Source organism: Mercenaria mercenaria, chromosome 15, assembly GCF_021730395.1.
Source record: "Mercenaria mercenaria strain notata chromosome 15, MADL_Memer_1, whole genome shotgun sequence".
Lineage (NCBI taxonomy): Eukaryota > Metazoa > Mollusca > Bivalvia > Venerida > Veneridae > Mercenaria > Mercenaria mercenaria.
The window spans coordinates 37,410,226-37,470,017 of record NC_069375.1 but is presented as its reverse complement, the minus strand read 5'-3'; the positions used below and the strand labels follow the sequence as shown (position 1 = coordinate 37,470,017).

Below are 59,792 nucleotides of genomic sequence, written 5' to 3'. Positions count from 1 at the left end.
GCAGGATGACAGGATTTTATTGGAATGGCGGCCATATTGCCAGGAATATTTTAGAAAAAGTGAATTTACATAAATAATATGATGATAATGCTAAAAACATTAAAATACAAGCCTTACTAGTCATTTCAAATGTTTAACCAAAGCTTTAATAAAACCATAAAAGGAAAGAATTATTAAGGAATATAAAATTTCCCAGCTGCAAGGATTTTGAATATTCCCGCCTGCCAACTAGAGGTCATAGTGGACAAATCATTATTACAAAATACTACAAGAATAGCTGAAAGATAGAAAAGTTACATAGTTTCTAGATGAGGAAAACATTTTAAAAGGTTTCATGTGACACATAATAGTGGGAAAGAACTAGCAACTAATTATTTTTAAAGAGGCCTTGGAAATTTGACCCCAAAGGTAGACAAATCTTGTCGGCCCTTTTGAAGCCGTTTACCAAAAAGGGAAGAAAATCAATGCTTTCTTCAAATATAACCCCTTTAATAAATGTTTCCCATAAAGTCCCATATGTTCAAGATGTCCTATAACATTGTATTAATATCTTAATTTGTGAGATATTCTCTTAGTATACTAAAATAGTGGGAAAAATGTCACAGTCTTTGAGAAGTTCAGAAATCCTGGCAGGTAAGTGCCTTAAATACCTCCAAATATAAGCTTCATTATCAATTTATTCTGTTAGTAAAGTATCCTACATTGTCATCCAAAGTTTATATATTATGCTTCATTTAAGATATACTGTCTAGATTGTTTATTTATAAAAATAGCCATATGTAAGCTTGAGGTTAAATTTGGTATTGAAATTCTGAGTCTATTACAATATGGCGAATGTTTTGGAGAAGAAAATATAGATAAAAGATTCTGATGATGTTTTGGTGAACAAAATCATGTGATAAAGTTTCTGGCGATGTTATGGCAAACTCTTAAAGTTTGTGGTGAGTTTGCAGCAAAGTCACCGAAACGTTTTCCGAAAGGTCACCGCTACCGGCGAACTCCTGCAAACATTTATTACTCTGTTCTGGTGAACTAAAATGTTTGCGGCAAATTTACCGCAACTTTGCAAACTTTTCATTTTGGTAAGGGTATTGCAACGATTGCTCTTATCCAATCATTTGGGACTTGACCTGTTTTAAGAGGTAGTTGGAATATCTTTGTAATAATTGGGGTTATCTCTTGGTGAAGTTCTTTTAGTAATCTTGGAATCACACATGGTACAGACAAAATGTACCCCAAAAACCAGGAAATCGCATACACGGTCACAAGTTTAAATCTCAATATTTTGATATTTTACCACTTTCGAGTATCTATGCTTGAAGAAGGAAGTAAATATTTACTTTTATCACAATTTATTACGTGTAACTGACTGACGAATTCTTGCATGCCACGAACATACTTATTCACAGGAAGTATTCGCGGAATATTCGTTGTTACCAGCGACCATGCCGGGATTGATTTGATACTAGTTTGTGGGATATTCGCAGATTGACCAATGATCGCAGTTTATTTGCGAGAAGAACTTAGATGATATTTTGGTAAACTGTTCATGAAGAGCTTTGATAAGAGCAGGTAATTGTAGATCAATTAACTTGTGACATTATCTGTAAGGTTACAGTATGAGCCTGATAACTTAATTACACAGATCTATATTTTGGACATGTTTAGAAGGAAATCTGAATGCATATACTCATATGTCTGAATAAACATGAGGGATTTTGAAATTGAATTACATTGATGCTTAAACTTTTGTCGAGCTGAATGAAATTATAAATCTAAAAGGATATATAAAAGCTTACAATTTTAAAAGTAAAAGTAAAACTATGACAGATTTGTAATCGTACATATAAGCAAAGAGCTATAAAAATAATATTTTTAGTTCTTTGATATAAGCAGTGTGAAGAAAAAACATTTGGATGAAATAAATACATGCTCTGAGAATTGTTATTTAAATTGCAATTTATAGTTAAATTTCATTTATATTTTGCCATTTAAATTCAAAATATAACAAGAACAGAACAGAACAGAAGTTTATTTCGTAGACGTGTACATGGTACATAGTCATTATAAATTCAAATAAATAAACGAATAGGTGACAGTCATAGCGAGATAATCATATATGGTACAAATATTTCGTCATTATACATAACATTAATAGTTAAACAGAGGATGAACATATTACATATTAAGAATAGAATTCCTAATTGTTAACATTTCTTTAACAAATTTCGATAAGTTTACTAGAATGCGTTTATCTGTTGAGTTTAATAATTCTAAAAATTTATACATAGAAGGTCTATTTCTAAAATATCGTGTAATATATTTACTTCTCAAATCATTATAACATGGGCATATAAAAATAACATGAAACTCGTCTTCAATGTCGACATCAGAATTACAACATAAACATTTCCTTTGGTCTCTAGGAGTATTATTTCTTGCATATCGGCCAGTTTGGATTCTTAACGGTAAGACAGAAATTCTTAATTTACAAAAATAATAGCGGAGATTGTATGGCAAAATGTTTAAGTAAATCTCATAACCAAAATTAGTTTTCAAATACTTGTAATTTAAGAGAACTTGGTTTCTATCTAAACTACTATGCCACTCTTGAATAAAACAATCCATAACTCTTTGTTTAAATAAATTTGGTAAAGTTTGAAAATCTACAAAGTCGTCATCAAATACATACATAAAACCATATTCACTTAACATTTTCTTAACATTATAAACCCAATTTCTACAACCTCTATTGCACAATTGCAAGCTTTCATTATACATCGTTTTTATCAAAATATTATCTGAACTCTGAATTTTACACCAGTATTTTACAATTCGTACATAACGTGCTACATAAAGAGGATATCGACCTAATTCACCATAAATGCTAACATTGCTACAATTTAGCTTTACATTTAGAATACGTTTGCAAAATTTTAAATGAATTCTTTCAATTTCTTTTGATTTCGTGTAGCCCCAAATTTCACTAGCATATCCAAGGATTGAACCAACAAAAGCATCAAACAATTGACATAATGTTTTAGGCGTTAAAGGTATCTTTTTAAAATTCACTAATAGTATATTTAATGCTTTAAGAGCTTTACTTGCTAGGTGTTCTTGATTTAGATTAAAATTACCCGTGTAATTGAAGACTGTTCCCCAATAGTTAAAATTATTGACAACTTCGATAATATTTCCATTATAGGTCCATTGTTCATCAGGTAACAAGCCCCCACGCTTTCTAAATACCATTATCTTTGTTTTGTTAACATTAACTTTTAAACCCCAATTTTCACAATAGGTAAATAAAGTATCAAGATGGTTTTGTAGTTCTTGAGGAGATTTCGCTAAAATAGCCATATCGTCAGCAAAAAATAATAGAATCAAAATAATGTCATCAATATTTAACCCAGAGTTAACATCACCTTGTAAAAATAACTCGAGATCTTCAATAAAGAGAGAAAACATAACTGGTGACATGACCTCGCCTTGTCGCAAACCGATTGCGTATTCAAAATAATCAGAAAAGCTATTCAAAGACTTTACACAAGACTTAACCTTGCGGTACATATCTTTAATTATGCGTAAAAACTTTCCTTGAATTCCCAATTTAAACAATTTAAACCAAAGTATATTATGGTTAATAGTATCGTAACACTTCATTAGATCAACGAAGACTACATACAACCTTTTATTTTCATAAATATACTTTTGTATAATAGACATGAGAACAAAAATAGCATCCACTGTGGATTTACCCTTTCTAAAACCGAATTGTGAATCTGTTATAATATTGTGTTTATCACATAACTTGGTAATTCTCTTATTTAAAATAGTCGTAAATAATTTAGACAGGCAACTAACTAGTGTAATTCCTCTATAGTTTTGCACATTATCATAATCCCCTTTTTGTGTACAGGAACAATAACACCGTCTGCCCAATGTTCCGGGAAAGAAACCGGAACTTAAAACTGCATTAAATACATCACATAAATGAGAAGATAAAATGTCAATGCTTTCGATAAAATATTCGTTTAACAATAATCATTACCGGTGGCTTTACCAGGTTTTAAACACTTAACAGCATCATTTATTTCTGAAACAGTTATAGGTTCATCTAACTCTGGAAAACAAGTATTAGTATTATTAAAATTATGGTTATTAACAAAATCTTCAGCATCATCATTTGTAGATACAGAAATGTCATTACTTAAGTTTTCAAAATATACACGAAAATCTTCCAACGAAATACGGGAAGTGTTGTTTTTATTACGCTTAAAATACCGCCAGAACTGCTTAGGCTTACTTTTACGTAAGTTTTCAATGTCAGACAATTTTTTGCACATAAATGCAAACTTTTTCCTTTTAACAAGTTTTTTATACTCAGTTTTACAGTTACAAAAAAGTGTTCTGCTAGTATCAGTTTTGCACATATTAAAATCATTCCGTGCTTCTAAATAACGTTTTCTTGCCATAGTACATTCATTGTCGAACCACTCAGCGTTATTAACTTGTAAATTATCGTTAAAATAAACATGCGACTGTCTCGTATACGATTTAGTAAAAAGAGGGTCTGCAACATTGCGTACAACCGAAGTTAAATTACAAAGGGCTTCGTTCACAGATTCACGACTATTACAGTTTATATTTCTAACAATGCTGTTCAATTCGGGTAATTTTGAGATTAAAGCCGATCTAAATTCATCTCGATGTAAATTATTCCATTTAACATTAGAGTAAGACTGGTCGTCGTGACATTCATAAATCTTATTACAATGTAAAGATAAGATCAGCGGTGCGTGATCGCTCCACTCATTAACGGATTCAACTGTAAAATCATACACATTTTTAAAATTTTGTTCACTAGTTAACAAGTAATCAATAACTGACGAACCCATTCTCGATATATATGTATAATTATCTGAGTGACCGAGTCTACCGTTAACAATTCTCATGTTTGTAGATTTGCAAAGGTCAAGTAATTTAATACCATGACTATTACTTGAGCGATCTGGTGAGGCCCGATACATGGTCAAATCTGGAACATATAGTGATCATCATCTATAAATGTATTCAACGATCACAAACAATAAAGTCTGCTTTCATACCTTCCTTCGTTCACTTCAACATATCTAGCTTATTGATTCCTTTATTTAGTTGTAAATACGATTTTTCAAGGAATTTTTATGCAGGCAAATTGTAATTTTCCGTATTTTTATTTTTTTAATATTCTCTTCGAAGTTTACTGCAAGGTTATTGTAAAATACATGAACGCTCCCTTGTCCAGGCGATTCACGCGTTGCAGTATGGTATATCTGCGGTGTGTTCTATTTATAGAAAATGAGATAGGTAAGTAGGTCATGCTAAGAATAGAAATAGAAAACTTGACTTACAGAGTAACCTTCCTTATCAATAAATCGGATCAACAGTTTGTCGAAATTGTAAATAAAAAATATGTTCTGCTCTACAAGTAAGGAGAGGAAAGACAGATAGCATTGTTTTAAATCACATAATAAGTTGCCTTAGATACATTTTTTATGTTTTCTTTTTGCCATTTTTTTTTGTTTATTCACTAAAATCTATTGTGCAATATCGTTGATCCTTTTACAAACTATTCACTGTGTTCAGTTTATCACTCAGAAACTATTCATTACCATCTTCACAGGGTCCGAAATAAAAGTGTATCCCATATACTCGACGCCGCCTTCTGGGCGGCGTCGAATTAAAACTGTTGGTCAGGCACAAAGACCTGTGCCTTTCTTTTCTATATTGGCATAACATCATTTTTTGATTTATTGTACTTATAGTAGTTTCCACAAATATTTGATTGTAATCAATAATATGAGCCGCACCATGAGAAAACCAACACAGTGCGTTTGCGACCAGTATGGATCCAGACCAGCCTGCTCATCCGCGCATTCTGGTCAGGATCCATGCTGTTCACTAACAGTTTCTCTAATTGCAATAGGCTTTGAAAGCGAACAGCATGGATCCTGACCAGACTGCGCGGATGCGCATGCTGGTCTGGATCCATGCTGGTCGCAAACGCATGATGTTGGTTTTATCATGGCGCGGCTCAATTATGTTGTACTCAGTATGTGTCCTAAATGATAGAACTCAGGATATTGTAAACACCAAGTTTAGGAGTAAACCATATACATTATCATGTATTATTCCTTGACGTTCACAGCTTGTTAACGTGATAAATAAAACTGTATTTTGAAAATATGAAATAATTATTATATTCATAATATCAAACTGGTAATTAAGGAGGATAACACTGTTCTCCGCCATATTCTTCACTTACTATTGTAAATATTTCATGAATTTCTGAAATAAAATAAGTTTAAACTAAACTTGATGTAACAGAATGTATAATGATATGCCTTCTTGTGACAAATATATCACGCTAGTTAATGCAGACCGATATGGTTAATGTATTATATCAATTCGCGATTATTAATTTCTTAATCATATACTCTAAACCACAAAGAACAATAAAGGTATTGTGGAACATTATGTGTATATATTGAAATAATAAATGAAATAGGCACTATAGTTCTTAGACGTTTTTAATCCATGAAGAAAAAATATCTTCGATATATTGACACATTTTCAAACATTTGTATTGTTAAATCAAGATTACATGGCTTTCATTTCACAAATCAGAATATCTACAGTTACGATCAGTATCTCCAATCATCAATCACATCGTCACGCCCCTCCCCCTCTGGTGCATCTATACTGTCAACTCCAACTTCTTCAAAATCTGTCTCCACTAGCATTGTGATTGGTGGTTTGGTTCCTGCAAAATGGGTCAATACATTTATCTGTTGGCTCGGTATATCAAATGCATTTCATTTCAGCATTTGTTAATTTCCAGAAGCCCTTTATAAAATACGTAGGGTCAATTAACTGATAAAGGGATTCTTGATAACACTCTTCTTTTTTGTAACTGTGCAACCAGAACTTCTAGATTATACAGACTTCTTAACAATCTATTCGGTGCAGTTGTTTCTTTCTTAAAGAATACTTAAACTCAAGAAACAAGAAACAATCTTCGATTTATCAGTACGTTTCTCATCTTTCCCACCGACGTGAAATATATATACATGAGGGTCAGGATGGTCATATATTCCTCACCTGCGTTTAGTTGCTTGCTTGAAAAGTTAAACGTTTTTGCTAAGTAAATACAGACAGGTAATATGTGTGTGTTAGGTGGAAGTGGGGGACGGGGGATTGGGGTAGAGGTAGGGTAAGACATTTGGGAAATGATGTGATATGACAATATATCAACAGGAAGATTTTTGAAGTTTTCACTACATTAATAAGGGGTTAAGTGACCATAGCTCTTAGCAATGATTTTTGATGAAACAGAACAGTTTGTACACTCTTAACCCAAGAAACATTTGTGTAAAATTATTTTAAAATTGGACCTGCTGTTTCTTATAAGTTTCCAATAAATACATACTTGTATAGGGGAAACTGGCCACACCCCCTGGTGGCCATGTTTTTTGACGAATCAAAATAATTTGAACAATTTTGGAAGCGGGTCACATAACGACCATTTGTGTGAAATTACTTCAAAATCGGGCCTGCACTTTCATACAAGAGCATTTTAAAAGTTTCCACTATAAGTGGTCATACCCTCTAAAGCCATGTTTTCTGAGGAATCAGAATAATTTGAACAATATTGAAAGAGGATCACAGAAGGATCATTTATATGAATTTATTTCAAAATCAGGCCATCAGTTTCATGCAAGTTAGGTTTTTAAAGGTTCCACTATTTACATATAGGGAAAATAAATCATGCTCTCTGGCGGCCATTGTTTTGAGGAATCGGAATAATTTGAACAATCTTGACAGAAGGTTACATAAGGACCATTTGTGTGAATTTATTTTGATGGGACCACCGGTTTAAGCGGAGATGTCGTTCGAAGATTTTTCTGTTTATAGCTCTGGTGGCCCCTATGTGGAACCATTTGGACCACCCAAGGAACATCCAGGCCAAGTTTCATCTACTTCACTAAATGGTTTCAGATTACATATTGTTAGAAGGAAAGTGTAGGCGAACGACGTACGGACGACGGACGGACGCTGGACGGTTAGCGATCACAATGGCTCTACACGCGCACTTCGTGCTCAGGTGAGCTAATAAAAGGATTAATCACAGCGGATAAATGCACCTTTTTGCAATTTGAAATTCCGCCTTATACAATATACCAGTGTCTCAATTGCCTTTAAGTTATTCTAGTTAAATTCAATGTTTTTAGACAGATAAAATGCTCAGAAATCAAGATCTAAAGTTTAGATAAATTAACATTTATTCAATTAATCAATAAAATTGAACATTCGTGCATTGCTTTTCTGTCATTTTGTCTTTTATAGTTTCAAAGCTAATTTATGAATAAAACTGTCAACAAAATAGTAAAATAGGTAAGATAAAAGATACCCAAGATAGGAACCGACCACAGCTTTTAAAACTTTTTTTCTCTTCACACCTTTGTGTTTTTCTCTTTCTAATGCAGCTCTACATATACCAGTCTCTAAAATGCTTTTCATGATGAAGAAGCTAATAAATACATTTTATAGAATTAACAGGAATTAAAATATCGGATAATTTTGAATGGGTAAGATGGAAAAGTAGAATTGTCACTTGTAAAAAATATTCAGTTTGCGATACTAGTGTCAGGTGTTTAATGTGGTAAATGCTTTTTTAGAAATGAAAATTTACCGTATTCTCATAACGTGATACTGATGTAATTGGCATATTTAAGTTAAACTATCTCCTTGCTTAATGGTTACTTTTGATAAATACTGTGCAACATTGTGTCAATATATTTTCAGCATCTTAAGAAGTGCTTTTCAACAGATGGTTGAAGCATCCTCCTGTTCTGAGCAAAGGGCAATAAAATGTCAGTGTATAAATAACCTGTTTGAGTTAATTTAGCTATTGACAATGAAAAATTGTATATGAGGAAAATGAGAAAGCAAACATAGGGACATGTACTAGTCTTATATTACGCAAAAGGCGTACATTCTTAAATGTTTTATCTCTGAGTTTAGTATTTAGATAACACAGATATGGATAAATGACTGCTCGTCTGTATTATATTTCATTTTCTATCTGCTGCAGTGTAATAGTTCAAGTCTTCTGCAGTAAATGCAACTTTAGCACGATAAAACAAGAATAAAAAAACGTGGGTTATGCCGGTTATGCATCTTAAAAATTTTAAGGACGTCTAAAATATAAGCATTGTAACGATTTTTGGTAATTGTTTTACAAATATTCCATGTGGAATGTAAACTAGGCATGTACCAAGTTTCAAAACAAAAAGTTATTTTTTCTTTACATTACTTGTTACCTTTATTGAAAAGTCTTTCTTGAATTTGACGTGATCATCCGAGGACTGAAATATTACTTTTCATTTGTATAAAATTTATAACTGGACTCTTCTATATATAGTAATTGAATTTTTACCTGATACAGCTAATTGTTATTGCCAAAGGACAAAGAACACTGCAACCAGGAGAATATAAAGTCTCAAAACCATCTTCTGAAATGGGAGATAAACTTGACATTTTTTGTTAATTTTAGACACGTTTTCGCTTTCTCTTTTGTTTAGCCTTTTTCATTCACCCATTTAAGGTTATTTATGGACTACTTAATATTGACTTAATATTGAAGCAAACAAAAGTGTTATTAATTTTCTGTCTGTCTATATTATTACTTCATGACCTAACTTCAGCTATCTCGATATTTCGGTGTGTCGACATTTTTACCTTGGTGACCCAACGAAGTCGATATATCCAGATTTGTCTGTATTTGAAACATGATAAAGGAAAAAAAGGTTTTCAATTAGTTCAGACGCTATATGAAATAATACACGTACGAAAACAGTAATGTAAGAAATATACCTTGTATTAAATATGTGACCGGGCAAGCCGAAGGAATTATATATTGGCCTCATTATAGGTTTTCATCAATGTTTTCAGAAAGGGTATGTGTAATTTACACGGTCCTTTTACTATAACTTTATCGACTTACTAATTCGAAAAACACAATACCGACATTTTGTAACATAATTTAAAGGCTGTTTGATTTTATTTCGTGTTACATAAAATTTTATTTACTGTAGTCTAATAACCCTTGATAATTTACAACATGCCATTGGTAAAAGTGAGATTTAAACATAAAACATATATGTGCTTAAGACACTGGTGCCCGCACTCCTGTCACTGTATGCATATTTTGACTAAGTCAAGGGCCATAATTTACTAGTTTGGTTATGTGAAATCCTAACTAAAACACCAGGAGAGCAACTTCAAATGCTGAATAACAATCCTGCGAGGTTTGATGATTCGATGTAAATACTTTTTGAGATATGCACGACACAAATGAAGACGGAAGGACGGATGGATGGACAAGGACAAATCTAAATCCCCCCCCCCCCCCCCCCCCCCCCCCCCCCACACACACACACAACAAAAAGAAGAAAATAGAGGGAGGCACACAAATAGTTAGAAAATAAGCATTAAAGTCATACTTACTACTGTGTTAACGTGTCCAAGGAATCAATAACAATATGCAGCACTCGTTGTGAAACTTCACTTGTGCATTGTTTGTAAAACGGACACATCTGTTCATAATCAATTATAGAAAGACAATTGTCTAACCACGTCATATGTATGAGAATACACATGGAAAGGACAGACACAATATAGTGCATGTTGTACAATCTAAAGCATTTATGAACATAGCGATCAAACTTTGATTTATTCTTAATATGTATGCGGCTGAAACGTACATACAAACATAAACATATTGGCTTTTGTAGATATATCTGCTTAACCATAAAGCCTAAACCTTAAAGCAATTACAGTCAACTACTGACCCAAGCAATTATCCTACAAAGTTTGACAGATATGGCCAAACGGTTATTTATGAAGTAAAACCAATTTTAATTCTAAGATAATTGTGACATTGACCGTTGGCCCCAAAAAAATATAAATTACCGACTGACCACAGGCAATATTCTATGAAGTTCAATATCTAAAGATCCTTCTGGATTCAATTTTAGATAAGATTTCCTCAGGTCATATTATAATCTGCTGCTAAAGGGTCAATATATCAGTAGGAGTATATTGGTCACTTAAGCCCCACAGAAAACATGTACATTCACTTCAATACTGGCATTAAAGGGGCTATTACCCAATACAGACTCATTCAACAAGAAGAACTACACCTTCATTTATAGTTTAGTTGAAATCCTACAATTACTTTCAGAGAAGCAGTTCAAGAAACCTTTTGGGAGACAGACAGACAGACAAAATTTAGTGTGTACAAATATCAGGAAATGTCCCTAAACAGTATCCGATAATTTTATATGTATTTCAGTTTCGGCAGCGTGACGATAATCTTTTTACATTGGAATTTATGTAAATATTGTTTTTTCTACATATGAAATATACTGGGCACTAATTTGTTCTTATCAAACACTCATTTACATTGTTATTCAATGTTCAAAGAACAAGCGGGACTGCAAGCGTCTACTGACTCCTATTAAAACAAACAAAAAGCTGTAAAATGCAGTTTATTTTACAATATAAAGTAGTACATTTTTCCGTATTTAAAAAGCGTTCAAGGAACTCACCGTTTTATGCGTATTGCAATAAGTTAATATTTGGTTTCTAAAAATAGGCCATGTTCATGCGCTGTGTTGTAGCAGCACTTATTTTTCAGATGATGAAAGAATTTGATCTAATTTGCCTTTTTTGCACTAACAAGCGCACTGATTCAATTTTAGTTTTCCAATCTGTATTTCCATTGGAGGCTTGGAGGCGGAGCAAGGCACCGCCCCAAAAACTGGTGTGCTGGTGTATTTGCCTGTACTGAACTTTAGTTAATTTACGATTGAATACAATTTATTAAGATACTAAATACAATACAGATTAACTTAAACAAGCAAGCATCACATCATTAATTGCTTACATTACGAGTCCGTTTTTAGTGTAGGAGGTCATTGGATCGTTATCTGGTCGCATCATACTAAAAATGTGAAAACAATATACTATTTGCTTCCATCCATGCTTTAAAAGTGAAACTGGCCTCGTCTTTCATACCCTCATGGCAATGGATTCCATCAGCAAGGATTTTTCAAGAATTTAGCATGTACATACTTCAAAAATTAAAAGAAGGTACTGACTAGTTTTGCTCCATATGATAGGTATGTCGGATAGTCCAGTCATTTAGATGGAAAAAAAAAGTTTGTAGAGATTGTCAATCAACCTACATTTGTATGATATGTTTTTCTCTGTCACCTTTATCACTTCCCTTCTAGACTATAATGACACAGTAAAATGGATTTTCACGTTTTCTAAATTCATTCCTTTTTACACTTACTTTGTGCAAAATTCAGCTCTAACTCTTCCTAATAGATACCTTGGCATTTTATTGTGCATTTTTCGAGGATTCGGGTACATGGACTTATCATTTTACTTGCGTGTATTAGATTATGCAAATATTGAAAATATAAAAAACAAAAATAGTTATCTATCATGTATCTACTACATGTAGCAAATTTTATTGAAGCAGTCAGCCCTAAAAGTGTTGCTACTTACAAAAGAAGAGAAACCTAGAGGTATGCCTAATTAACAAATTTATGAGTAATTATATGGTTTAATTATAATAGTAGTCGGAAATAATTAAGTGAAGATGACAAATTCAGGAATGAACAATTATATGTACACAGTAAATAGCTTAATTCTACGTCAATGACGATTTGTAACAGATGTCGGTTTTCCGACCATTATCAATACTTAGCATATAAACAGAGTTCTGTAAAACTTCGGTTATCCTTACTAGTAAATCAAGTCGGTATGTTTCAAGAGTACATGTGACAATAAAATAAGTCACGTATTTCGAACTTAATACTCACATGTTGCGACTGGTCGTATCAAATAATCTGTATATAGTTTTATCATGATTATCCTTGTCTATAGCTTAAAAACTGATAGCCTACAAAAATGTAAAAGTGTATGATCACTGTTTAATTTGAATTATGTGTAAACAAACCCTAAAATTACCGAATTAGGTTTCGTTTAAAGAATTCTCAAAATTTTACAACATTTGCAAACAAGCATATACGTTCGTTTTATTTACTAAAAATAAACATCCAAAGCTTTCGAATCCAACGGAGGCTTATTTTACAATGCTTTCTGTGCGAGCAATCGCAAAATCTTTGGCAAGCTGAGTCTTAGTTAATTCAATATATAAACCATATAAATGTACATATATCAACTGCTCGATGTATCATGTACTTCACAGATGTTTCTGCCACAATTAAATGTCGAATATTAGCATACAAAAAGCTATCCTCGATGTACTAACTAAATTAACATCCACAACACATACATCCAATCTTTCCGAATTTAAACAACATTGATATCTAGGTTCAGTTTTGGTGCATTAACAACACAAAACTTAAAAACATTACAGAGTTTAACATATCCTAAACACACAATATAACAGTTATCTCATAATGTAAGCAAGCAGGTACTATCATATACATGTAATATCATATGACTGATAACAATTGAAGTTATCAGCGTGGCATATTGTTATCTTTAGCATAAGATTGATGGTTTAATCATTTTTTGGGTGCATTTCAAGGTAAGCATTTAGCAGTTATTATTACAAAATAGTGTTCTGACAATTAAGAGAAATGACGAATTAAATAAAAGAGTAGATCTAACATGAAACACTTTTAGTTAGCTTTTAGATAATGCACTGACTGAATACTAAGTAATCAAGTTATTTACTTTACTTATGGTTTGATGAACCGGTGCACAGGAACTAATCCGCGAGGGTATAAGCCCGATTTAGGGGCGTAGCGTTGAATAAATAAATGTGTAGGCCAAATTCTAGGGTGTCTTGGGGTACCCCCCGCCCCAAAATGTTTTGGTCCTAGAGTGTCGAAGATGCGTTTTGGAGTACATTTTGTACAAATAAGAATGTTCCTTGGACCATATATATCATTATATTTTACTAAGATTCATGTCTCATGACTGGAATAAATCTGGCAGCAATTGAACTTCGATTTATAATCTATTTAATGGCTATTATTACTAAAATCCGGACCACATTTCCGTAATGCCTACCGTACATTTTCCACTTGACGTTGCGTTATCATTTATTGTTGAATGAAATCTGTTTTGTCGTTATTCTTAAACAATTAAATATATTTTAGTCTTATAGAACCCTAAAGTACATTTTGTATACCTTATAAATGATTTTGAAATACATAAAACATCAGAGATTATCGCAAACACAAGACAGATGTTCCTGAATATTCAGTACAGAAAACAAAGTCCACTTTTCTCCTCATGCCTCAGAGTCTTGGTTCTCGGTTTACGTGACCTGTTTTGTGATTTCTTTGGAATGTTACTGGATTATTCTTTGTTTTCGTGTGGGAATTAATTATCTGTGATTTTGTGGCACTTCTACTACTAATGGGAACTTTGAATATGTCTTTGTGATTTTCTTCCTTGCTAGGCAGACCGTTTTTCTTTTACAGGTTGGTGACCGGTGTTTCGTATGTAACCGCGCTTGACCTTGACACTTGAGTAATGTTTGTTTATATTTGCATCGCTGTGATCGATTGCTTTCTTATTTCTGTTAATCTGGGTTTCGAATACATCGTAATTTGTTATGTTTCCATAAGGACTATGATTAATATTTTCAATACGTTCGTGGTTGTTTGTCCGTCTTTTTTATTCGGAATCGAACGTTTAAAAAGTCAACCATCGATTCCAATAATATGTCAAACTAGTATGGTGGGCACTCGCTTGTATTTTCCATGCTGGCTTGGGATCGTATCACTGGATCCCACTTCTGACACCAAAAATTGTTACGCACTAGGGTGGTTATTCTGTCTGAATGTAGCTTTCGGTTAGGAGCTAAATACTTTCGGGAGGACTTGGCCGATCGACATGAGAAAGCTTCTTCTAATGTATTAGGTCAAAGATTAGGAACTCTGTACTAACAGTTTATGAAGTTTAATTTGTGTTTTTTGTTATAAGTTACACAAATAATTCAAACACAAAGTATCAACGAATAAAATGTTACACAAATCACATTAAATTTCAAAGGAACTCAGCAATTCACAAGATACCACGCATTGTTTATAATGTCACACAGTATATATGTAGAAGACAGTGTTAGCTTTCCATAACTTAATTAAATGCAGTATTAACTTGAGCATTAAACTCTGTTCATCACTTAATATATCTCAAAAGGCCTAAATAATTCACCATTCAGCAATGAGGACTTGTAAAACATCAGTACAAAAATTCATTATTAAGACTGTATAGGCTTTCCATAACTTCTAAAGATGAGTGCATGTGTACTTAGTTTTTGCATTAAATCCACTTGAAAAGTAATATAAAAATAAATGCTCCTTCAAATTTTCTAAATGTATATCAAAATTACTTCAGCTTTATATTAAAATGTGCTTACACCAATACAATTCATGCTGAGATCTAAGATAAAGATTGGTAAAATTCTCAGGACTAGCAAAAAGTGCCCTTAAGCTTATTGTTCAGAACTGGAATGACCCAGATGGTCACAAATCTGGCCCTTTTATAGTAGGCAGGAAAATTGACCAAGAAAAATTGGGCAAAATTGGTCACACGGTAAATTTACCAACTTAATTTAGTCAGTGACCAAAAATAATTGGTCACAAGCCTAAATTACTGGAGAAATCTGTCAAATGCTTCAAAAAGGATACTTTATACAATAAAAGAGTGATTTACAGTAAAATTATGTACCAGGGGGTTAAATCTGAGGTTTTTATTAGCTTTATACATCTTTAAAGATGACAACGATTATGTTTGCTGCTTAGTAATGGAAGTAAACAATCCCACAATGCAGCGTAACCAATACACTTCCTGTCAGAAAAATGTGACAATTACAGTGAATTCTCAGGAAAATAAAGCTGATTTACACAAAATAGGATTGAATAAAAGGATGACAGTTGTCTTAAACAAATATTTAAATAACATGGAGTGATTGTGCAGCTGCTACAGTGATTGTTATTCACATACAGGAAAAACGATGTAAAATGCAGATAAATGTAGAAATGAATCCAGGCCAGAAAGTAAACAAACTTCACAAACTTGGATTAGAATTTAGATTAAAACGAACATAGGACTGTAATATGAAATTAGGCGCTGCCTATTTGACGGGAAAACCTAGTGATAGTGATACGGATTCTTTCTTTTTTCTGCATTAAATTGTTCTTTCTGATATTTTCTGTTTGTCTTTCAGTTTTGACAGTAAGCCTGATGGTTTTGCTTTTGTTATAAAAATAAGATGGGGAAATGTTTTAAAAAGTTTTGTTTAAATGAACATAGATCTAATCATTTCTTCAAATGTTTCAAGACTAGACAGACAATTGAAAACAGTGTTCATGAGTTAAAGATAATAGTGATATTTGGGTGCACAGAATCTAGTCCCAAACTGTACCATTAGTTGTACTGATGATAAAATAGAGAAAAGTGGAAACTTCACATGTCGCTCAACACGACAAAAACGAAACTGTTGCATAAACCCGGACAGATAACGAGGGATTTTTTACCTGTCACTTTTTTATATCTGAAAGTTGTTATCATTTATTGTTATCAAAATAATGCTGCTTTTGCTGAAAACTTTACATAATTCAAATTTATATTTAGTAAGCTAATTTTAACTCACACGAAGTGAGCGCCGGAAAGGGATATGTAAAATGGGGGCTGTACGAACATTGATAAATTCGAACACTTTGTCATTTACAAAATTTTCCTCAAAGTTTTAGATATGGTGCAACAGTCATTCAAAAGTGACCCAATATCAGGCCTTTATGTGTTGTCAGTGAGCATGCGTAAAACACACTCTTCCTCAGTAGTTTTGGATAAATATTTTAATGCAAGTCATTTATTTATACATAATATTACCAATTTTGTTTCTGTTTACAACGATCATGCCTTTGCTATCAATTTGGTTCTCTGATAAAAAATCCTGAATCCGGGAATGCACATATTCTTTTCAGTTCATTTGTTACAAACAAATAGTTTCTAAAAACGACAAAACAATCCAAAAAATAAAACAAAACAATTTACACATTATGCCTGTGTAACATCACATTCAATGTCATCTTGTTCTGATATTCTTTTGTAGTGTAGATACCGGAACTTACATAATCCTGCTATCCTAAACACGGACTATTTTAATTCTTTTAAATGCCATTATTGTCAAATGACACTCTTTTAGGACAAATTGTGTTCCTCCAATACAGCTATGGTAAAACTCGTGTATGTGAGAATGACAAACAACCATTTACTTGTATATTCATATTTCAAATTCATTGTAAAAAGTTCTTGACCAGAATTTTATATATAACACAAACACTCTTGGTCGGAATTCAATTTAATTTACCTAACTGCTAACAGTCGGGGACCTTTTTTTGAATATGATTAAGGTTAATTTCTTAGCTTGATAGGGATCGTAGTGAGCCTCTAAAGTTTATAGCCAACATTTTTTTCCAAGTGTAATTTTACTAAAACTCTAGTCAATGAATTGACTTTTAGAAAGTAGTTGCAATGTATGTGAAAGATTGTGGAAGGGAGGGGAGATAAGCAATATCGATATATGCTTTTCCATGCCTTCGAATATTTTGTTCAAAATTTACAGACATGAACATTGGTTAACTATACTTATTATTGATTTGTGTTCCAGTAATTAAAAAAAGTGTGATAAATATCAAGAAAAAAAATTAAATTGGGCCTAAGCTAAAAAAAAATATTTCAAGCAATCTACGAGAACGAACTCGGACCTCGCGCATGGAAAATATGTGCGCTAGCCACTGGACCACAGAGACTTTTTGTATATAAATAAATTTTGTTAGGACAGCGTGTCTATATTCGTTTTACATTGACCTTTTTGAAATTATTGGCTTTTCTACAATCAAAGAAATAAATAAACAACGGTTTTGTTATTCAAACAGTGCAGTAATGTAGCTTACTGTAAGTTACATCATAATTCATTATTGGAAACAAAAAGCGGGCCGCTTGAATCATCCATAAACTCGTTTCATGAAGAAACCCGAATAACACCGATTTCTATTGATACCGCGAATTTTCAACTCGATAGAATAATTTGTTTTAATAATGCGGCGCCCGATTGTTCATAAGAAATTTTATTTTATCAAATGTCGTCCTGAAAATTATTTATTGCGCAAGCATGGCAGCAGGTCCGGTAGAATTATGGGAAAACAACAACAACAAAACCGTTGAAGGTATAGAACTTATTCCCAAGTTGAACGGTATATAGGTTTACTTTGACATATATACACGTACACATTATCTATAGACGGAAAAACCTTCGGTTTTCCCGTATAATATGTGTTTGATCGGTCATTTTATCTAGATCAACACATATGTGTACAATTCTGTGTTACGTTACTTGCAGCTAAAGATGAAAAACAAGGAAAACATGACTAGAATTAGCATCTGAGATGAACAAAGTATGTGGTAAGTTCTCATTATCCGGGGCATTAAAATATCATATGACTGATAACAATTGAAGTTATCAGCGTGACATATGGTTATCTTTAGCCTAAGATTGATGGTTTAATCATTTTTGGGTGCATTTCAAGGTAAGCATTTAGCAGTTATTATTACAAAATAGTGTTCTGACAATTAAGAGAAATGACGAATTAAATAAAAGAGTAGATCTAACATGAAACTCTTTTAGTTAGCTTTTAGATAATGCACTGACTGAATACTAAGTAATCAAGTTATTTACTTTACTTATGGTTTGATGAACCACGGTTCAACGTTCAGGTGCACAGGAACTAATCCGCGAGGGTATAAGCCCGATTTAGGGGCGTAGCGTTGAATAAATAAATGTGTAGGCCAAATTCTAGGGTGTCTTGGGGTACCCCTCGCCCCAAAATGTTTTGGCCCTAGAGTGTCGAAGATGCGTTTTTGCGTACATATTGTACAAATAAGAATGTTCCTTGGACCATATATATCATTATATTTTACTAAGATTAATGTCTCATGACTGGAATAAATCTGGCAGCAATTGAACTTCGATTTATAATCTATTTAATGGCTATTATTACTAAAACCCGGACCACAGTTTCCGTAATGCCTACCGTACATTTTCCACTTGACGTTGCATTATCATTAATTGTTGAATGAAATCTGTTTTGCCGTTATTTTTAAACAATAAAACATATTTTAGTCTTATAGAACCCTCGAGTACATTTTGTATACCTTATAAATGATTTTGAAATACATAAAAAATCAGAGATTATCACAAACACAAGACAGATGTTCCTGAATATTCAGTACAGAAAACAAAGTCCACTTTTCTCCTCATGCCTTTGAGTCTTGGTTCTCGGTTTACGTGACCTGTTTTGTGATTTCTTTGAAATGTTACTGGATTATTCTTTGTTTTCGTATGGGAATTGATTTAATTATCTGTGATTTTGTGGCACTTCTACTACTAATGGAAACTTTGAATATGTCTTTGTGATTTTCTTCCTTGCTAGGCAGACCGTTTTTCTTTTACAGGTTGGTGACCGGTGTTTCGTATGTAACCGCGCTTGACCTTGACACTTGAGTCATGTTTGTTTACATTTGCATGGCTGTGATCGATTGTTTTCTTATTTCTGTTAATCTGGGTTTCGAATACATCGTAATTTGTTAAGTTTCCATAAGGACTATGATTAATATTTTCAATACGTTCGTGGTTTGTTCGTCTTTTTTTTTCGGAATCGAACGTTTAAAAAAGTCAACCATCGATTCGATTAATATGTCAAACCAGTATGGGAACATATCATTCGTCATGCAATCATCATTTTACGGTTTGAAAGAACGTTTCAGGCGGTTTGTGCGGGACTCCCGAGCTTCTTTCGAATCATAAGGACTTCTCTGAGCATTCATGATGTTGCGGATGAAGTTTTAGTCGATGCTGAAAGTTGCTTGCGTTATTGTGTGCTTCATCTGTAACAGTATAGTCCCGAAACAATAAGGGATCGCTGCGGATGTATTTCTGGCTACGAAGCGATCCTAAGCGATCGCTGGTTCTATGGCACTGTAAGTGTTACTTGGAGGGTCTAGACCTAATTCGTCTTGAATAGAAATTAATGTGTAATAAATTGGATAGTCGGTGAGGCACTGTTCTCTGTCAATCCTCAAAGTGTGAAACTTTTCCGCGGATTTTTGCCTTGGTATCTTAATGGTCTATAGGACAACATTCTCAATCTTTTCCTATGTACATCTATACACCTTTCTTCCCAAGCCACACGTTCATTTGCGATTGCTACCTTTCTTCTAGGACTGACATCGTCTATATATTTTGATTGTTTTGATTCTGACAATTCGAACTTATCAAAACATATGCCAAAACTTCAAAACGAATGGTCACTTTCTCATCTGTTATATACGAATGTTCCTTTCTTTCTCTTTCTATCATTGGATTTCCAATATTCATAGGCTCACCCGCTTTCATTTGCTAACTGCCTTAACATGTTTTGTGTCGAAACCATCATTTCCTCAGTATCGTTGTTTTCTGGACTAATCGTCATCACAAATGTTATCTTAGATACTTACATGTATCTACACTGTAGATATCAATCTTTTTTAACTTTTTTATTGTCGTTCTTTCAGCATCTTATTTTCTTATTCTTTTCCTTTGTTTACATGGCAGACCACCATTGACCTAAAAATAATGATAATTGTATAACTTACTAGAAATGTGTCACAGACACGGATGTCCCCACAATATGAGAAAGTTTATCTTAAAAAAAAGTCCACACAAAAATCCTTACCAGGTAGAGTAAGGTCAAAATACATCTCACAAAAAAGCTATTTATAGTAACAACAAATGGAAGCAAATCTAAACTAGGGACCTGGTTCTTGCGCATGACATTCTGTCACATGATGGTGTACAATTGAGCCAGCTATATCAAAATCCCTCCATGTATGAAGAAGAAATGCTCAGGATAAAGTCTTTCCTGTAAGGTAGACCTTTGGCCTCTAAATGTGATCTTGACCCTAGACCTAGGGAACTGGTTGTTGCTCATGACATTTTGTCTATCCATGCTAATCATTTGTATCAAATTATTTTAAAATCGAACCATGCATGGACAGGTGTAACACTACATGCTCGTCAATTTTATGGTGGAGGCATAACAAACAAATCGAGCCATATTAGAACACAATCACACCGTAACGACTAGTTTGATACTGTTTGTTTAAATTTTCACTGAACCTTAGTTATGTCAACCAAATCGACATTTGAAATTTCCGACACCTAATTTGTGACCTCTGTTCAATAATTTCACTTGTATCAGCATTATTTGCGAGTATTTGTTCATGGGATGTAATGAAATATACAACAACCTTCATGCCACCAATCACCGACATCATACTGAAATCCTATTCCTAAGAACCAGAAAATAGAACTGCCGATTGATAATCGTTATACGAGCGCCTAATTCTTCAGTTCGTTTTCATGCATGAATGATGTCAAAATTAAACCTTAGATTTAATTAACTAAAGCCTCAAAGTGTAGTGTGAAATCATTAGAATATGTGAGGGATAATTTCCGTGGATTCCTAGGTTGCTTTAATCCCCGACATTGAATCCCAACAAAATTTTTATTTTTAAAAAAACGCCAATTAATTTCTTCTGTCAAATTCAACATCACAATTTTCTGTTACCTCAAAATATCACAATTTCAAAAAAGCACATATTTCTTGCTGACAAAAGAACAATTAATTCTAAAGCTATACAAAAACACATTGTTCACATTATCAATTTTCACGATTAGATTATATTGTTGACAGATATTATGCGTTTCGTTAATTAATTCAGATAGCATTTAATGCAATAGAGAATGTATAATATATTCACTTCGAACGATTCAAACGCAGACTAATTATGATATTTATTTACAATCCCTGGACTACAAAGACAATGTGTTTCTAATTTGCACATTCCCTTCAAACAATGAAAAAATGATTTTCGTGTCCGCACACGTGCCCGTTGTACTCATAGTTGCATCTCAATTCAATTGCATGCAAATAAATCTATCAGTTTTGTTTTGAAAATGATTTCATGCTTTTTCTGTCTCCGAGTAGGTGATTATATGGTTTAAGATAACAGAAAAGTACAGACACAGGGTCTTTACGTGTCTTTTGAGTATCAGATGTACGATAGCTTAGTTGATTTTTCCGTGAAAACACAATATCCTTTCCGCGACCGTAACGTAATAAAACGTAGTACCGTCTGATGGTCCTTTCACGCTTCCGTAGAATCAACATTAATTTTATTACACGAAATTCATTTTGAAAATATTTCTGAAATGTCTAGGTCTGTAGCTCTCAAATACGGAAATATCTGACATCCTAAGCATATACTGACACTTTTAGACAACATCATTAAGGACCGTTTGAGCGATTTGACGAAGTTCCAAAAATCTCCATATACCCATGCTCCATTACGGACACTGTTGAATTTGTGTTTATTCCGAGTGCAATTTTTTTTTCATAGATAAAAAGCTGACATGTCGTGCTAAAGCCCACTGACAGGTATTTTTAAATCGTGAGAGAGCTGAAAATTGACTCCTCATTAGCAAAAAAAATGTCCACGCGCATACATTTAGACGGGGAGATCCCTGCGCGTGAACCCTGGCTATTGGCCAATGCAAATGCGACTTTCGTTTTCACGTTTAGCCAGTGTACTTTCATTTTCTTTACTTCCGGGAAAAGCTGAAAGTCATCTGACGTCATTTTCTGTGTTGTCAAAAACATACGTATGTCTAGCGAGATTGTATAAAAATGTCCTGGCCGTCCTATGATATTTGTAAGAACAGACAACTATACGATAGATTACACCGAAATATTTTTAAAATAGGCCCAGCGTATTAAGAAAACCAATACACTTCCGTTAGAAGAAACCAGAAATAAACAAGTACACGTCATACGCTGAGTGGAATTCCATATTTTCATTTGTAGCTACACGCCATTATCAAGAGATACCAGTTGCTCAGCATGTAAGTATTGAGAAAATTATTATCATATTACTGCTAGAAAGTTGCGGATGAAAAATTCTCTTCATTGAATATGTTCATTATTACTTTTGTTTCCGTTTTATTATATTTATAGTCATTAGTGTGACACATCTTTTAGTGAAATGACATGTGATGATGTGTCACTATGCCCTGATAAAAGGCAAATATTTCGTTACAGCAATACACTCGAAAACTATCCTTATAAATTAGAGGCAATGAAGTGCAAAGATGTCTTGTTTGAATTTCATCTTTACGCTAAGTATTGGCCATGACATTGTGAAAACTAATTTATCACATGCAGAGGATTCAGATGAGCTTTTTTAGATAAAAGTGTACAGTCATTGTTATGGCTTTCAAAGTTAAGCTATTGCGATTCCAAAGCACTTCTTTAACAACTGTTATTATAGATCACTTTAAGTGTTTTGATCTGATACGCGGAAAGTTAAACAAAAAAGGTTTATGTAGATCCACTTTCAGTATATACTTAATATTGTGTTTTACAAACACATGGCAAATTTGTCTTATTGATTTCAACAAGCCGTTCATCATATAATTATCACAATATATGGAAGGTATTTTCCATCACAATACAAATTGCTATGTTATAATACAAATTAAAATCTGGTAATTACCTATGACGACTCTTAGCTTCCATGCTGCTAAACTGGGGGAGGGGGATGCATATTATGTAATTCCCAATGTCTTTCTCTCCTGTAAGAAAATTACTAAACTGCACATTTCTAACTGGTTATTACAAATTCCATTCCAAAAATGACAACCTTTAATTTCCGTGTTCTTGAACTGAATGCAACTAGAATATGACAAATCACATGCACCCAGCTGGAAGGGGCTATCCGCTAGTACATGAACATTGGTTAGAACATCATCAATTACATTTCTTGAATAGATTTATCTTCTAAATTACATCTATAATGCTTTAATGTATAATCTTAACTAAATTACATTCTTAATGTGACATCATATTCGACTTGACATTCCAAATTACGTTATAAACGTGAAAAGACATTCCTAATGTGACGCTACATTCTAATTTACATTCTTACTTGCATTCTAAATTACACCCTTACTTGCATTCTAAATTACATTCTTCCTGTGACATGGAATTATCAATATGACGTTACCTTCTAAATAGTACTCTTAATTTGTTATGATATTCTTAATGTGACGTTATACATTCTAAATTACGTTCATAATGTGACATGACAGTCTTAATTCTTGCAATTCTTACACTCTTGATTAAGAATGTCATGTATCATTAAAATGCCATGTCACGCAAAGAATGTAGTTTAGAATGTAATTCCACATTAAGAATGTCAATAAAATCTATAAAAAGATCCTTTGGAAGTATAGAATGTAATCAAGCAGAATAATAGCAGACTCGCTTTCATCGAGTTCAAGTCGCATAAAGGATGGCGTGTTACACAAGGAATATTATTAAGAATGTAGTTCTGTAATGTCGTTAAGCATTGCAGATATCATTTCTAAGCTGCATCATTCGATACATAGAACTTGTCATCATTGTATTGTGGCGGATTATATTGTCGTTACTATTAATTGTTTACTCTTTTGAACATTGTGTAAGCCGGATTATGTGAAAATAAAACTGAAGCACAAAATAATACTGTATACGTTATTACAAGATTCAAGATTTCAAGATTCAAAGTTTATTTCTTGTAACATATACATGAAATATCTTGTTACAGACAGATGTATTAACAAATACAACGTGACATATTCAAATAACGCGCACACGTACGAACGCGCGCACACAAACTTATAATACTGACATATAACTGTAACTGGTTACTTACATAGAAAAGAAAATTATACGTTCGTTAATATTCTAACTAGAGAGGATGAACTAATATTATATAAATATCATACAATAAAAAAACTCCATTAAAAGTGCTTTTGGAATGACAGCGTTTCCGACTATAAAAATAGAGAGAAGTGAAAGTTTCACAATAAAGAAGGAATATGAAAACATTTACAAATGTGGGGCAGAGATTTGTGCTAATGCAGAAAAGAGAAGTGTTATGTTTGCTGCGTTGCAGCTTTGACTTGTTCTATTGTAGCTATGCATTAACGTGTAATCTGTTTTATTTCTTTCGTTACTTACGAGGGTCCTGCAAAATGTTCTGTCACTAATTGGCTTCCGTAGTTTTATGCCAGGTATTTTTAAAACGCTTCATTGTACTTGAATGGTGTGTCAAATAGCTATTGAAATCCGTTTATTTCTTGCAAATTGCTTTTCAAGTGACCGAGCTATACACTGACCAATTTACTTGTCACATTGTAAAATTGACGAAAAGACTGAATTTGGCTTGATATAGATTCAAAGCAGATATTTGATGAATTCTGTGGTATATATGGACCTCAGGCCTATTCAATGCGCACAGTTTTTGGTGGGTTAAAAGAATTAAAGCTTGGAAATTATCTGTCGAAGATGATACCCGTTCTGTTAAGCCTTAAACTTCTGTTACCAAGGCAAACATTGTTGCCTTGGAAAATCTGTGGTCGAACAGGATGCTCGATTGTCGGTGAAAGATATAGCCAGTTGTACTGACATATTAGAAGGCAGTGTGCGAACAATTCTGAAATTGCGTTTGGACCTGTGAAAGGTTTTTCGCTAGGTGGGTACCTCATTTGCTCACTGAAGAGCAAAAGAAACAATGCCTTAATTACATGTGTCCGAGAACTTTTGAAAACATACAAAGGCTGTAATACTCGGGCTATTTCTAACTTGCTAACAGGTGACGAAACTTGGGTGTACATGTTTAAGCCACAGAGAAGGGCTGATCAAAAACGCCCCTGTATTGCCAAGAAAACCATAAGTTCGAAAAAGATATTATACGCAATTTTCTTCAATTCTATTCGGCAAGTCGTTCAAAGGCGTTGTCCATCTGGTCATATAGTCACTAGACGATTCTACGTGAACTCTGTACTGAAGAAAGTGAAAGAGTTCTACAATAAAAAAACGTCCAAGCAAAGGATGGTCAAGAGTCCATATTATACACGACAACGCCTCCTCTCGCAAGTGCGAGGTTGTTACGCCTTTTTCTTGGCTTCTGAAAAGGTGGAAGTTGTAAACCATCCGCCGTCTTCACCTGACCTGAGTCCCTGTGACTTTTATTTCCAAGGCTTAAGAAAATGCTTTATGGAAAGAAATAGAAGTCCAGAAGTTCTCTTGGCAGCGCCATTTTACCTTGTCTCCAACATATACCAAAGGAAGACTAGTTACAAAAATGTGTTTCGGTGGAGGGGGAATACTTCGAAGCTTTGTAATAAAAATAATTTTGATAAAACGTAGCACTTAAGAAATCCGAACCAAATGACAGAACTTTTTGCAGGACTTTCATATATTTTGCCTTGCTGGGAAAACGCTAGCTGTTTTATTTTCGTTTATAGAAATTGGTAAAGCGAAATTGTTGACTGTTTGCTTTTGTTCCTATTAAAGTATCTTGGCTTTGCTATTTTGGTCGTACTTTTAAAAGCGTGCTAAAGTTGCTATTATATTTAGCTGTACTATAAAAGTGCGGACAGTACTTGTTTTGGTAGAATACGCCGATGTCAACTAATTAAATGTGATATTTAATAGTTAGTTTGTTCTTTTCAGATTATGTGATCGGCTTTAGTGTAGAACGTGTAGTGAATATGCGTGTCACTAGTTATCAAACTTGGAGAGAATGGCATAAAAAGATAAGTGAATACAGTTTTAATAGATACGAGAAGTTGATAAAATTGGCCGTGCTTTAACAGCATTGGGATTTTTCATAGCTTTGCATTATTTTGATGTCTGTTTTATTCTTACTTGCTGTGAAACGTTGGCAATTTTAATTTGGTCGTGCAGTGAAAAAAAAATTACTTTAAAACAGAATTAAGAAAGAAATGGTATTTGTATACACGCCATTTAAAATAGCTGCAGACCAACGTACTAAGCTACACAGGAGAGTTATGTCTCCCCCACCCAACCCATCTGGGGGAGACATATTGTTTTTGCTCTGACCGTGAGTCCATCCGTCCGTCCGTCACACTTCATTTCCGATCAATAACCAGAACCATTTGACCTAAAGCCTTCATACTTCATAGGATGACAGAACTTATGGAGTAGACAACCCCTCGTTTCTGGGGTCACTGTATCAAATGTCAAGGTCTCAAAGGCCTGAACATGAAAAAAACCATTTCCGATCAATGACTTAAGAACCACTTGACCAAGGATGTTTAAACTTCATAGGATGATTGAATATCCAGAGTAGTCGACCTCTATTCATTTTGGGGTCACTCTATTAAAGGTCAAGGTCACAGGGGTCTAAACATAGAAAACCATTTCCGATCAATAATTGGAGAAACACATGACCCAGAATGTTTAATGTTCATAGGATGATTGGATATATATATATATAGATGTACATCAATACCTTTACTTTGCAAAACTTGGATTCAAAGTTATTGTGATAACTTTGGTTTAAATGAATAATTTTCTTTATGTTGGAGTGAAAGGAGTATGTGTGTGACGTGCAAAATAGGCACCAATTTATGAGATTTTAATGGCAATTTTTAACTCTGCGTGTATCACAAATTATAGAGATGTAAAGCCCTAATATTCCATTGAAGATGATCTGAATGACCGTCCTAAAGCTTTTGGTCAGAATTAGCAGAAGTTGGTATTAATGATTCAAAACCTTAAACCGAGAAGATTTTCTTTTCAACCGGTGTATAAATTATAATCAAGTTACATTTCACATTCCAAGACGTCTGCTAACTGAATAAAAACTCTTTTTACATAACAGTTATAATAGTTACTGTTTCTTTTCAGTGATGCAGTGGTATAAATTTACATTTTGGTACATGATGTTTTTTTGTTGATAGTAGCTGCTGTGCCGGTGTGCACATGGGTTCAAAACATAACTCTGGTTAACATATTTTTAAGACAGAAAGAGTTACATGGAACTAAATTTCTTTACAGAGACCCCTACCTCAAAGTCATACTTAGTGGTTAAAGGTCAAACTTGGTGCTGTTAGTCCTTTTGACACCTGTCGAGCTTGACATGTTGTCCAAGGTCATCTAGTTTCAGTGTAAAACAATTCCTAAGATGTTGTATGGCATTCAGAAGGATAATTGTCTGATATTTCACCTGTCCTAAATAAATGACGTATAAATCTGAAGTATTGATGATACGGAATCTTAACATCACCGTGCACCAATTTTACGTGGTGCAATTTTATAATCATTTATCTACTAAACATTTTACTTCATAGACAACTTCCATATTTCTATGCCTAAGACATTTTAAGGAACAAAGAAATTGCGGCTTCTTTGATGCCATGCATCAAAAATTCGTCTTGTATAATGCAATTGAATGCTTCAGAATCGTTTACATGCAAATATTCCGTTTTGGTTAAACAGACATTACTCTCTTAAAACAGAATTAGAGACCGAAAGTATACACAGAGTCCCTAGTATGTCACGCAAGAAATTACCTTCTGTCGATTCCCTATGGAATGTTTCCTGACGACTTCAAAAAGTCGATGAGGTAAGACAGGAGGGGACCATAGGTTTATCCCTGTCCGTCTGTCCGTATGTGTCCTCAAAAAAAATGTTCCTCCGATTTCTTAAAAACTGTTGCACCTACCTTAAAACTACACACACATTGAGGGCAGTATGTAGTTAATATCCGTATAATATTTTTTTCGGATCGGATCCAAGATGGCCGACTGGCAGTCATATTGGATTAAAATTCTTGAAAACTAATGCATCTACCTCTCTTAAACCTCACACACACATAGAGGGAAGTATGTTGTTAATGTCCGTGTAACTCTCTCTTGCTGATACCAGTAACAAAACACGTTACCAATTGTATGTATTCGAGATTTTATACCTATGATTTATAGCAAAACCGTACTTTAACACTATTTATACACAATGGGCGGTTATACGTCGAGCTTATAATTTCACGAGGGCGTAGGCGGAGTGAAATTATCCGTACGATGTATAACCGCCGGAGTGTATAAAAAGAGTTCAAACACTCAAGATTTTGCTATAAATTGCTTCGCTTCTAATATGTCGTATTTTTTGTAAAATTTAGATCAGATATAATAATTATAGAATTTCTTCTTCGTGCATGTATGACGCCAAATGGTAGGTCGTCACGCTCCTTTGATTTTACACGCCTGAACCGGAAATGGTAATACGTCTTGCGGAATAGTTCTGTTAGAGCGCAAATGATGACGAATTATTCTGCACAGTAAACCAACTCACTGTGTATGAAAATTAATCAAGACAGTTTTGTCATGTGATATATTTCGTTTTAAACATATTTTAACTAAAATATTTGATCAAATTCGGAAGCGCCATTTCTCGATACATTCATGGCGTTAAATATCACGTTGACGTGACGTCAACATAATATCGTTGTGATGATCAAGAAATGATACATCCCAAATAATGATTTGTCGTTGAATAAAATCATTGTTTGGAGTTAAGCTGCGAAGGAATTATATCACGAGGGCGCATCAAATACTTGCCAGATTTATGTTGATTTCTTTTCGAAACGCCATGACATAACAATTGTGACGGCTGAAAAATGAACTGTTGAACAATAACACACAGTTTTCAACCTTCTTTGTTTAATAGGAAAACAAATCAGGCCGTGTTATTTTAGAATATGTTATAAAGTATGTTATACTGATATGCCTAAGACAAAAACTCTGACATACAAATATTTCATTATTTGTATATTAGTGGATTATTTATACCGCTACTTTTTATGTACAACAAACTACCTTTCCACAAAGCTTACGATATCCGCTCCACAAATGGGTAAATTTTGATGCCTGGTGACCCCATGTTTTTTTGGTATCATTTAAAAGAGTTGTGTCTGCTGAAGAAGAATTAGTAAATATAATTACCATAAATAATATGACCATAAATAATAGGCAAGAATCATTTCAGTCATGTTTTTGACTACGAAATGATAAATCTTACACTGTAGTAACTGGATTTCTGTTGAAGTGTCACTGAAAACTATAAAATAAGAAAATAAATTTCTATAACAAATTTTTGTCTTGTAATTTATACTTTCTTTTTCAGTAAACAATACACTTTCAAATGATACCAAAATTATATGAGCTTACCAGGCATCAATATTTGATATATTTTAATAGCACTGTTATATAGAACTTGCTTATTTGTGGATCGGATACCTTAACGAAGAAAGTATAGAACAGAATTAACGAATGGTGACTAATGTTAATCCACTGTAACAGGTTAGGAGTATGTGCCAAGCTATCGAGGTGAGTCTACATAATTAATAGTCTAAATAGTTTAAACAGTTGAATAAATTCATAACAAATAATAAGTCAATATTAAAGTTTTATTATAATAAATATAATGACCTTTGAATACAATGTACATGAGATTAATTTTGTGTATGACATTGTTCTTAGTTTATGTTTTGTTTCTTTGTTTTCTTTATATATATATAAGAGCTAAGAGGAAGTTTTACTTTGCCTTTTTTAAACTTTGTTACATATAGAATGTTATGCCTTTAAGCACCCCGCATTGGGAATATAAATCTTATCTTAGTCTTTTGTTTGTTTTATGTGTTTATTTATTACGAAACATTAAGTTTATTTTAACCAATCGAGCATGTACTTGAAGGTAAAAATAGATCCTTGTAATTTATTGAAATGTGAAGGACACTTGAATTGTAACTTTTTGATAAAATGAATGAGGAAGGGACTAATTAATGAAATTTATACGTTTTCAGTTGTACTGATAGAGAGATGCAGTTTTTACATAACATGTGATGTATATAATAAATTATAAAAAAAAAATACTATGACCTGTCGAAGCTACACAATTAAAAAGTGATTATTAGCAATTAGGAGTGACCTGTCGCTTTTATTTTTAGATTTGGATTTTCCAGACTGTTCCATTTATTAAATAAGGGTTTGAAAGATATTTGACTTATTTAAAACTATAAATATATTTCAAATACCGAACAGATTGACATTGCACTGATAGTTTAGTTGGTAGAATTGAGGAATCTTGCTAGTGATTTAACTTTTGCGATTAATACCGTGTTCACACTAGCAGATCGGTTTTATTTTTATCAGGCACTAATTGGCTATAATTGGTATTTGACATTCAAAACCCATCAAAATATAATCTAGTTTGCATCCACACTAGGCAAAGAAATGTGGTTTAAATATATACATGCAATGTTGGAAGTTAACAAATATCTTGCAATAAGCAAAAAAGGTTACAAAGAATTGAGGCTGACTGAAACAAGAAGGGGTCATCAATGTTTAAACTTCTGTGTTCATCTAAGAATTTCTGTTCATTCCATCTATTGTCCATTTTGAGCGTCAGCATGACTCCATATCGCAATTTAGTGTTTTTGTTTCATCAACAGTCCAATTACTTTTGCCAGCCACAGCATCAATTGTTTGATACAAAAGAGAAACACATGGTATTCTTCCGCCAAAGGGTAAGATCTGTGGATTTGGGATTGTAAAACCAGATATAACTCACATTTGCGTTCACATTTGTAAAATAATGTAGTATTACTTTTTAATGTAGCATTAAAACCACCTCCCGAGGTAGTTTTAATGCTACATTACAGAAACCACTTGACCTTTACAAAATTCACGTTTAACACCACATATAGTGTGGACGCAAACGAGTTTAAAAAATAAACCCAAGTTAATGTAGGATTAAAAACGTAGTCTGAACACGGTATAAGAGGCTGTGGGTTCGAAACCCACACAAGGCGACTTTTTTATGATTGAATTTGTTTTATTTTATTTTTCAGGTTTTTTTTTTATTTCATTTTATTTCATCATTTCAATTTCATTTTTAATTTCATTCATACAATTTAAATACATTCAATACATTTCAAACACACGCGCCCAATGGAGCATCCTCACACTCGCTGGCGGCGTCGGTTTCCTCCTTATAAGTGTCATCAGCTAGTTGAATGACTAAATCGTCAAGAGCTATGTCAACCATGTTGAATAATTCACAATCATAAAGATATTTGAAAAACCTGTGTTATATGCAAAAATAGCAAAATGATAAAAGTAATGCAATTCAAATACATCTTTAACATTATTATCATTTTAAATGTATGTTACCAAAATATCAGATGAAACAAAAAAAAAATAAACGTAAAATATATATATATATTGATCTCCGCTGGAATTCGAACTCACAAAAGTTAGATTCTAAAGGCGTCACTCTTACCACTGCACCACGGCGTCTAATTGTCGAAGAGGCAATCATTTAAATATTTATTATAAAAATAAGTTATATAAAGGTAGGGTACCCCTTTACTGAAGTGGATTATTCCAGTAACATTTCAGATCTATTAATAAAAGCGACAGGTCACTCCTAAATACTAGTACGTTTATTTACACGGCGAATCAATATCTGAGGTCAGATATCGTAAAAGGTGTACAGACACTAAATAAGGAAATGTGGTGAACAAAAGCTGGTCGTATAATGGCGGATTCAAACACTTCGTAGTTTTTGCTCTGCAAAGCAATTTAGTTTTACATAGAATAAAGAATGGAAGCTGTGTTTATGCTAAAAAGGATACGAATTACCACAATGATATTTGACAAAAACAAAAATATTACGTGTAGCGGAGGAAGATTACTTAAAATAGACTACAAAGATAAATTTACTTGGGTTGACATACTAGATCGCAGCGTTTTACTCGCAAATGTTTTCAAAGACTGTCTTATGTTGCTACAAAACAAAGAGGTGTATGTATTGACCCTTACCACAGGTCATCTCTTAGCAACACTGCAGGAACAGTCAGACAGAAAATATTTAGACCTTAAAGAAGTGGACAGTACCTATGGTAGTTATGGTAGTAATCATACATTGGCCATATACTGGACAGTCCAAGGAAATGCTAGGGCGTTAACAGAAAATTTAGATACATCGCGTTTATTCAAAGAAATTTCAGAAGAGATTCAAGAAATAAAAAAGTCGACAGCAGTTTTATCTGTTAATTTTGGTGATTTAATTTGTAAGAATTTGAAAAATGAGCTAAAGATAATACAGACGACAGGAACAGAAAAATTATATGCAGTGAATTTTGTAAATGGAATACATTATGAAAACGATATTTACGGTAGGAATAAAAAAATTTATAGAAGGCGTCGAAATTACTGTAAAAGCTCTAAGAGGAAAATTATCTCACTTGCAAAATTATCAAAGATAATCATACCTTTAAATGGTGAAGTTTTACTGAATGTTATCCCACACACCGGGAACCAGTATCATATCAGAGACGAATATCCTCAACAAGTTTCAGGTGAGCAAGAGAACGATGGACGCAGTGAAATAGCGTTTTCAAATGGTGCCTCGTTTCTGCCTTTTAATAGTAATCTTTACGTTCTTGGGTCAAGTTCAAGCCATACACCAATACAGCCGGCAGTATCTGACAGGTCAAGCAGCCATGCAAGGCATTCAGCTTATTCAGATTTTAACGAGAGACTAAGGACATATGCAAGATGGACGCACAGGAAACCCGACCCAAATCAATTAAGTGAAACTGGATTTTTCTTCACAGGTAAAACTATAAAAAGCCTTCGCAATATTCATGATGCGCAGTACAAAAACAATACGAAATGCATTTGTAATGATTAACTGAGATCTTTTTAGATCTATGTCATCTGAAGTTTGAAACGAGTGCTTGATAGCTTTTTCAAAATGAAACATATTGGTTTAGATATTATATTTATCACTTTGGAAGATAACAGTTTTGAAAGTCTTAATTTGGTTCTCACAACAGAATTTCTTGGGTTTAGTGAGAAGACGAACATACCTGTCCAGAAAGAGTTATGCAGCAGTGCTTTACACATTAGAAACCAAAGTTATTGTTCTGTTGTAGATCAAGGTGACTTGGTTCGATGTTTCCAGTGTGGAATCGGGCTAAAAGACTTTTCTGAAGATGATAATCCTTTAATAGAACATGTGAGGCACTCAAGCCGATGTCCATTTCTGTTGGAGTATCTTGGGCAAGCACAGCTATCAAGTATCTTGGTAAATTTGTTCTAATATTTAAGTAAATGTATATAGCAGATGTATGCGAGAAGTAATATACTAGTAAAGGTCGAACTATTCGGAATTAATTGTGAATAGACTTTCGAAAGAATTTGTTTGTAAATCTAGAAAATTTTAAAATATTTTTATATGTTTCATTAGATTTTTATTGTATGTCATATCCTACCTGCGCTTTATTTCCTGTTATTGACTTGTAAGCCGTCTAATCTAGTCATAAGACCGTTATACTAACTTTGATAAGCTGTACAGTTTTGTTTTAGGTCTAAAATCTAAGTCATTCATTATTTTGCGAAGCTGCACAATCAAACAAGTCATATCGAAATGATTTGCAAATGGATTCAAATATTAAACATAGTTTGAATAGATACATAATGATAACATATATGATAATAATAATAGCCTAGTGGTAGAGCGTCCGCTTCGAGTGCGGGAGGTTGTGGGTTAAATCCCCGGCCGCGTCATACCAAAGACGTGAAAATGGTAACAGTAGCTCGCTTTCCTGGCGCTCAGCATTAAAAGGGAAACTTATCTCTTCTCTCATACCCTCGTGGCGATGGATTCCATCAGGAATGAGGTGTCATGAGTGATTAATATAAGTTATAGAACTTCCTTCTCAACCGACCTAAAATAAATTATGTATAAACTATCATTTTAGATGCGAAGACATTTTTTAGTATCAAATTGACAAAATGTTTGTCCTATGGCGCCATTTCCAGCTTTTGATGGTGATGGAAAAGTCAATGTGCCACTCCGAGCATTCTTTTCAATTACATTTTCCGTTAGTCAGCTGGGCAGCTTCCTCACATGAAGAAATCTACACCCCAAGCGATGGTTTGAACCCCCATTGGTACGGGGAAAGTAGCTGAAAGTCATCGACTTTAATTAATCGATCAGAGAGGCCCAGTAAAGGTGTGTCATTTTATCAGGCAATGTTATGAATGACAATCTTACATATTTTAAATTTCAGAATCAATTGCGAGTCCAAGACCCAGAGCTAAACAGGCAACGCCAGCTCGAATGTAAGTTAGATATCACAATTACGACAGTGTTTTATTACTGCGACATTATCTAGGAAAGAGTTTTATCTTTTATTAAACATTACAGGCATTGTAGTTGAAAACTGCTATGTAATTTGCATTTCAATTTATCACTTAATAAATAATAAATGATAAGTATTGAATTTTATTTAAATGAATGCTTTTCGGCATAACAATTAGAAGTACATGTACCAGAAATGAAACAAATTAAGAATAGCCTTGACCCTCGATCGGATCCGAATATTGGATTAAAAAATGATTTATAGCAAAAGAGTGCTTTAACAATATTTATGCACGGTGGGCGGTTATATGTCGGGCGTAATAATTTCACGATGGTGTAGCCCGAATGAAATTATTTGTACGACGTATTACCACCCGAGTGTATAAATAGTGTTAAAACACGGTTTTGCTATAAATTATTTCAATTCTGATATGCCTTTAATCTAAAACAGTAGATAAAATACAGTACCGCTCTTTCTTGGTCGCAACAAAAACTTTGACGTCACCGCACGTTAACGTGACCCCATTCTAGCGTAAGCGTGTTTTAACAGAGCTAAGCATATTAGAATATACGATAGAAAATGCCATCAATATATTATGTATTAGAGAAACACATGCTACCATTTATTTTCTTTACAAAATGGCATGAGTTTTTCTTTAAAAAAGAAAAGGAAAAAAAAACGCTTCGGTGTAGTTACTTTAAGAAATGCTTTAATTTCTCAAATACAATTCCAAGTAAATATTTCGGTACAAATTGGATACAATAGAAAAGGAATATAGCATGACAAAAATTAAACTAGCATTTTCGTGTTAGCATCATTAAGTGATACAAAATTATAAAACTAAAAGAACACATGAAAGTCATGTCATTCAAGAAAACAATAAAATATGTTTGGACAAGCTGTTATAGTTATATTTTCACCCAAAAGAAACTGCACTTTAAGGACGTATGCTAGAATTTGGTGCGAAAATTTTCCCAATAACAGAATTTCTTCAAACTGTGGATATTGAAGGACAATCATCTAAGAAACAAAAAAATGCAATAAAAATCATAGGTCACCGGATTCGAAAAAGAGTTATCTGCCCTTGAAAACGGCATTTCCCCCAAAAATGACGTTTTCAAGGGCAGATAACTCTTTTTCGAATCCGGTGACCTATGATTTTTATTGCATTATTTTGTTTCTTAGATGATTGTCCTTCAATATCCAAAGTTTAAAGAAATTCTGTTATTGGGAAAATTTTCGCCCATCTCATATACAGGGAATTCTAGCATACGCCTTTAAAGTGTATTTCAAACTTATGTACAGTTTTTTGATTATGTGTTACTTTAAAAAGATACGTGTAGGTAGTAAGTGTTATTAGATTTCTTAAAAGCCCTTTGTGAACCTTTCTTCTACTGGATAATAATAATGTGCGTAGTAAATAATTATTTGTTTTGCGTGATTAACACCGTATTCAAAATCACTGCGGGGAATCACATAATCAAAATAATCTCTAAACCAAAATAAAAATATGAATAATATGGGATAATATTGAAGAATCTTTTGCTGTTAATTTAAAATATAGCCTATCATATGCCAACATACATGTATCCTAAAACTACATAGATTTCAATCAAAATCACCTTTTAATTATCTGGAACACTTCAAGAAACTGATACTTATTATTTTCCTTAGTGTTTGTAATTGCAGGATATCTATCATTATTGTCAACTACATGATAATTTAACAATTTTTATTAGTCACATGATAGGCTATGTTTAAATTTCATATCTTATCATGACAGGAAATTTACTCATGTTCTTCAAAATATAACTTTGGTTTAGAGATTATTTTGATCATGTGATTCCCCACAGTGAACATTATTTCAGCTGCAAACGACGTTTTATTAACATAACAAGTACACTTTGATTTCTTACCAGTATTAAGGTATTAGCCCCATAATAGAATACATCCATTCTGAAGTGTATTCAATTCCTACCATAAACATATTTTGACTACAATTTTCAAGTGTGTGTTGGGAGGAGGGGGTGGGGAGCGTAGGTTCAAGCCCTGCTTGGACCATTTTTTCCCTTATTTTGTCTTTTTTCTAGTAAGTTTTTACTTCTTCAAGACTTATTATAGATTTATTATACAAAAGTCTAAAAAATTCATTTGGTAAGTATTTCTTGCTGTTCATAATGAATTTACATCTGAAACAGAGGGGACAGAGTTAGACATCTTTAAAAATATTGAGTTACATGCGGTAAAAATTCTCTATTTTGCCTTCACTCTTTAGATAACATATTGTGGAGGAAATGTAGGTAGGTTTTACTTCTAGCCCAAGGTTATATAAGAAATAATGAATTCCCAAACGTGGTTTATCGTAGAATAACCCGAGTTTTTAGTTCTAATGCATAAGAATATATCACGACGGCCGTAGGCCTGAGTGATATATTGTTTCGCATAAGAACGATACATCACACTTGGGAACGTATTAATTCGATTCTAACACGACATACAAGTATCAACAGTGTTAGAAAAAATGGTAACTACTTTTTACGACCGTGCTTCGCACCTGGATCGGATGACGTCATTGCACGCGAGTGGTTTATTGCAGAATAACCAGAAATAGATTTTACTCTACATGTATGTAGGTTATTTGCTCGTCGTGTTAGAATTTTGAAAAAAGGGAGCAAAATTCAAAACAGACCCGTAGGATTCGACTTTAATTTTTCAATGTTGGAGTTAGAATTTTGTTATTGACAGTTTTGTTTTGTGTTCTACAATTATTTACCTATAGTTTGATGTTCCTTTTATCAAATTTAATGGTATAATGAATTAGCTGCAAACATTTTGGATAGCGGTCATCACTTTGAAATTTGTCTCTACTTGAGCTTGAGGAAATACCATAAAATATACAAAATTATTTTTAAAAAAACGGCACGGTAAAAGATGTTAAAAATTGCAACACAGTGCAAAACACGGTCAACTTTAAGAATATACCAAGCAAATACCATTTTGTAAACATTACCATTAGGGGTCTAATACCTTAACATGTTATCAATAAGTAAATGACAACTTCCCCAAATGAATAAGAGGTGGAGAACGTAAACACCTCAGAACATTTTCGCAAAGATCAAACATTCTGGGATTCGAAAATAAGACGAGCAGTATTGAGTTCCATCTGATATTACAGGGGCCGCTATATCAAGTCAATTTGTACATGATTTCATATAATATGTAGTATCATATCAAATCATAAGACGAATTCAATTATTTAAAGGCAGCTTAAATGGTAATATTCTGCATAATAATAAACCAATACTTTGATAATGAGACATTGTTTGTTTAATGATTTGACATTTATCGTCTCTGTTATCATATAAAAAACGACATTAGAACAAATGAAAGAAATAAGGCCATGAACTGCCAAAAAGGACAATGAAACTAGTAATAATATGTTGTTGTTCAACTGACAAATTCATGCTCACGTCTTCACTTCTTCTAAAGATAATTTTGAATGTTTAATGATGGATGACAGTGACTTTTGCAAAAATGTCAAAATCAAATGTTTCAATGCAAATTTCGTTAACAGTACGTCCGAGAACACGCCCGGAGGTAAATTTCACAGTTCGACATGAAGAATATCAAACTTTCGAATCACGACTTCTTACGTTTGACAAATGGCCAAGACAGATGATTCAGACACCCAGGCAATTGGCAGAGGCTGGTCTTTATTACACTGGTAGACTTGATAATTATTATGATATTCAGCTTTATGTAGTTTCGTAGCAAGTAAGTTAAAATCCGGTACTGCGTTTCACTCAAAATAAGAACTTTTCGGAATACTGCGTTTTCAAAACGTTGCTCTTCCTTTTTGTATATTCCTCCTTGTGTCACCCCTTCCATTAAACGTCATATTTCTTATGTAGATGTACCTGTTAACTCTGCTGTATCTTTCCGCTACAGTTTCTATTTGTGGCGGGCCTACTTTGCGATGTATGACTGGCTGTGTTAACAAATGTTTAACAAACGTTTAATGCAAATATTATCCAGAAAAAATCAAGCGTAGCAAAAAGTGGCCGCCGACTTCTAAAATAGTTCGTATCAAAAAAAATGAAACTTATAACATTTTAGCTCATTGGGACTTCCAACGTGTGTTTATTTCTCCCGAAAATTCGTATGAAGCGGGTTCGCTATTACCGAAATAATTTTACAAAGAAATAGAAGGACTCAGCCGGGAAATCCAGATTTTGTTCGTTATAGCCGAAAATTCGTATCAAGCGAGTTCGTAATAAGTGGACTCGACTGTATATTTTCACGTTAGATTGTTTATGTGACTCTTACACCGGAACAAGAGTACCAAAATGTATATAAAATGTATTTATGTGTGACGTTCACTACTGGATGTACATACCATTAAAAATGGTTTAAAACCCTGTAAAATATCCATTAAAACGCCCATCTTAACCATGAATCATGCCATTAAAAATTTAGTTTGGTAGCTAAAATAGTGAATGGCTTTGAAAAAATAGTGAAATTCTGTATTTTTTTAATTTAACAGGATTATTCATGGCCCTTAAATTTGCTTTAATACCCATTAAATGTTCAGGTTGTGTAGGATTTCATTTAAGAGTAAACTTTATGGCCCTTAACAGCAATGTAATGCCCATTTAATCCTAAATTCTGTAAAATGTTATTCGTATATATTTTCTTTTTGGTTTTTGGCTTGCTCTCCTATTGAATGCTTATAATTTCACTCTCATATTGTTCTAAACTGGACTTTATTCACAATAAATACATACTATGCACACATCGTCTATAATATATCATGATGTTATATTTAATTGCATTGAAGTTATTTCTCCTTGATGAAGTTACGCCATTTTTTTCAAATGTTTGGCAAATTGTGTTCCTACAAAAATCGGATTTATTTCAATGAAAGTCGGATGGAAACGTATTAATTTATTTGATAACATCAATCTACAATATTTTGGTAAGGGTAAATACGTATTGATGCATGCCACTTTTTCTGTTCTTTGTTTTTCTTGTCCAAATAATCAGCATTTGTATAAGAAAATGGGTGGGGTAAGGAATTTACATTATAAAATGTGTTCAGACTAGTTTAGATTTTCAAATTTCTCGAGTAGAAACTAAAGTTTATAGAGAAGTGAACAGTACACATAATTGTGAAGATTTACAGTCTGATTTAAATTCATTTGGGGCATGGGCAGATCAATCGCTTCTTTGTTTCAATGAATCAAAGAGTGTGGTACGCTTAATTGGATATGGGAGAAGCTACTTGTGATGCAATCTCTCAAACATTTGCTCTTAGCTGTACAGTGCATGCATGTGAGCACAAAATACTGAAGTAGAGCTAAATTATGATTGCCCATTGTGCGCTGACATTGTCATCAACAGTAACTGTTGCTTTTTTAATACACCTGATGCCTAATGTCTGTACCAATAAAAACTTGGTCAGAATGTTTGTCAATATTATAATGTTGAATAGTTAAAACTACCCACATGGTCACTTAATCTATTAAACCGGTACCTGTAAACCCTTCTCAGTACAACTCGATATAATACAATATCCATTTATTTTCGGATTTCATATGAACATATGACAGAATAAGGATACAATATAACAAATGTTTGTACCAGGCTGTTACATCATACATGTGTTTACATTACAAAATAATAAGAGAAAAAAGAAGAAACAAATATTCTTCTAGCATTTTACAAAACAGTACATATGTATAGATACTATTACATGTGTAGTAATACGGAGTTTAAATCAATACGGCAAATATTAATATGAAGTTGATAATCTTAAGATGTCTTAAACTGAAGGCAAATTTTCATGGCCCTTAATTTGATATACAACTTAAATATTATAAACACATTAAAATTGAATCTGACATATTCAATGTGACCATTAATCAATTTTTTAATAATTAACGGCCATTAACAGAGTATTTAAAAAAAATTAATGGCCCCATTAGTTCTTACTAATTAATGGGGAATTAAGGGGTATTTTTTAATGGCACATTAATTTCATGCCAATTAAAAATTTTCATGGAGCTTTAAGGAGCCTGTTAACTTATTTTAATGGTTTATTTTAAGCAGCTTTTCATGGCCATCAAAGTCATTTTTAATGTATGGCATTAAAACTATGGTCATGAAAATCCCATTAAATAGTAAGAAGTAATGGGTGAATTTTAATGGTGACCTATTAAAACTCTGTTAAATACCTTTGAAAAAAATAAGGCCAATTTCATGACCCGTTTAATGGCATGTGCATGCAGTAGTGGTTGATATAAATGTGAAAAGCTATAGTCCATAAGCACCCATTAGGTCCGTAGGCCAGGGAGCACACACACGCGCACGCACGCACGCACACACACACACACACACACACACACACATATATGTATGAATTATAGATATATTTTCACATTAGATTGTTTATGTGACTCTTACACCGGAACAAGAGTACTGTACCAAAATGTATATAAATTTTATTTATGTGTGACGTTGATATAAATGTGAAAAGCTATATTCTATAAGGACACATTAGTTGCCGTAGGCCAGGGAGCACACACACACGTACACACGCACGCACGCACACACGTACACACGTATATATATATATGTATGTATTTTAGGCTTCGAGGACCACGTTCGCTGCTTTGCATGTGATGGAGGTTTACGGCGCTGGGATCCGGAAGATGATCCCTGGACTGAACACTGTCGCTGGTTTCCGGCATGTCCTTTTGCCAGAAAAGAGAAGGGCGATGAATTTATAGCCCTAGTGCAAGCTTCGGCAGAATATGGGAATGAAGTATTGTGTCTAATATACCTTTTTCTGAAAATTGATATTTATTTACTTAATGTAGATATTAGACAAAAAGATCTGAAATTGTTGACAATAAAACGATTTTGTTAAATTATTTTTCAATGTATGTTTCAGCCAGTCATTTGGCCATCAAACACTATTAAATTTCAGCTTTAACATTATGTGTTGATGTATTGTTGAAACTTCCAAAATATTATAGTTTGCATGAAATCAAATAGCGTACATTTTCGGGAAAAAATCAAAACATTGTACACACGACAATATAAGTTTTAGCCATAAAAGTTACAGTTTTAGATATTTTTTTTATCTCCAAAAATGATGCTACTTACACTTCAAAGACCTGTAGAATGATGTGTAACTTATATCTGGTTCTTAAACAATAAAGTTGAGTATTACGAAAGCCGCATTTAATTATAAAATAGTAGGTAGAATACTATAAGGAAAGCCATTATGGCATCATAATTGTAGTATACGTGTTTGTAGCAGAATTTCAGTGAGCTGTTTAATTAAATGTAATTGAAAATGTCATCAATATTTGCAGAGAAATAATGAAGATTTATCAAACGCGATGGAGCAAATGACTCTGCGGGACCCTGTGTATAATTCTGCTTTAAACGAACATAAAGATACATGTTTAGAAATGGGTTACCAACAAACAGATGTCAACGAAGCTGTACAGGAAATTAGAAACAGAGGTTAGATATTTAAATACGCCTTCAACTATTTAACAATATTTAATACATATACCAGTTTTCATATATTCTCACATCATCTATGAATTATGTGTCCATGTGTAGTAATAATTGTAAATATAGTGTAACACTTAACCAGTTTACAATATTCTTACCTGATTAAACCATTTGTAGCGATATAGTTTTGAAATAACTTTTTTATCAGTGGAAGTGAAATAACAGTGTGAATATTCTACGGAAGGTACACTTTCAGAAGACGTTCCTGAGGAGTGATAATATACAGATTCATACAAGATCATATAACATAAAGGAAAAAGAAGTAATTTATTAAAAATCGTGCCGCTTCATTTTCAATATAGATTCAATTACTGCATGTGAATTGTATTATTTACTATAATGATTCTGATGAGTTTTCTTTATATTTTGTTGTTATTACCAATCTGTATTGCTTTGATTTATAGGTACTATTTTGCACTCGATTGATGAAATTCTTGATGCTATTGAAGTTATCAAAGAGAGGAAACGTCAAGCTGTTGAACTAGAGAGAAAACAAAATGGTAATAAACAAGATATAGTTCCTTATATTTCCGAAAAAAAAATCATTAGAAAAACTGATAACTGGTTTCAAAGTCCTTTAAATTAGCAAAACAAATTTTTACAAACGTGTATTTTAATAAAATATTTAAATAAATGAATGTTTTAGGCTATTACTTTGTTAAATTGGAACCGCAAATAACGCAGTACTTCTTGCCTCATGTATGTAGTCTGGCAGCAATACAGTCAAAGGCAGACACCACAATATTGTGAAAAATAGAGAAATCTGATTTCATCATACTATCCGTTAGTTGTCAAATGACGAGTTGTTTTTTTTTAATATCTTCTCTTAATATTTTTTTTCTTCTGCATCACTGACACAGTCGTTTCTGCGAGTATATTTACTGAAAAATAAATGTTGATAATGAAATGACGTATTTTCGATATTTTACCAGAGATAAATAAATATATAGTCTGTAGTAGTGTGCCTACAGTTCCACGAAAAGAAACGTTTCAAATATAGATAATACCTGGTTTCTCTCAATTCGCTCTTGTATGTATGCATGTTTGTTTCGACTGTTATGATATCTCCGGAAGAGGATATGACAAGTACTGTTCAATATAACAGATGTTGTTACATTATTTATAAATCGAGTGTTTCACAGCTTTACACATTGTAAACCAATTTTACAAATTGTAAACCAAAAATAGTTCCATTTCGGACTTAACGTTGGTGTGATATTGTATAATTGTATGATGTGACAATGATTTTATAACGTTACATTTGTTTTCCTTTCTCCAGAAACACCAATGGAAGAAAATCAACGTCTGAAACGTTTGATCGTCTGTATGTTTTGTGGTAAAAACAACGTAAATGCTTTGTTTCTGCCGTGTACACATCATCGATTGTGTATGGAGTGTGCAGACCCGTTAACCGTGTGCCCAGTTTGCGAAAGATATATACGACAGAAAATAAGAACATACCTGGTTTGAATGATGTGAAAAAATCTTTGAGCATTAGTATTTGTAAAATCAAGTGCACATGAACATGTAGCATACCGTTTGTGCTCCAAAATACTTTATTTCCCGTGGATACCTGAGTGCATCCAGTTCTTCCTGCAATCCATGAAGACATATGATGAAACAGCTCAGAAATGTATGTCGTCGAATTTTAGAGAGAGATATACTCGCGGTGAAACATTAACTGAAATTTTTGTTTGTTTGCTCCAGAGAATATTTATACACTCTAAAGAACCTTTAATGATATAACGTCAACATGGTGTAAATGAAGTCACATATTTACCATTGTTCTTTTCCGAAGAGGAAATTACGTAAACTGTTTGAAAGAGGGGTGAATATTTATTCAGTTCGATGCTGTCCCTGTTAAAAGTATCAGACACTTGGTTATTTAACGTTTTACATTGTGTATATTTTTTTCATTGTAAATACAGTTTTAAGTCAATTGGAATCTACACAGGGCAAGCTATGTTATGCAAAGAACTCGTTTTTTACTCATTGAGTGTATACGTTCTGGACTTTTAAACCTGTATAGACGTTAGTTAATTTTAGATAAAATCACACGCCATTATGTTATGGAGATATGGAAAGGGAACATAATTACAATTTTTGCAGAAAAAGTGAACAACAATCAGGCACGTTTGTGATTTGTGTATATGTGATATTTCGTCTACTGTATTGATAGCCTGATTAAGTCAGAGACCACATGAATCCCACTGTATATCCGTTCATCTTGTCTTATTCTGTTTGATTTTAGATGTTTTACGTTTACTGAATCTAACTGTTATTCGTAAAATACCGGTAACTACTTTCATCCTCTGATACTGAGCTTGATCCCGGACCCTCAACTGCAAATACTTGAAGCAATTAACGAACCAAACCATAAAATGAACAAGTGAGAAATGAAATAGTGAAGGTAAAAATCAAGTGAAAAGTCGATGGCATTGAAACAGAGCAGATCAGCATGGGATCTAGAATTACGGAACTTGAATCTCAAATGGAAAAAAATGTCTTACAGAAATGAAGTTCTTGAATCAGATTTTGAGTCGTTAGCATATAATTATGAGAAGAAATATGAAGATTTTGATAAACTAGAGAAGCAAATTTATTATTCGGAGAAAGAGAACCGTCGAAACAATTTAAGAATGTTTGGTCTATCTGAGGATGGAGAAGAAACAAATGAATTATTGAAAGTAAAATTGAAGAAAATGTTCTGAAAATTGCCTATCTAAATGATGAGTACGATTCTTGTCCAATACTTAGTGCTAAAAGAATGGGAGCTATCCAAGATAAGCAGCCTAGAATAGTTTTGGTAAAATTCAAAACTTTTAAAAATAAAATGAAGCTTTTCACGATGAGAAGCGAACTTAGGAATAGTGGTATTAAAATAGCAAATGACCTTACAAACTGGGAAAGAGATAAGTTGAAAGAACTTGGAATGCGAGGAAAAAGAGAATATTTTAAGAATGGTGTTATACAGATTTTGCCTGACATGGAACAGGATAACGTGCAGAAAACAAGAGTATTTAGAAAGGCTTCAAGGAAATCAGATGTGAATCAAGGATCTCACGTACACACGGATACCACTTTAACAGGGGCGTCTTCAAATATTGACTAGAGGGAGGCCAAAGCTCTGCACATTTTTATAATAATTTGAACATTTTATCCTAGAATATATGTGGTTTCGCAGAAAAGATAAAGGAATTTGGCTCTATTGAGTATCTAAAAACATTTGATATTATCTGTTTAATAGAAAGTTGGGTTATATATACAGATTTAAGCCAGTATTATTTGAATAACTATACTTGTTATGTTTGTAATGCAAAATTGTCGGAAAAAGGTAGCAGAAATATGGGCGGTGTTATAGTGTATATCAAAAATACCCTTTCAGCACTTTTTAGCCCTATTTGTGAATGTTTACGGAATAATTTTTCGCGTTGATAAAACATGTTTTAACTTAAGGGTAGATGTTATGTTTGTGTGTTTATATTTACCTCCTGAGAATTCGCCTTTTTATAACAATGAAACGGAATATGGTATTAAATGGTTTGTGAGCCTTATTGTTGACAATGCAGACATTTTTGAAAATTGTGAATTGCTGATTGGTGGCGATTTATCAGAAAATGAGTCCGTAAATTAATCTATTCCTGAATTGCAGGAATGTATTGATATTTTCAATGATAATGTTGGAATCCCTCGACAAAATATTGATGACGTTGTCATTTAATTTGGCAAGGAATTAAAAGAATTTTGTAAAAGGTTATTCTATGTTTATTATCATTAATTGTAGATTTGGGGATAATAGTTGAGATTTTACGTATTTTAGTACGCATGGATGCAGTATTATTGATTATTTTATTTGAACTAGAACTATTCTTGATAAGATATCTCACTTTTTAATAAATTCTAGGTCTGAAAGTGATCATTTACCATTATTTCTTTGTTTGCAAATGAATATTACTGAGAATATGTCTTCATTAAGCGAGGATTTGTATAAAATATTACACCTGAAAAAGATAGATTTTGTATAAATAAGGAAAATAGTAAGTTGTTTGAATCTGCACTGTTAGACAATGTAATAGACGGTATGTTTGATGAAATTGATAAACAAATTATGATAGTTATTCATATATTGACGATATTGTCAAAAGTTTTGAAAATGCCATTTTAGCATGTAGTGACCCGTATAAAAACGCATACGAAAATTTGTAAATAGGTCGGCTGTGAAACAAAGTTGGTTTGATAAAGAATGTAAAGTTCTTAAAGTAAAAAGAAATAAATATTTGAGAATATTTCGTGAAAGTAAATGTATTGAATATCTTATATTGATTGCAAGAGAGAATATAAATCTGTATGTAAACTAAAGAAGAGGTATAATGACTCATGTTTATATAAACTTGAATCTGCTGTCCGAGACTCAACATTGTTTTGGAGAAACTAGCAATAAGAAGTGTCCTCCTTATATAACATAATAACAATGGTATTATCATTTTATGAACGTCTTCAATAGTAAGGCTGATATAGATTTTAATGCTGAATTTGAAGGTCAGGTGAACTTCTATCTAACTGGACTACATCAATAATAGTTACACTACATAAAAAAGGCCAAGTTACCCTGATAATTACAGAGATATTGCAGTAAAAGATATTTTTAGTAAACTGTATATAAGCATGTTAACCATACCAAACTACCGAGGTTCAGGCAGGATTTCGTTCTGGGTATTCAATCATTGACAATGGATTTGTATTATAGTCTATAGTAAGTAAATATCTATGTATGAAAAGGGAAAAAAAGTGTATGTCGCCTTTGTAGATTTCAAGACAGCCTTTGATTCTGTAAAAAGATCAAAACTTTATTATGCATTGTTCCATCAGGGAATCAAGGGTAAATTGTTTCTGTCTGTACAAAGTATTTATAACACAGTAAAAGCATGAGTAAGATGTAATAACACAAATACAGATACTTTTAAATGTCTTCTTGGGTTGAAACAGGGCTTTAAACTAAGTCCTGTACTATTCTGTTTATTTATAAATAAATTAGATTCCTTTATAAGAACGCGTGTAACGCATGGAGTACAAATAACACCAGGCGAAGATGAAATATTCCTTTTGCTGTTTGCTGATGATGTAGGATTAATTTCTGACACCACTGGTGGATTGCAGTCTCAGCTAAATTCTTTACGTCGATATTGTCTGGAATGGAAGTTAAAAGTTAACGTTGAAAAAACAAAAATTGTTGTCTTTAAAAATTAGTGGTCAGCTTTCTAGAAGGGTTTATAATGATCAACGTATTGAACCAATAAACAAAATGTCTGCTGAAGAGACCATTCATCGCGTTGAATAGTTGTTTAAAGAATATAGTAAGTTGGATGAATACCAACATGTTGAAACTCAATGCAGAAAAAAACAGAATTGATCATATTTTCATCTGAACACAAAACACAATCTGTTTCAAACATATCTGTGAAAGTGGACGGCTCTAAAATCAGAAAATCTGGCAGTGTTAGGAAACTCGGTGCTTTCCTAGACTCGAACAGGAGGATGGAGCAACATGTGAATAGTGTGTGTAGGAATTCCTATGCACAGCTGCGGTAAATTAGTCACACCAGACAATATATAACCGCAAACGCAGCCAAATCTCTTACCAACTCTCTTGCTACATCACGATTGGATTATTGCAACTCTCTTCTACATGGGATTCCAAAACAGTCAATGAACAAAATGCAATATGTCCAAAATACGGCATCTAGAATTGTAACTAGAACATCCAAATACGACCATATAACACCTGTGCTGCGTGAACTCCATTGGTGTCCTGTGCAGTGTATGGTAGAATACAAAATTCTAACACATACGTATAAGGCACTCGAAGATCAATCGCCAGCTTATGTAGTGAACATGCTAGAAATATATACGCCATCCAGAAATCTGAGATCGCAGAATAATGCATTAAAACTAGCGGTGCCCACATGTCGTACAGTGCGATTTCGTGACAGGAGCTTTCAGACAGCAGCTGCTAGGTTATGGAATGTCCTCCCATCTGGCATAAGAGAGTGCAAGACCTTGCAAAGTTTCAAAAAGCGCTAAAGACGCATTAATTCATACAATTATTTGGGAACTAATCTTACTAATTACCTGGTAGAATAATGTAGGTACTTTGCCGGCCAATTAATTACTCTAATCAAGAAATTTAGTGTGACAGAATAATGCAGAAAGTGTTCTTCGGACCGTTTGGGTGGGGATTGACCCAATCAACCGGGACGGTTTGCATGCTGTGATGCATTTCACAGGCATCATACTGGTTAATTCTGTCTGTTCAAAATGTAAGATATCTTCTGTTCTATCCTGCTCTAACCTGTGTCTTTGATATGTCAGTTAATGTTTTACTGTATAGAATTTGGTTTCATGCTTTGATCTGCCTACCTTTAATTTAAAATGCTAGGTATCTTATTACCGTAATGTAATTTTAAATTCTCTCTATGATAATTCAGTTACCAGTTTTTATTGAACATTATATAAATGTTTTTGTAAAGCACTTTTGAACGTATTATTATATGAAAAGAGTGCTATATAAATGTTGTATACAATAATAATAATTATGATAATAATAATAATATTTTACTTGTAACTTATCATTGTTTACAATGTCTGAACAAAATGAACATTCTAACATGCTGTCATGACAACTTGGTAAATTGTATATGTGTATGGGCCGGTGGCCTTAATGCAAAATAATCTGAACTGAACTATCTAACGTCTGTCTGTATTCGGTTCGCATTTAATTTAACAGTGTAAGGAAAGTTCGTTCCATTAGGAAATAGAAATAGCCTCGGAAAAAACATCTACAGTAAGACTTGTATAGTTGCGAAGGTATGTAAACAAATCGTTTGATGCTGTATTGCCAGTTCTTATTTCAGAAAATACAATTTATTCTGATACTAAATACAAAAGAGATCAACTTAAACAAGCAAGAACCACATCATTAATTGCTAACATTACTTGCCTAGTTATAGAGAGTACGTTTTCAGTATGGGAGGTCGTTGGATTGTGGTCTGGTCATATTATACCAAAAAGGTGAAAATAGATACCAATTGCTTCCATGCTTATCGCTCAGATTTAAAAGGGAGACTGGCATTTCTCTCATACCATAGTGCACTAGATTCAATCAGAAATGATTTTTTAAGAATTTTGCATGTAAATCTGTCAATTTATAAGCGACTTGTTTCACTACATATGATAGGTATGTCGGATAGATGCACTAAGAAGAACATGAACTTATTATTCTACTTGTGCATATCAGATTATGCAAATATTGAAAATGAAATAAACACTTATAATTATCTATGTATTTACTAGTAAATATTTATGTGTATATCATATCTATATATTTTCAAATCTAAATTAAGAGACAGATGTTGATACAACCTCAGGCTGATACGAAATGTATAAAAAAAATCGTTTTGACTACAACAAATTGAACAATTTTTTCATCGTATTTTTCTTGGAAAATGTGTGGCTGCGAAACAAACATTAAATTTGAGGAAAACAGGCGCAAAGAGGAGGAATAAATATTTTTTCATCTTTTGGCTCTCGTTTAATCGTTGATACAACCTCAGGCTGATACGAAATATGCTTTTTAATTCAACTGAAATTCCGGATACTGCTTTATATATGCATGTTAATTTATGCTAATTTCTAAACCCACTTTATTGTGTTCATTTTATTGGTATGTATATAAGTAAGGTCTATACTACTCCTGCTGTATAAGCATTTGTTAAGATTGTTAAGGATTGTTGTACGTTGTGTATGGTGTTAATACACATTATGTTAATGGCCCAGTTGTTCAAAACTTTCGTTTAATATTTAACGATGATATTTTCGTTAAATAGCTTATGGCTCGTTAATTATTTTGTTAAATGTTTCTGTTAAACTGTTCGGTTGTTTAGAATTTTTATGCCCCCCCCCCCTTCGAAGAAGGAGGGGTATATTGTTTTGCAGATGTCGGTCGGTCTGTCGGTCGGTCGGTAGGTCGGCCGGTCGGTCGGTCGGTCGGAATGTAGACCAATCCGTTTCCGGATGATAACTCAATAACACTTGGGCTTAGGATTATGAAAGTTGATAGGGAGGTTGATCATGATCAGCAGATGACCCCTATTGATTTTGAGGTCAGTATTTTAAAGGTCAAGGTCAGAGTGACCCTGAACAGTTAAATGGTTTCCGGATGATAAGTCAAGAACGCTTAGGCCTAGGGTCATGAAAATATATATGGAGGTTGTTTATGACGAACAGATGTCCCCTATTGATTTTGAGGTCAGTATGTCAAAGATCAAGGACACAGTGACTAGGAACAGGAAAATGGTTTCCAGGCAATAACTGAAGAACGCTTGGGCCTAATGACAGGAAAATTGATAGTGAGGTTGGTCATGACCTGTAGATGACTCCTATTGATTTTGAGGTCATTAGGTCAAAGGTCAAGGTCACATTGGCCAGGAACAGTTAAACGGTTTCTGACTTTTTATCCAAAACCACAGGGCCTAGGGCTTTGATATTAAGTATGTAGCAAAATCTAGTGGTCCTCTACCAAGATTGTTCAGATTATTTCCCTGGGGTCAAATATGGCCCCGGGGGTCACATGGTTTATATAGAATTATATAGGAAAAAACTTTGAAAAACCTCTTGTCCAAAACCACAGGGCCAAGAGCTTTGATATTTTGTATATGACATCATCTAGTGGTCCTCTACAAAGATTGTTCAAATTATTCCCCTAGGGTCAAATATGGCCCCACCCTGGGGGTCACATGGTTTATACAGACTTATATAGGGAAAAAACTTTGAAAATTTTTTTGACCAAACATCAAAGACTAGGGCTTTGATATTTGTAATGTAGCATTATCTAGTGATTCTCTACCAAGTTTGTTCAAATTATCCCTCTATGGTCAAATATGGCCCCGCCCCGGGGGTCACATGGTTCATAAAGACTTGTATAGGCAAAAAACTTGGAATTCATGTCCTACACCATTCAAATTTGGACCACATGTATAGTTTTGAGTGGCAAGATGAAGCTTGACATGAGTTGACCTTGATCTTGACCTAGTGACCTACTTTCACATTTCTGTAGCTACAGCCTTCAAATTTGGACCACATTCATAGGTTTGTGTACTGAAACAAACTTGACCTTGTTATTGACCTAGTGACCTACTTTCACATTTTTGAAGCTACAGACTTCAAATTTGGACCACATGCTTAGTTTTGTGTTCCGAAATAAAATATGACCTTGATTTTGACCTATTGACCTTTTTTCACATTTCTCAAGCTACAGCCTTCAAATTTGAACCACAGTCATAGTTTTGTGTACCGAAATGAACTTTGATCTTTTGACCTAGTGACCTACTTTCACATTTCTGAAGGTACAGGCTTCAAATTCGGACCACGCGCACAGTTTTGTGTTTCGAAATAAAATTTGACCTTGATTTTGACCTAGTGACCTACTTTCACATTTCTCAAGCTACAGTCTTCAAATTTGAACCACATGCATTTTTGTGTACTGAAATGAACTTTGATCTTGAGATTGACCTAATTACCTACTTTCACATTTCTGAAGGTACAGGCTTCAAATTTGGACCACATGCATAGTTTTGTGTACCGAAATAAAATTTGACCTTGATTTTGACCTAGTGACCTACTTTCACATTTCTCAAGCTACAGTCTTCAAATTTGAACCCCAAGCATAGTTTTGTGTACCGAAATAAAATTTGACCTTGATTTTGACCTAGTGACCTACTTTTACATTTCTCAAGCTACAGGCTTCAAATTTGAACCCCATGCATAGTTTTGTGTACCAAAATGAACTTTGATCTTGAGACTGACCTACTTTCACATTTCTGAAGCTACAGCTTCAAATTTTGACCGCATGCATTTTTGTGTTCTGAATTGAAATTTGACATTGAATTTTACCTATTACCTACTTTCACATTTCTCAAGCTACAGCCTCCTAATTTGAAACACATGCATAGTTCTGTCTACCGAAATGAACTTTGACCTTCAAATTGATCAAGTGACCTACTTTCACGTTTCTCAAGCCACAGCTTTCAAATTTGGACCACATGCACAGTGTTTTGTACCGATATGAAATTTAACCTTGATTTTGACCTTGAGCTAGTCTTGAAATTTGGAACATTCAAAAATGGCTCAGTGGTAGGCGCAAAGATCACTCTGTGATCTCTTGTTAGGTTAATAGGTTAAAGGTCAAGGTCAGATTGAACCAGAACGGTAGAACTTTTGTTTACAGTGAGCATATAATTTCTGTTCCTTGTGCAGTTACTGAATGCATCAAGGGGGGGGGGCATTTCGTGTTCGACGAGCTCTTGTTAACAATAAAAATTTTGTTAAATTAAGACTTAACGAAGGATTCAAGATGGCTACCATGTCAAGATATTTCCCAGGTATTTTCAAAACATATGTATTTCACAACATTTCTTTGAAACACAGGACTGAAACTTGTTTTGTGAGATTTTATCAACAGTTCTGATGATTTCATGTCATTTTATTTTAGTTTTGAAGGACTGACAACACCAAACTCTTATGGATCATGCATGCTATGTACAGTATAGTATACAAAATGAAACTGATAAGATAAGATAAAATAAATTTAAAATTTCATCGTTCTACTTCCTGACCTCGCTGAATATGGTGGAAAAAACAGTAATGCAGAATAAGAGAAAGCAGGAGATACCCCTTCTTATTAGTTCAGAAATAGATGTTGATCTCCACTTGCTTTGTATTTATTCGCAAAAGATTTAGCAAAGAACTCGGAAAAAAATAACAACACATTTTGAAGTTGCTTACAACAATGAAAATATTACAAAGGAAAATCGAAAGGCAGATATACAGTGGCTAACAATCAACTGCCCTAATTTATTTAAAGAAATCTCTATAAAGTTCAGGTGCATATTTTTCTTTATTTACTGAATTATTTCGACTTTGTCTGCTTACATCATATCAAAATAAAAAGAGTGAATGAGGCCCTGACAAGAGTAATTCATAGCAATGGCCCACCATCTAAAATGTTCTTTATTCTGTATAAAACTAACCGAGATTTGCACTATGTACCTTTATTTCTCTTGCATAAACTGTTAATACTAATGAAAATCATATATATAAGTAGGAAACATGTTTGATCTATGTGCTGTATTAATAAAGGGAGGTAATAAAATTGTTGCTTATTGCAGTTAAATACCAACATTTAGAAGTATTAAAATATTTATAATGCCAATAAGTTTTGTATAATAAATACGAGGATTGTTCAAATATGAATGCATCTAAGCATATAAAAATGTATCCTTGATAGATTTCAATGAAAATTTTACTTGGTCCCCTCGAAGTATTCACCTCCAACAACTATGCAAAGTTTCAGTCTTTTAATCCAATCCTTGAAGGCATTTTCATAGTCTTTTCTATGTATACTTTGAAGACACTGGAATATTGCAGAACCGTGGTGTTTGCGCTGCACAGATTTTCGACCAGAAAGGTATTTTTGAGCCTTGGGAACAAAAAGAAGTAACACGGGGCAAGGTCAAGCGAATAAGGAGGGTGAGGGAGCACAGCAACCTTTTCCTGCTTCAGAAACGGATAGCTCAGTGGTTTGCACACTGGCCTCCAATCCTGAGTCGGGTTCGATCCCCGGCAGCTACTCGGGAATTTCAGAAACGCTTTCAGTGTTTCCCACCCAACAGAGGTTACGGTCAGAACCCGGCAATCCTGCGTGTATCATGCTATACACTGGCACGTTAAAGAACCAGGCGTCTATTCGAAACGGCTAGCTAAGTTAGCCGATAAGCCTGTATCGATTTCTGATCTCTCTGTCGTGGGGCATTGTCTCACTCTGTCCCTCTGGTCAGATCGCTCGTGTCTGTACTAGTAGAGGATGAATTATGCGCCCTGGTGGCTGCATTTGAACAGTAAACGCCTTTGGCGCTATATAAATCTGGTATAAATTAATGTACAACGCCGTGAATATACTAGTGTAAAATTAGCGTTAACAAAAAAGCATTTCAGTTTTTCAGTTTCAGAAGTATTGTACAAAACGTCTTGTGCGATGACGCATGTCATGTAGCAATCTTACATTGCCAAACCAGTTGCGGTCTTCGATTTTTGAATATTTCTCAGTTTTCGAAGAACTTATCATGTACAACTCGCATTTACGGATTGCCTTTAGGTTACAGCAACCTGATGGCAGGACCCTGAGTTGTGAAGAATATGCATACATACCTCTTGACACTCATGGTCCGCTTTGCATGCATGACTTTTGCCAACTTGTTGCCCAATTTTGTTCTGAATCTTTCGTGGCTCAAAAAAGTGAACCCATGTCTCGTCACCAGTGACGACATTTATGAAAGACCGTGCATTGTAACTTGGAAACTGTTTAAGCAACAATTTTGCGCATTGCACGCGTGTCTTTTTATGCTCATCTGTCAACAGATGGGGAATCCATCTAGCACAGATCTTTCTCATTTTCAAATTACGTTTCAGAATTGTATGAGCTGCTCCTAGTGAGATGCCAACCATACTAGCTTTTTGTCTAGCGGAGTATCTTGCATCAGTAGCAACTATTTCTTTCACTCTAGCAACCATCTTGGCAGACGTTGCTGTTTTCGGCCGACGGCCATGTGGTGCATCTTCTGTTGAAACTAACCCACATTTGAATTTCTTAAACCAACGAATAACTGTCGAAAAAGACATTTCATTATGCCCATAAACAGATCATATTTCATCAAAGATGTCTTTACACCCTATGCCAAGAATACATTGATTCTTAATAGTATTTCAACAGCGTACGCTGACCTTCTTCCAACCATTTTTGTATTAGTATACACGAGTAGGCAATGTTTAGCGAGCGATAGACACAGCTAAACTGAACGGATTTTAATGGGTGTGGTATCAATGTAAAGCTAACATGTTTATCTACCCAATAATCTTAATTTCCTCGTGATTTTCGCATTATTGAGCGAGATAACGTTCTAGATGCATTCATATTTGAACAATCAATTTTAAACATTTACCTAAAGTTTTTATTTAAATATATACTAAAAACTCTTTGAACTGCCAAAATAGGTCAATATATGAACAAAACTGGACAGGACAAACAGTATAATTTACTTGTTTTTCAGGCAATGAAATGGATTTTAGATATATTCTATAATCTCAAAAAATTATTTGGCTGATTCTCTGTTTCAGTTTTTATTTTCTAATAATATTATATCTAAAAGGTCAGTAATATTAAGTATTACAGACACACTGACGGAGACACTTTTTTTATTTACAATCAGGTTCTACGGTACATATGCATGAGAAAAATTTGATTTATAGTATAAACAAATGGATCATTAAACCACCATTTAATAAAACAACAATCACACAAGCCTGTATTCTATATGTTTTATAGTATGTTGTGAAAATTACCCCCCTTTAATATGATATCTTTGTGAAGTCAGTTATGTTTTTCTTGAAAGGAATGAGCTGAAAATTAATTCTGTCATTGTAAATAGACAGACATTGTAAAATTTAACCTTAAGTAACTTTATTTGAGAAATTTAAATACATCAAATGCTGAATGACAGTCATTCACAGAAAACATGCAGTTTTACTACCTGCATTTCGGACTTGAAGTTCCTATTTTCATGTAACAGACAAATATTGAAGCATTTAAATTGGAACTTTAATGTAGCTGAAGTTTTGTGAATTAAAACAAGATACTAGATGCCATCTATAGTCAAAGTGTGGATTATGTGAATGGCGGTAATGTTTTGTTCACTTTTAATTGTTGTGGCCTATAACAGCAAAAGGTCAAAGTCTTATTAATGGAATAAATACTAAATAACACATTTTGAATCATTTCTGTCTACAAAATGGCACTTGATGTAGTTTAATTTGAAACACTTTTTTTTAATGTGTAAAAATCATATTTTTTATTGTCAGTCTTATAAGCTGGCTTCAAAGTATATAATATATCTGTGATTTAAATGTTTCACATAATCATACTGGTCACTTACATATTGAGGCAAAGTTCATTTAAAATCTTTTCTACGTAGACTTTACATTTGCAATTTTAGCAAATTTCCGTAATAGCTGTTAAGTTTAGTATTAAACAATCTTTATTATTTTTTTGCATAAATGTTTAGCCTCAATGTGTCATGCTCAAACCCCTGGTAACACTTAGTGGGTCAATCTCATGTCAGATCTTGTCCATTCTTATTTGGCATAAAACTCTGCCTGAAAATGAGATAGAGTGTCACATGTAAATCTGAGGCACCAGTATCTCAAGAGTCAATGTTACACTTTTGGGCTATGCACATTTAATCAATTGTATTTAATATATTCTGTTCATAGAAGTAATTCTGGTTTAAATTGCTAGTATATTTTTTAAAGTGAGTTATTATTAAAGATGATAATTAATATTCAAACAGGAATGCAAAATAGAAATAAAAATAGAGCCAAATTTCTATATACAATGTACAATGCATTTTTTAATTTATTGCACATGATTTTTGTGATTATGGCTTCTATTTAAACTTGGTTTCAAAAGCTGTAAATTTCCACTGATTTCAATAAAAGTCCTTGCTTCACAGTGCCTTTTAAAAACTTTTTTTTCATTTCAACAATCTGAACCATTTCATGATCAACAAAAGGGAGATAATTATATATTTAGTTTACATTTAATTATAAAAGCAAATCTGTGTCATTCTTGAAATAATTGTTTTTATAATTCCTAAATAATATTTTAGAAGTACAAGTGGTCAGTGATAACAGCTTCCATCGACACAAATCAAATTGACTGTCTTAAAGAAAATAACAAAAAATATACCCCGAGGTTGGGCCTCAAAAATCAAAGGTAGTTAATCCAGTCAGTACTTCCTTAGATGTAAACATAAAAAATGAAAGAATAACAAAATGTGTTTGGATAATATCCTGAATATAACTTGCAGAATTATATCTGGATGTGGATGTATTACAAATAACTAGGAAATATTGGGCTATGAAGTGGATAAACTATGGAGAATAACAAAACAAACGGTAGCGAAAACGTGTGACAAAAACTCGAAACTTGAAAGATTACTGGCACTTTACATGATGTTGACTTGTTGTTTTGTACTTTGAACTAGAACAACAATCAACTAAATGTGCTGTCGTCAGTAAAATCTACAAAAGCAAGTGACATTGCTAGTTAAAAGAAAGAGGGACTGCATACAAATTATATGCATGAACAGATGCACAACATATGAAAAGCTACACAACAGGTAACACAATTTTTGGTATCGAAGCATTTTTTCAATGCTATAAGAGGAAGTGTAAAAAGTGGTGTATTAATGGATATGATGTCCTTCTTAAATTTTTAAAGATTCGTTAAAATTTTTACGGCACTTTCAATAACTGAAAAATTAACAATTCGTTAGCTAACGTAATAATCAAAATTTAACGACCCTTAACTTAACGATTCAAGTTTTGAACAACTGGGCCTATATGTCGTTGTGTTTATTTATTAAGTTTGTAACTCATTTTGCAAAATCTTAAAGGTACAAGGCTCCGTCATCTTATTGTAGGTATGGCTATGCCCATTCCTCTTTCGATAATCAACACCAAACGTATTACACAGTACGTTCGTCTGGAACAAACATCCATAACTGTCTCTTATATTTTTAATGTTTTCCTTTGATTATTCCATTATTTTAAGTTAAGTATTTATGTGCTTAATGTTTAATATGCATAATTATAGTCAAACTTTTTACAAATGTCACCTAACAAGAAGGCAAAAACTGGCACTTGAACCAAGATGACTTACATTTTAAACTATCCTTGTTCTATTATCTCAATGTAGTTTTCTTACAGGCTGACCATTAGCAACATCAGAACAATGGCCTTTCTTGAGAGGTGGCTGATTGCACAACATTGACCTTTGTCAATGTTGATCATTATAATTATGACTGTATATAGTGGTAAAGGTTTTTATAGTAGTGAACTGTTCTTTTAATATTCACTGCTGCCTATTCATAAGCTGTTCTCCTAAGGTTGAGAAAACAACAACAATACCCTCTAAGTAAATTCACCAACGTTATCGTCAATGTATAACACTTGGGTTGTAATTTTCTTGTTCCTTTTAAACTGAGTTTCACGCCCCTAGGCGGGATAAAATGATGTTTGTTCTGTTTCATTCTTTATGTACATATTAGTCCTTCCTCATCATTTAACTTGAAAGTATCATACAGAGCACAACGTTGTGTATGCAATATATTTCATTCCGTATAGGCTGTATACCAATAAAAGAAATTGTTCTTTGTTTCATATAAAATTCAGCTACTTCAGAACAATTTTGTTACAGTTTCTAGATTTTCACTCCGTCGTAGACCTATTTTCCACTAGATATGCATACATTTGCTTCAAGAAAACGAAAAGAAAAAGGGGTGTTGAAATGCAAGTCAACTGAAGTCAGGTACCCTCATATTGCCGCATTTCAGAAAGCGGTCCGCAGAATAAACACCCTACTTTCGTTTTAAACAACTCGAAAACATGCGAATATTAGCATGAAAAGTGTCCTATTTTATGTAAAATTCATTCTACGAGTGAAATAGTGCCCATTTGCCGCCCCCCCCCCCCCCCCCCCCCCCCCACCCCGATTTACGCGCAAATGCGCGAAAAATGGAAAAATTAGCATCTATCTATTAGAGACTTCTTTCGACTACACCAGGAAGCACATTTTGGACTTAATTACTGCATTATAACCTAGAAATATCTTTTATCAAGTTTCATAACATTTTCATCCCTATTTTCAAGAAAGATGTAATACCGAACATGTTAACAAGTTTCATTGTGAAAATACGAGATTTTAGCCCATTTTCTGGGCTAAATTTAGGCTCTATGGTCGCTCCATTATATTATTTTGGTAAAAGTTTCACCTG

The 59,792-nt window shown here is 33.4% G+C and overlaps 1 protein-coding gene and 1 long non-coding RNA gene across 5 annotated transcripts; one reads left to right on the top strand and one right to left on the bottom strand.

Annotated features, from left to right (window-relative positions):
* Positions 1–6,554: 6,554 nt before the first annotated feature.
* On the bottom strand, positions 6,555–10,843 carry LOC123561148 (uncharacterized). The gene is made up of 2 exons (XR_008367242.1): positions 10,552–10,843; positions 6,555–6,805 (listed from the first exon to the last, which is right to left on the bottom strand). It is a non-coding gene; the product is annotated as an uncharacterized LOC123561148 (long non-coding RNA).
* A 16,711-nt stretch (positions 10,844–27,554) lies between these two features.
* On the top strand, positions 27,555–51,395 carry LOC123551371 (baculoviral IAP repeat-containing protein 7-like). Of its 4 annotated transcripts, none has more exons than XM_053525033.1 (9): positions 27,555–30,436; positions 32,587–33,729; positions 33,952–34,202; positions 35,191–35,242; positions 38,837–38,986; positions 41,910–42,085; positions 42,642–42,795; positions 43,254–43,349; positions 44,129–51,395. In XM_053525033.1, the coding sequence occupies exons 2-9, from the start codon at positions 32,715–32,717 to the stop codon at positions 44,317–44,319; spliced, it is 2,085 nt and encodes a 694-aa protein (XP_053381008.1). In that variant the 5' UTR covers positions 27,555–30,436; positions 32,587–32,714; the 3' UTR covers positions 44,320–51,395. The 4 variants fall into 4 exon arrangements, with proteins under 4 accessions (XP_053381008.1, XP_053381007.1, XP_045196193.2 ...); XM_053525032.1 differs by having other exon boundaries at positions 30,913–33,729; XM_045340258.2 differs by having other exon boundaries at positions 27,555–33,729; positions 34,051–34,202.
* Positions 51,396–59,792: the final 8,397 nt, after the last annotated feature.

What these genes read in the sequence shown, in the direction of transcription:
- LOC123551371 (XM_053525033.1), top strand. Translation starts at nt 32,715, where the DNA reads ATGGAAGCTGTGTTTATGCTAAAAAGGATACGAATTACCACAATGATA. An exon ending in CACAGCTATCAAGTATCTTG is followed by an intron (nt 34,203 to 35,190) that starts GTAAATTTGTTC and finishes TTTAAATTTCAG; the next exon opens with AATCAATTGCGAGTCCAAGA. An exon ending in GGCTGGTCTTTATTACACTG is followed by an intron (nt 38,987 to 41,909) that starts GTAGACTTGATA and finishes TATGTATTTTAG; the next exon opens with GCTTCGAGGACCACGTTCGC.